We start from the raw sequence: 70,248 nt of genomic DNA, 5'->3' as shown, positions 1-70,248 counted from the left end.
ATCCAAAGACTTCACTCAAACAAACGCACAAATTTACACATAAACACACACTCTCATTGTAAACAAATTGTGGCAAGCTTCTGCTCTGCAATTCGCACCCAACTATATGCCCAGTGAGTACCCTGCTGCAACAGCTACGCACAAGGCAGCTGAAAGGCCCAGAATCATTTTTTTGTGCTTCACTAGTTTCAAACAGCAAAAGCGCACTGTGTTGGGCAACTTCAGGTTTACAACTACTACACAGAATAAATAAATGTGTCCCGATTACAGAATGACATAAAGAGCCTAAGGCAGACTCAGACTCACAGGACAGTTCAAAGACTTTATTCACAAATTCGGAGTTGATCAACAAAGTCAGTACAACTGCAGTCTGGATGTGGAGGAGTGGACAGTCTGGTAAGTTAACTGAGAGCTTACAGTGTCTAGCTTGTTTCAGTCAGTCACGCTGGAAGGGCACGTTACAGAGCTCTAAATCCAACGTGAACTAAGACCACAAGATGAAGTTCCAGCAAAACAGAAAAGTGGAGGGCAGCAAACCAGAGGATTCCTGCGAGAGGAGGTAAGTGTCACACACAAAGAAAGCAAATATTGAAAACATTTAGACTGTCAGAACCCCAGCATTTCCACAAAAACAAGCTGAGCAAAAGCAGGTCGATTAGGCAGTGATACACAGGTGTGATGACCCAGCTGCTGCAGCCCCTGGCCACACCTACTGGAAACCCCAATCACACCAGCCCCTGAGAGCTGGGGAGAAATCAAGAGAGTGGGGGGAGAAAGACACAGTTAAATCTATAATTTGTTGAACATAGACACAATTATTTGTAGTTTTTCCTTAGTACACCACAGTGAATTTCAAATCAAACAATCAAGACACGATAAATGTGAAGACTTTCAACTTGAATCCAAGGTTTTACAATTAATTGGACAGTTAACTAAAGTGCAGTTCGAGGGCCATGTGAGGCCTGTTTGTTTGGTATTTTATGACAAATGAAGCAGACACAGTTCTGAAACTGGATACAAGAAACCAAGATTAACTTGCATCCACCCATTTCCTTCTGTTTATCCAATTCAGGGTCACTGTGGGGCAGAAGCCTAATCCAGATGCCATAGTATGAAAGGCAGGGTACACCCTGTACAGGTTGCCAGTCTGTTGCAGAGCTACCAGTACTAGTTTTTATTGATCAGAATCAGAATCAGAATACTTTATTGATCCCTGGGGGAAATTATTTTTTGTTACAGTGCTCCATTTTAAACCAACATTAAGACAAGACAGACAATACGCTAACTAAGAATAGTACAATATATACATATATATACATACATACATACATAAGTCACTTATAAATAAATATTTGGAAAAGAAACATGTGTAGTTGTAGCAGCAAACAGTGTGTTAAGTGGATGCGTTGTACAGGGAGATGGCCACAGGCAGGAATGATTTCCTGTGTCGTTCAGTGGTGCTTTTCGGTAATCTCAGTCTCTCACTGAACGAGCTCCTGTGACTGACCAGCATGTCATGGAGTGGGTGGGAGGTGTTATCCAACATTGTCTTTATCTTGGACAGCATCCGCCTCTCCGACACCACCTTGAGGGAGTCCAGCTCCATCCCCACAACATTGCTGGCCTTACGGATCAGTTTATTAAGTCTGTTGGCATCTGCGACCCTCAGCCTGCTCCCCCAGCATGCAACAGCATAGAGGATCGCACTGGCCACAACAGACTCATAGAAAATCCTCAGCATTTTCTGGCAGATGTTGAAGGACCTCAGTCGCCTCAAAAAATAGAGACGACTCTGGCCCTTCCTGTAAAGTGCTGTGGTGTTTTTAGCCCAGTCCAGTTTATTGTCAATGTGTACTCCAAGGTATTTATAGTCCTCCACAATGTCAACACTGACCCCCTGGATTGAAACAGGGGTCAAGTGTTTCCTGGTCTTCCTGAAGTCCACGATCAGTTCCTTGGTCTTTGCCACGTTGAGCTGCAGATGATTCTGCTCACACCACGTGACAAAGGAGTCGACCACAGCCCGGTACTCTGTCTCATCATCCCTGCTGATGCATCCAACCACCGCAGAGTCATCAGAAAACTTCTGAAGATGGCAGGTCTCTGTGCAGTGGCTGAAGTCTGTGGTGTAGAGGGTGAAGAGGAAGGGGGAGAGGACAGTCCCCTGTGGTGCCCCTGTGTTGCTAATCACCTTGTCAGACACACACTGTGGGAGACGTACATATTGTGGTCTTCCTGTCAGGTAATCAACAATCCAGGACACCAGAGAAGCATCCACCTGCATCGCTGCTAACTTATCACCCAGGAGGGTCGGCCTGATGGTGTTGAAAGCACTGGAAAAGTCAAAAAACATGACCCTCACAGTGCTCGCCGGCTGGTCCAGATGGGTGTAGACACGATTGAGCAGGTAGATGATGGCGTCCTCTGTTCCGAGACGAGGCTGATAAGCGAACTGAAGGGGATCCAGATGTGGTCTTACTATGGGTCGCAGCTGGTCCAGGATGAGCCTTTCCAGGGTCTTCATGATGTGGGAGGTCAGTGCCACGGGCCTGTAATCCTGGGGGCCACTGGGACGAGGCGTCTTTGGTACAGGGACGAGGCATGCTATAGGATGAATTGTGAAGTGAAGGGTTAAACTCTGCACAAATTCAGCCAAATGCTGCAAAACTGATAAGATTTTGAGCTTCCAAAAATTAGGAGCTGTGTATAAAAATGCCTGCAATTCCTAAACCGTTAATGCTAAATATTTGTTAAACCCCTTGATTTAAAGCATTTAACTCATGTTTTGAAAATGTTTTAAAATCTGTCCAAAAGTACAAAAACTGTGTCTTTGTCCATCAAATTATGGACCTAAGCATACAGGATATGGGCCCACTCACCAGCTGATATTAACGTGTACATTTAACTTCCTGTCAGTTCTTTTTCCTGAATTTATGTGTAAAATGCAAAATCATGCATCTTGTTTAGACGTCATCTCTAAAACCTCTCTGGTGCACCCACATTGTGACTAATAGGGCAAAAGACGAATCGTGCACACATTATAACGAATTCATCTTTTAAAAAAGAAATTATAACCCAAAGTATTTATTAGTGATAAGAGTAATGAAACTGGCCCCAGTGAGGATTCAGGTACCCTCCATTGTATAAAGATAGCCTTTATGCAGTGAATATAGACAGCCAGTTACACAAACTGTCCCCATGCATGATGATGATCCACAGTCTGCGTCTTTAATTTCCCCATCACCCCTTTTCAGTGTCAGTCTCTTGTAGAGCAGTAAAAACACAGTCTTTAAAAAGCATGCATGAAAAAAAGACATCTTGGTGTCTCCCTTTGAAGACATAAAATGACTCTAAGAAATGAATTCTGTTACAGCGTAATAAGGATTCATAAAAACTCTAGCTTAACCTGTTCATGTCCCGAGAGTAATGAATAATTCTTCAGTCAAGTCGTCACATTACTGACACATCAAGAGTCTTCTCTTTGCTGCTTTAACTTATTATGTTTTGAATTTTCCGTCTCACAGAGGTTTATGTACTCTTCCTAAGATCCGCTGGGGAGTTCATCAAATTTCGAGTGTTTAATGGATTCATTGCTTTACTAAATCACAAAAAGCACAAAGATCACCCATGGTTTCAATGCTCTCTTGCAGTATTGTTAACACTCAGAAACATCTGTTACAAATACAGCAGGGTGAAATGTAAATGAAGCCGTTTGGCTTTGGGGCAAAGCAAGAAGTGCCTTTACTGCGTATTCACCCAAAGGATGAGAAGGAGTCAAATGGAGCAGTCAATATGAGAGCTGCTATTATTAATGCTACAGTGGTCACTCTCATACCAAGCATCTCTTGACCCCGGCACTGCCCTTTTTCAGCCTTACTCCCCACAGGCTCTTCGAAACTTTACCCAGAAGCGATACGAGCACACGCATCGCTTCTTAATGAAGCGCATGGCCAAAAATAAAGCCCACACTCAAATCACGCCCTTTCATAACCATCTCTCTGGGAGTTTCCTGTTCACTGAGAATTCTCATAATGAACACATTCTCTTATCATGAATGCACTTTCCATTTTTAGCCTCTTGTAGTTGTCTGTATTGCTTTACTCTATATGGTTGGGACAATACAGCTACATAGATATGCACATTAAGCCAGAGTTTCCCCCGAATGTACAGCCCTGTTCATGATCATGCAATTGATTGGTTCCTGCAGAGCCAACAAGATAATCGATATTTTCAGCTATTTTATCCCCTGTTTAACCAGTGATCCGTTCTGTTCTGCTATATTTTTATTTTAACCTTCGGTACACATTTCAGGAGTCAGTGCAACTGCGAGAATAAAACATCACCTTGTACTGTTTGTACCAGAATAAAATGCAACAAGTAGGTGAACAACAAATGTGATATCATCATGTTATTTTGAGTGTCAGTGGTTTGTGTTGTTTCCTTATTCATTTATTTAATGCTTTATCTGGCATGTTTAGTGACTATGAACATTAAAAAGGTGTTTAGATAGATAGAGTCTACAGTACACACAATAAGTAAGTGGGCATTTTAAACATTTTAAGGACAATTATCTTTGTGTGTCATTATTAAGATGCATAATGATACATGAACAATGATGGTTGTAAGTAATGGTCTGATTGGCAGGAGCCAAACGCGCTCAATCTAGTACTGCCCTAATGTTATGAGCCACGCCTCATTTTTTTGTATTTAGCTAGGGAAATGAGCAAAGGTGTAGCAATTTAGTGAAAAATGTGCAAGCCTATATGTGGAAATACATTGTACGAGGCTGAAACAGAGATTGTAAAGCTCTAACTAGGTTGAAAGTCAATATTTGGTACGACTACCTTTATTTTTCAATGCACCCTGAACTCTCTTGGGCAGCTTTCTTGAAATTTCTTTACACAATCTTCAGAAATAGTTGTCCAGGCTTCTTGAAGGAAATTCAAAGCTCTTCTTTTAGATGCTTCTACCTTTTGGTTCTGTTCTCTGGCAAGATGCTCCCACACTGCTTTGATAATGTTGAGGTGTTGAGGTTAATTTGGTATAATTATGCCTTTTCATTTTCTCTGTTTCCCTTCCTTGAGAATGGCTTCTTGACAGCCAACCTTCCACTGAGACCATTTCTGATGAGGCATGAGGAAAACAGTAGATGGGTCAGCTGAAGGGCCAGATGCATCTCTCGGGTCATGAGTTAGGTCTTCACTGGTTTTTTTCCCTATTTCTTAAGAACATGGCTCTTAGACACAAAATACAGTTTAAAATTGGTTCATTGCTACGTTGTCTGTTACATGTAGACACAAAAGTCAAGTAAGGGTGCCTTTGTCATGCTTGAATGATCTATAGGTCAGCCCGGTGTTAAGTCGTTTAACACATACACACACACACACAAAACCTACATTTAGCTAGATTTTCTTCAGTTTGTGTGTTCTGCTTTTGTCTTGTTAATTTAAGTTGCCAGCAAAAACACACTTTGAAAAAGCTGACTGTTAAGGATATTTAGGCCTTATTATTATTATTATTCTCACATCTCACAAATAATTTGCTCCATTTGGTGCACAATAATCTTCACCTTTGAAATGGAGGATATCTGAGTTTTGCGTACAGTTGTGGTCAGATGTTTTTATACCCTCATCATGGGCATGAATGGGGCTTTTAATGATTTCTTTAAACTTTTGGAATGATTGGTGGAATGACTGTACAGCACACCTTTTTGGTAGTTTAAAAAAAACATGATTTGGGTGCACAGTTTGAATTTATTTTGGATTTCTCTAATCTAATCTCCACAGAATCAAAAATATACATACAGGCTCAAATACAGACATAAACTCAGTTAAATCTTTTAATAAGTGGTGCTGAAGGTTCTGCAGTGTCTTTTAACTTGACAAGGCTGAGGACTATTAGCTTCACATTAATGATCATGATTGACTACGACTGGTAGTTTCTCTTTGCCAGGATTTGTTTGACAGCACTCATCAGGCTGACCTATAGTTAGAACAATGGAAAAGCCCAAGGAACCCAGTGAAGAGCTTAAAAAAAACATAGAGGGACAGAATGATGTATTTGCACATGTTGGGAAGGTCTCTTGGAGCCAAAATCATCCATTTAAACAATTGTATGTAAGTATAAATAATTCAGTAAAGCCTGCTGTGAACTGGAAACTACTGGAACACCAGTGTCCACAGTGAAGCCGGTTTGGAGAGTCATGGACTGAGAGTGTATGGACCAAGAAATAAACCCCTGTTTCAAAATCAACACCTTCAGGGTCAACTGAAATTTGCAGCTGCACACACAGACAACCCAAATGCCTTCTGGAGAAATGTTTTATGGTCAGACAAGACAAAAAAAACTATTTGGCAGCAAAGACAAGAGGTATCCTTGGAAGAGTAAAGGTAACGCTTTCAAACCTAAGAACATTATCATTATCTGGATTACAGACTCTGTTCGTGCTCTCAGGCGCACCTGTAGGTGTGCTGAGAGAAAATGGAAAAAGGACAAGCTGCACATTTCTTTTAATATCCTCAGAGACTCTCTTTTAACCTATCAGAAAGCCGTTAAAGAGGCCAAGTCCTCCTACATATCAAACCTGGTTAGCAGTAGTGTCCATAAACCTCAGACTCTGTTTCGTGTTTTAAATTCCATTGTTAATCCTTGCATATCCACCAGCCTCACACCTTCTGCCACCCTCTGTAATGACTTTCTAAAGTTCTTTGTAAACAAGATTTCCTCCCTGCAGTCTGTCATTCCATCTCCACCTTCCAATCCCTGTGTTTTTTCTTTGTGCCATTCTGCCTTTAATCAGTTCGAACCAATCTCTCTCTCTCAGCTGCATGAAATAGTCTGCAAGGTTAAGACTACCAACTGTTCCACCGATGCTATCCCCTCTCGGCTTCTGAAGCAGGTTCTGGACTCAGTCGGACCTTTCCTTCTGGTCCTGATCAATGCCTGCCTCAGTTCTGGTTGCTTTCCAACACCCTTCAAGCACGCTGTTGTTCAACCTCTCCTTAAAAAGCCTAATCTAGATCCATCCCTACTCTCTAACTATAGGCCCATTTCCAACCTCCCTTTTCTGTCCAAAGTACTGGAACGAGCCGCCCTCACGCAGCTCCAGCTATTTCTTGACAACAACAATCTCTATGAGAAGTTCCAGTCTGGTTTTAGAGCTCGGCATAGCACAGAAACCGCCCTACTGAGAGTTTTTAATGATTTGCTTTTAACTGTTGACTCTGGTTGTGCTGCTGTCTTAGTAACCTTGGACCTGACAGCAGCCTTCGACACTGTAGATCACAACATACTGCTAGCCCGCCTTCAACATTGTGTCGGTTTAAAGGGCACTGTCTTAAAGTTTTTCCAGTCCTATTTGAATAATAGGAGTTTTTCTGTTCACCTTGGTGAACTGTCATTTCCCAAAGCTCCTTTAACCTGTGGCGTACCTCAGGGGTCCATACTAGGCCCCCTGTTGTTTATTCTGTACTTGCTCCCTCTGGGCGATGTGCTCCGTAAACATAATGTGTCCTTCCACATCTTTGCCGATGATATTCAGATCTACCTCCCTCTGAGGTTGAACTGCAATGTTTCTTTGCAGCCGCTACTCCCCTGCTTGTCTGACATTAAGACTTGGATGACTCTTAACTTCTTACACCTTAATGAAAGCAAAACTGAAGTCATTGTGTTTGGGCTTCCTAAAGATCCCAACTTCTCTCTTGACTTTTTGGGACCCCTAACCTCCGATTGCACTTCTTCCATTAAGAGTCTTGGAGTTATTTTTTGACAATGCTTTTAAACTTGATAAACAAATCAGCTCTGTAGTTAAGGGATCTTTTTATCATTTACAGATTTTAGCCAAAGTCAAGTCTTACCTTTGCAGGAACGATCTAGAAAGAGTGGTCCATGCTTTTATTACTTCACGGCTGGACTACTGTAATTCCCTCTATGCTGGCCTAGATCGTTCCTGTCTACATCGCCTTCAACTGGTGCAGAACGCTGCCGCTCGCCTGTTGACCGGTTCAAAAAAAAGAGACCACATCACTCCGGTTCTCTGCTCTCTCCACTGGCTCCCAGTTGCTTTTAGGATTGATTTTAAAATCTTACTGCTGGCTTTTAAGGTTTTAAATGGCACTGCACCTTCTTACCTGTCAGAACTCCTTAGTACTTATCGCCCCAGGAGATCTTTGAGGTCAGCCGATCTGATGCTTTTAGATGTTCCCAGGTATAAATTAAAGACAAAGGGAGAGAGGGCGTTTGCTGTGGCTGCACCCAGACTGTGGAACAGTTTACCTCCTCACGTCAGATTCTCCAAAAGCCTAGAAACCTTTAAAACTGCTCTTAAAACTCACCTCTTTTCATTGGCTTTTAGAAAGGTTTCATTTATTTGTTTATTTATTTTTTATTTGATCAGCGAGGTGTTTTACGAAATTGTGTTCTATTGTATTTTTATCTGTATTTACTGTACAGCACTTTGGTCAGCCTTGGTTGTTTTTAAATGTGCTCTATAAATAAACTTGACTTGACTTGACTTGACTTATCAGTGTCAAGTCTGATGGTGGTACATGGATGGAATAATGAAGAAGGAAGACCACCAAAATCTTCAGCTTTATCTCAAACCAACAACAACGGTTAAGACTCGTACACAGTTTTTTCAACTGGACAATGAACCCAAACACACACGAAAACTGTGTTTGACATGGGTAAACATTAAGGCTAACGTTAAGCTTCTGTTCCCAACGTCCTGACCTCAACTCTATTGAAAACTTGCTTAAAAACTGGATCTGTGCCAGGAAACCAAACATTTTAAATGAGTTTTACCAATGCTGCCAAGAAAAGTGGTTAAATATCCAACCAGAGTTATCGTGGAAGTATTTAAAGATATATGCTGTAACAAAAAGAAGTGTTCAAAGAACTCATTAAACGTCTCAAACTACCCTGACACTCCTACTCCTGGTGAGTGTGGATAAACTTCTGACAACTGTTTGTATTTAAACAGTGCGGATGGCAGACATCACAAGAGTTTAGAAACAACCATCACACTAAATACGATTTTAAAAGTTTGTGTATTAGAAACACTCGATGAGGTGCAGAAGAGAGAGCGATTCGTGTTAAAAGGGGAAGGATTGTCCTGTAAGTTACATGAGGAATTTTTGCAAGTCTTAAACCAAGATACAAGCAAGAGGGGACCTTGGCAGTAACCAAGAAGCTGCGATGTTCAGATGAGGTGAAGTTGCCAAGGGAAACAAGAGGACATTTATAGATGCGAAAAAAGCTGAGGTTACATTTAGAGGACAAATATGAGCGTAAATCTGATTTTGTGTTAGGGTACCTCAGCTGATTACTCCAGGATGTTACTGTACTCTGGCTAATTTGTTATCCTCATAACTCATTCCACTGTTATGTAATAGCACTGTGGGTCTTTTTTAACTTGTAAAGACTGCAGTCTTCATTATTTATACTCTTTCATAGCACAGAGCTATCTGGCATTTAGGCCCGAATGGGTTTGTATATTAAAATGGAGCAAACTTCCTACATTGAGAAGGAAGTGCAGCATGTATGCACCAAGCTGTCATCAAAAGAGCCCCTTTTAGAAAGATAAACCCTATTTCCCAGTCAAAGCATCCATTCCTCCATAGCTCAGCGGCATTAATGGAGCAGCAGGACTGAGAGCGGTGCCTTAGAGTTGTTACCTATTCTACCATCCATTAGCTGAAAATTGCGTTGAATTTAAAATAACTTTCTACATATCGACTGACGGAGGTTTTCACATGTTGTTAGAGTTGAATTTTAATGTCACTGGGAACTGTAACCATTTTGAACAAAGCAGAAGTCAAGGTAAAGCAGCTTACTGCACAAGCTCAAGCATTTATTGTTGACAATGTGTGTTTTTATATTTTGCGGCTGTATTGTTTATTTTGTACCATTATTCTGTAACACTACAAAGTGTCAGAACAGAATCTACTCTGAAAAAAAAATAGTAGTGTCTCTAATGTCTGTTTCTATTTTTAAAAAGGTCAAGACAGTGTTTGTAATGGCTCTTTAACACCAGTCTGATAGATGATCACTGGGTGTGGAGACAAGAGCTCTTAAAGGCAGAGGAAGGTATCCTGGTCAGTTCGCCTTGGAAGCCTGTTGATTTAAAAGGTATGGGCAATGTAGAGTAAACCGACTGCTAACTAGAAAATTGGATGTCAGGATGATTTTGATGAGAGAAATTGATTAAATCCGTCAACTGTTCGTTTTAATAACACAACTCTTTGCTTGCAGGTGTCTCTTTGGCAGTTCTAACAAGCAGGCTGGGAGCCAGCGTGATGCAGCCATCTCTCAACAGGATCTTCTCAAGGGACCTGTTACCATAGTCACTTCCATCACACAGATTAAAAAAAAACTCAATCCTGACCTTGGGGAAATGCACTCCTCCTGTTGATCTTACAGTGTTACTGGTCGCAGGGATAGATGAGAAAATAAGGCAATTGTGTGAGATTTGAGCTGACTTCTAATGTTTGTCTCAGTCAGCAGAAACAAGGTGGCTAACAGGGGAGACTGTGTTTCTGTTTTTCCTCTGCTGCCCTCAGAACATAATGAAATAGGGATGGTGATGGAATTGGATAATCTGATGGCATTGGATAATCTGAGTTCTCGCAGATGTTGAGCTTTAATGATGACAAAATTATTTCTGAGCCATATTTGAGCACATTTCGTGTGTTTTCACCTCTGGAACTGAAAGTGATTATTTCTCTTTCTTTCTCTGTGATTTTTGCATTTGTCTCAGTAGATTATAGATTGTTACAACTCTAAAACCATATAATAATGTTGAGGTGCATGCAAACAAAACACCAGTTATGTTTGCATGATTTTCTTCTGTTACTGTGCGTCCCCAGTCCCAAAGAGGCAGTTTCTCTCAACACCTATTCCCACAGCAGTGCAATGGAAGATCCACCTCTGGGAGTTCCTGGAACTGTTAGCATCCACTGCCGTTCTGATCAAGACCTGAAAACAAGCTTCACTGCATCATTATCGCTTTTCTGAATCACTTGAGGTACTAACAAAGCCTATGAGAAGCACTGTGTGCCTTCTCTTATTTCCTTTTTTTCCACGATTTTGACGTCATAACTAGATGACTTAGGTGTAACTATTTATTTTCATTGTTCTAGATCTAAGATTATTATAAACTTTTTGTTTTGTTAACTCTGTGACGGAGGTTATATTTTTAGTAGTGTTTGTGTGTTGCATGTCTTGGCAACATGTAGAAAGTTTTGCATAGAGATTAAAATATTATGTCATGTTTGACCTCTGACCTCTCTCTCAAGGCCAGTAGATTATTCTGAAGGTCAAAGGGATAACAAGGCTATATAGAGCTATATATTCAAACTGCAGTTGTTTGTGCTGATAATGTTTTCAGCATACAGGGAAGGAAAAGGGGGGATTCTAAATTTAGTTTGGGCCTCTGTCGTCTTTTTCAAGGTCAAAAAAGGTCAAACTTTCAAACTTTAAAATGTCTTCTATCTTTCGAACCATGCGGTGACCTTAAGATGCGATATACATCTATAAAGAAAGTATTGTCAAGAGTAAGACAAACTGTATAAATGACAAATAATACAAAATAATTATATTCAAAATTATGTCAAGTATTTCAAAATGCATTTCAACAGGGAAAACAAAATCCTGCACTTTGTAGTGCAATAAAAACAAATGCAAACTTGTTAAAAAACTAACAAAGATGAAGAGCATGTACAAAAACAAAATATTATTCCACCAACAGAAGAGGATGGATGGATGGATGGATGGATGGATGGATGGATGGATGGATGGATGGATGGATGGATGGATGGATGGATGGATGGATGGATGGATGGATGGATGGATGGATGGATGGTGAGCTGCCTTGGCAGCAGTTTATGTTCTCAAAGTGGCTCTTGCTTTTGTTTTGTTGGGGTTCTTTTGTGGTTGTTTTTTAATAAATGATTAATCAAATGAAACAATGCAATTAATCAAAGTTATTTTTGATCCACCTACTTAAAATTCTGGCAAAAAAACCCCAACTCATAAATACAAATGAATATTCCAGTCAAATCCAAAAGTCCAACCTTAAATCTGACAACTGCAGCCTAAAAATCAAATCTTCTAAAACTGTTTACACATAAAAGCCACTGTTTAAGCTACCAAAAGCTCAACAACATTGTCCTTTTCTCCATGTCCTATTAGGACTCGAAAGCTTTCTTCAAATTGATTAATCATATAGTTCAATATAGTATATTAGTATGCTAATATAATCATACCAAGCCAGTGAATGTAAACACAGTATTAAAATCTGGGAAAGTCTTTGGCAGAAAGTGTACACAACAGTCTGAAAGTAGAAGGCTCTATGTTCTTATAAGCATTTTGATAACATGTCAAATTTTTATTTGGACAAAGTTAAATGGTAAATGGCCTGCATTTGTATAGCGCTTTTCTAGTCCATAGGACCCCAAAGCGCTTTACACTACATTCAGTCATTCACCCATTCACACACACATTCACACACTGGCGATAGCAAGCTACATTGTAGCCACAGCTGCCCTGGGGCACACTGACAGAGGTGAGGCTGCCGGACACAGGCGCCACCGGGCCCTCTGACCACCACCAGTAGGCAAACACAGGGTTAGTATCTTGCCCAAGGATATTTGGCATGCAGCCAATATCCTAAACACTGTGCAGCAGAAACAGCAGAAACTCTATTTGTAAAGTTTCTGCAACAGTCCCTGGAAAGGTCTGAGTTTTATGTCCAAATGTCGCCTGCAGTCTGCATGAGAAATGGAATTTGGGTTTTAGTCAGAACATTTCAATAAATTCATAAATAAACTGCACAAGAATGCCTTCAAAACGTCATCGGTCCTGAAGGGCTTAGTATTCAAATCAATTCAAAATTGGTCACAGACATTTGCCCATGCTATAATCACACATATTCAAAGGCCTAGAAACATTTTACAAATATCTCAGTTTAACTGTTCAACAAAAAACACAAAAGTGTAAAAACAAAACAAAAATAGGATGGAAGAGATCTAGAGGCATGTAACATGATTTTTTTCCATCTTGGTATTCTCCATCTGTCCCATCAACACGTCTCCTCTTATACAACAAAATAACAAAGTGGACTGGAAATGTTTTATTGCATATAATTCATTCATGAGAGTGCTTCCCACGCACTGAGGCAAGACTACGCTGGGAGATGGAAGGAGGGCCAATTAATTCACCTCTGAGGGCATCTGTGGGGAAATGCCAGACATGAGGCCTGTAGCCGTGACAGATCGACATCAGCTGCTAACGTCTACGACAGCTTTGTGATTGTGCAATATTCTCATTAAACCTGTACTTGAAGAACAGTTTGCTTATGAGTATTTACAGGTTTGAAATATGTGTGAAGTGAATGTTACAGTTTATTTTTCTGGCTAATTGTTATCTTAATGACAACATTTATAACAGCTTATAAGGGTGTGAAAAAACGGTGACGTGACCATTTTTTCATCAGTGCTTTTTTGTTGTTGTTGTTGTTCCTTCTAGCGTGAAATTTGAATGCTTAAAAGTAAAAATGCCATGTGTGTCAAAAGTCGTCGTAGCCAGTTCCTGTCAGTAGGGGGAAGTGTTGCATGTATATTCATTCATAGAGTCAAATCACTAGAATAGGTTTCATTCAACAACTCTGATTTCCTCTTTCTGTCTTTTATTTCCCGGATGATACACATAATACTTTATAAACACATTGAAATAATCCAACGTGATACCACAGTATAGAAGTGTAATGCTTTGTATTTCTAATTTAAGTTAAAGGTTTCACAATAATTAACTTTCCTCATTTTTCCTCATGACCAGGCAAAATCTAACAATGTCATTTCTTGTTTTGTGTATAAACTAAGTTTGCACTAGTGTTAGTTTAAGTGGCACTGGTGTAAGTTTTCCACTGTTATTGACCGTATGTACTTAAAATACAAAAGATACTGTATACTGTGTCCTTACAGCTTATAAATTCATTCTACATTTGGTTAAATTAATTCCACTGATGCTCTAAAAGATGAAGAGATCAAAGTGATTAAGTGGACATAATGTCTAGCCAGACACAGTAAGTGTTATTTGTTTTACTTTGTAAAAGTAAACTAAACTAAAAAAATAAATAAATAAAAGCAGTTTATGTTCTAGCTCATTTTCCTCATTTTCAGCTTTGAACTATGTGTAAATGCGTCTTCACACAGCGGCTCATTTTACAGCCACTCGCTCCACAGTCTGCGCGCTAATTAGCCTATCTCTGTGGCTGTATGTGTTTCTCTGTGTGGAACAAACCAAACAGGCGCATCGTTTGAAACCATTCATCTCCGCTCTCTCGCTCTGCTGTCATGGCAACCGTGTATGACTGGCACGAAACACACTGCAGTTTTCTGAGCTTTAGTTCCGCGCGGACGGTTCAGCGTACTCTCGGAAAGATGAGTAAAGAAACCAAGGAAGCAGGGCAACCACAGACTGCAAGGTGAGGCAGGGAGCCCGAGGGTATTTACGCTAATTGATTTATTGGCGTACGCGCCAACTGTTGATGCACCCTGTTAACAAACTGTCCGTCGTTTATTTGGATTAAGAGATGCTGGACAATTTAGGAAAAAAAGTCCCATCTCTACATAGGCCCTACTGCTTTATTTATTCGGCAAAGCTGTCCTCTTTGCATGAGCCTATTTTCCACTGCAGAAACTTTCCAGGGACCGTGAACCTTTGGGGGGATTCACTTCGTTTACATGGCTGGAACTGGATACAAATAAGTTAATCTAAAGCACTCATAAATAAACATACAGTCCATGAAACAGAAACACATACCTGCCACATAGAGCAGGTGTATAAGAGACATGGAGATGGCCAAGTTATAGGTACTAGAAAAAAGAAGCACCCCTGATCTGGACAGGGCATCCCAGAGCTTGTTATTCTTGCATAATTTGCCCATACTTTTATTGTGCTATTCCTTATATTGTGCTATTCATTGTATCTTAATATATTGTATTGCTAATAGTTTAGTCTGTTTTTGTTTTTGCTTTTGTTTTTCTTAATGTTACTGGACTGGAGCAACCATAACCCACATAATTTCCCCAGGGATTAATAAAGTATTCTGATTCTGATTCTATTTTAAATAATCTTGAGCAATTTTAAAACAATCCCCATGTGGATTTTATTTGTTATAGTTTTCTTCATTTTCATTGTATCATTAAAATGTGTGAAACTGTTTTCTGCTGAGTGTAAAGGGCTTGGTTTTTTGCAGCTTTTTTTCTGTTTTCTCTTTACAGGAAGCTGTCGCTGCATCCCTTAGCAGTGCCCCTGTTTCCCACTGCAAGCAAATACCTGCAGGAGAAATTGGACCAGGCTGCATACGACATGCACAGAAAAAGAGTTAAGAGAAAAGTCTTTGATTTTTACATTTTTTTAAAAAACATTTGTCATCATTTTCCCTGTTTGCCCATATTCTAAATGTCTTGACCTTAGGTTGTTTGGGGGGGTTTTTTGTTACAAACTAATCTACCTTTTTGTTTTATACAGTTGTTTTAAAGTCAGGATAATCACGGTTTACCGCCTCAGACAGACATGTATGTGGTTTTTTCCCCCAAGGTGATGACAGCAAATCCAGTGGTAAACACGGGACCACCAAAGACATATAGTCACCTCACTCCCAAGCAGAAGAATCACAAGGTTGTCCTTTGAGTGAGAAAACATAAGAAATTTAAATGAATAATTAGAATCACAAAATTATTTTTACCTCCAGTCAGTGTAGAATAAAGTATTGTGAAGCCTGAAGTGATCCAATGTAATAACAATGTTTTAGAGTGACTAAAACACAGTTTTTACATACATGTAGTTAGAATAACCTCCTGTAAATGTGACTGTTTCTAATCACATTTTGTTGAATTAAGACTGAATCGCTGAGGATGCTGGAGATTCAGAGAGAAAACAATAGGCTTAGAGAGAATATATCACATATTATGAGCACACCTGGAAGAGTCGACAACTGGAATTTCTATGAAAAGAAAAGGTCAGTTAAGTTTCGTAATAACGGTGTCAGAACAATAGGGTTTTCAAAGAAATAAGGCGGCTTAATTGTGCTTTCTTTTTCTTCAATATAGCCCTGGGAACAAAAATCAGCAGCTGGAAATGCTCAGAATTGCCCAAGAGAATCAAAGGATCCAGCTTAAACTGAGCCAGTGCAAACCTTTCTATGTGAGGGCTTGGCACGAGGATTGGCTCAAAACTACCGAAGTGATGGAAAGAATTAGTCACTATCCTCATGACAGAGAAAATCAGCAAAAGGTGTCCTTTTCTTTCTTCCTTAAAGCTGCATTGCATTCCTTAACTTCTATGCTCTATATGCTTTTGTTTCACACTATATGTACAAATCAGATAAAAATGTGAACACCTGATCTCATGTGTCACTGCTAGGGACAAGAAAAAAGCAGCAAGGTAAGCAGGAAATGTGGTGCAAAGCAAAAGAAGAAAAACGAGCAACAAGGAAGAGGATACAGGAACACAGATACCTTTAAAACAAATGCACTACCAAATGAGAAAAGGAATGAAAGAAAGAAATCACAAGATACACCCTAAAATTCAAAATAAATCAATTAAAGCAGTCATTCTATTGACAAGTCACATGTTCTTGATGTATTTAAAAATGCCAAGGACTCCTAATAAACCTAAAAATAAAAACAGGAAAAATGTTAATGCAGTATTTGTTATTCTGTGATTAGGTAAGCAATTTTAAATGCAGTTTTCTTTTTCCTTTTTTCATATTGTTACTTTATTTGTATTTCATTTTACCCTGACTTCATTCTATTATATTTTTACTTTCAGAATACTTCTTACATTATTAAGATATTTGTTTAGTCATTAGTGTTTAAAATGTATTTCTCTTTTATCCCTATACCATTCTGCCGATTTATTCTATTTGTTATGCATGTATTGTGTTTATTTAACTGCTGTAAGATGAAAGGTGTTCCTGTTGTATCTGTCTTCACTGTTGTTAATGTGATGACAAATAAAAACAGGGGAAATACACTGAAATAACATATATTATTATTGTTGTTGTTGTTGTTGTTGTTGTTGTTGTTGTTGTTGTTGTTGTTGTCGTTGTTGTTGTTAGGTTAGGCGGCCCGGGGGCCAGGAGCGTCAACGTGGAACTTTCTATCACGACGTAGTTTCCTTACGGAACGGTTTAGCGGAGCACTCATTGCAGAAAGAAGCCGCGGGTTTGATTTTACGCAGCTAGCGAGATCTCACGTAGTGTTTTAGTGCATTGCTTCCTCTGCTTCTTAGAATGACACACTTGTGATAGTCAGAACTTTTGACAGTCCACTTTTAAAAAGTCAAAATGAACCTCGACAGACTCAGAAAGCGAGTGCGGCAATACATCGATCAGGTAGGAAAAAATATTAGTTTCTGTGTTGCTAGCTTACGCTAGCTTTTTTTTTTTTTTTTTTTTTAGCACGTTTGGTGTCAGTGGTAACGAACTCTTGCTGTTTTCCTCTTTAACAAATAACAGCCAGTGAGCAGCTTGACATATATTTTGGAGACTGATGCGGTGCCTTTGTGTGTTTGTTTACAGCAACAGTACCAGAGTGCTCTATTTTGGGCCGACAAGATAGCATCTCTCTCTCACGGTGAGCAAATGACGGTAGTTCTAATCTGTCTGTTAGAGTAGCATTACTTAACCTGTCAGCAAAACTAATGATGGTGTGTGTGGTGCTTCATGGGAAGTGGTTACGTTTTCCTGTTACGTTGCAGCTGAAAGAAAGTTTTACTAGCGGTCTGGGCGGATAACAGATTAGCATCCTAGCACATCTTCATTGGTGTGAAACCTGCCAGCGATAACTTCCTAACCTCTAAAACTGATAACCCTATCGACTTTGTTTACATACAGAAGATCCCCAGGATATTTACTGGCTTGCTCAGTGCCTTTATCTGACCTCACAGTACCACAGAGCCTCCCATGCCCTCCGTTCACGTAAACTTGACAAGGTGCGTTGCGTGAGTGTTGAAAAGTGGGTGATTGCCTTTATAACCGTGTTTAGTACGGGGGTGGTGTGTGTTAGAGTTAAACTGTTTGTCATAAAAAAGTCAGCAGCATAATGTCAGACCAAAGTTTTAAACATCTCTTGTCTTCTCTTTAACAGCTGTACGGAGCTTGTCAGTATCTTGCTGCAAGGTGTCATGTAAGTAAATGGAAGATGCACAACATGCCAGTTGTTATAGCCTTTTCTGCAATCTTCTAAATTGCAGATAATCGATTAGATCTGTCATTTTTAATGCTTCTTATTTGTTTCTGCTTTTTCTAGTATGCTGCCAAAGAGTTCCAGCAGGCCTTGGATATCTTAGATGCAGAAGAGCCAGCAAGCAAAAAGCTTTTGGACAGGAGTGGAAAGGAAGACAATGAGACATCAGAATCAACCAAGGATTGGGACATGTCCCCTGCTTCTGTAAGTCTGGGTTGCCATGTGGTGTGTATGTTTAATGAGTTATATTTTTAAATGATTTGACCGCTCATTATATCACAGCGGAGTTGTAGATAGAAGTTGTAGATAGAAAGCCCTGTACTGCCCTATATTGCACCTTAATTTGTTTTTATATAATTGCGTGGAATGAGTCTTGAGTTGAATGTTTTTAATAGGCAAAAAATACATAAATAAGTAAATGACGAGTTAAATTTTTTCTTCTTTTTTTTTTCTGCTGGATCTGAAACTTGATCCGATCTGTGACGAAAAAAACATGATCCGGTCCAAACCGTGAGACTTTTGATCCGTTGCACCACTAGTATACAGTGGAATAAACAGTTACTGATGTGTAGTAATGACAGAGAGTAAGAGGAAGAAGCTCCTCATCATTCTCTCTGTTTTGGCCTTAAGGGAGCAGAAGCGCTTCCCAGACCTCAACAGTGAGAAGAGTCCATTGTTGGGATGGGAGAGATCCCTCATAATCTTCTTGGCTTTGGTCTTGCACCGCTTAGTGTAGTTAATTGCTGTATGTGTGACGATGTTCTTGCAAACTTTCATTCAGATTGGCCCACCTGTTAGGGAGGAGATGGAGGTGCATACAAACATACATAACAGTAAGAAGATAGTTGATCTTGTTGAGGACTTTAGGAATTTTTGTAAAGCCCCTTACTTTTTAGCTGCGGACAATATTCTACAATACTGACTTAGTGTTATGTTTGTGGCCTGATCACATGTAGTAACCAGTTATATTGTAACCTGTTTGGGTATGCTTAGAAAAAGACACTTAACGTTGAGATAACTGAGTGTTAGATTATTGTATAAAATAGTGCTGATTGCATCCTTTGGACATGCTCTGCCAGCTGGCGTGGTCTTTTCACATGACCTCACGAGGGAAAATTGAATACAGAGGAGACGGCGTCAACTTCAGCTCAGCTTGTCAGTCTGTTAAACTGCTGGAGCGCCTGACTCAAGCACACTCTCCTTCGCACAGACATCATTTACAAAAGTATTTAACAACTAACCAACAACGAGAAACCATTTGATGCTTAAGAGACACAGAGTGACAGTAGGCAGTATAGCTTTGGTTTTTTAACATGAAACTAATTCTTTCAGCCAGGGGCCATATAAAAATGACACCCTGAGACTGCTTTTTAGTTTTAGCTTTCTTTTTTTCCACTGTGATATTGTTTCTGTCACTATTTAGCTAATATGAACTAATTTTAGTCTGTTAGCAGCAATCAACCTAGTGAAGTCACAGTCTGTACTGGACGAGATGGTGCTAGACATGCTCTAAAAACAGTCACTTTTAACTTAAAACACTTATTTTTTGTAATTCCAGCTTCACAGACAGTGTTAGATTTGTGACAGTCAATTAGAGCAGGGCTCCATGGTGGAAATTACCTTAATACATGTAGAGTTTCATATCCAGTTTAAGTAAAAGTGAAATAACTGCTTAACAATTTAATTTAACAAACATAATCGAGCCTTGTAACTCTCCAGGAACTGAAACTGAGAAATATTTTCTATCTGCGATGGTGTATCTTGGGTTGCTCTTCTTTCCTACCATGTAAACATCTTCCATTTCCATTCATCGTTTGCTCTTCCTGTGTTATTGAGTACAACTAGTGAGTGCAGCGAGCGGTGCTCAGTTGAGTCATTTGCTCACTTTTGGTTTGCACATCACCAGCTGATAGTATCTTCTCTTATGTCTACACAGCTAGGTTATACTTAATAGTATATTTGTACCTTTTGTGAACCACATTTTCTGTTTCCACCTTTAGCGAAAACCATTTTCATGTGCAGTGAAACAAGCGTTCGGGAAGGGTTGAAACATTTTAGCACAAACAATGTCCCCCAGACTCTGTAACTCTCCTCCTTTGGACTTGAGATTAGTGAATTCTATAATCTATTTTAAAAACCAGTTACCTATGCTCAAGTTCCTCAATAAGCACCCACACTTCAAACAAATTAAGAATGATCAAGGTCTTCAAACACGTATTGAGGCATGAAGGATCCTTTGTACCAGTGAGTTATGTCCCTGTGCAATCCACACAAATTCTGTTTGTAGAGAAATAGCATAAATTGTTCTTTCCTTCAGGATGTGAGAATGATCTCAAAATGCTGTCCAGTGTTGTTGTGTATGGAGTATTAACACTCTATGAATTTATGTCCAGTGTCATAGACTCAACCTTTCTTTCTATTCATCTTTGCTCCCAATGAAATATTTCAGATCAGCAGCTCCATCTGCCTCCTGCGGGGTAAGATCTATGATGCCATGGATAACAGACCACTGGCCACCTCCAGCTACAAAGAGGCCTTGAAACTGGATGTGTACTGCTTTGAAGCCTTTGACCTTTTAACGTCCCACCACATGTTGACTGCACAGGAAGGTGAGACTCTGTGGCCAGCGTGTGCACTAAGAATTCCATTTTGTGCACATTAATGCCATAATAATTCCAGTAGTTTATAACAACGCTGTACGTTTTCATCTTTCAACAGAGAAGGAGTTCCTCGACTCCCTTCCTCTGAGTCAACAGTGTACTGAGGAGGAAGAGGAGCTGTTACACTTCCTTTTTGAGAATAAATTAAAGAAGGTAAGGGGTTATGCATTTAGTTTAACAACTGGATTTTAACTGTGAATTTATAAAGTTGGGGGTATTTTTTCCCCCTCTTTTCAAGGATTGCAACCAAAGGCCCAACGCTAACAGTGAATTTATGATTAAGGATATTTTTTGTGATATCAGCTCACTGGTTTGCCATTGCTGATAACAAATTATAGAAAAATGATCTCTATGCAGTTATTATAAGCATGAGTGTGTAGAGTGACTGTTGTCTGTTGTTGCTGTGTGATGGTTTTGTCTGTTTTCACACCATCTCACATTTTAACCTTGCTATGTGCTTTCACAGACATGAATTTGACACATGCTCTCTCTGCTTTCCTCTGCAGTATAACAAGCCCAGTGATTTAGTGGTGCCAGAGATGGTCAATGGTCTTCAGGACAACTTGGATGTCGTCGTGTCTCTTGCTGAAAGGCATTATTATAACTGTGATTTCAAGATGTGCTACAAACTCACATCAATGTAGGTGTCCCAGGGTTTTCATTTAGTAGTAGCAGACTTAGTGCCACTGTAGAATCTAAGAAAATGAAATCTAGCTGTAGATTTTGCTCTTTAACTACGCTAGATTATATTTGTATACATTTAGATTTATGAATGACTAGCAAATACATTTTTTGTGACTTCTGATTTTGGTGATGTACCTGAAGTACACCTGTTTTGATTACAGGGTAATGGTTAAAGACCCCTTCCACGCCAGCTGTTTGCCAGTCCACATAGGAACACTGGTGGAGCTTGGAAAAGCAAATGGTAAAATATATACACGGGTTTATTCATACAGCATGTTTAGTTTGGTTCCCCTGAATATCAGTTTAATGTTTTTGTTTTGTTTTTGTCCGTGCAGAGTTGTTTTACCTCTCACACAAACTTGTAGACTTATATCCCAACAACCCAGTAAGTTTTTTTTTTCATTATTTGATCTGTTATACATTTTTTTCCCCCAATTATTTTGCTGATAACTAAAAACCTTTTAACCAGGTGTCTTGGTTTGCTGTGGGTTGCTACTATCTCATGGTTGGCCATAAAAACGAACATGCTCGACGATACCTCAGGTATTTATGTTGCCTCTTAAAGAGAAATCCATCCTTTTTGTTACAAAAAAAAAAAGTTACTGACAGTTTATGTTCTGGTCTCTCAAACATATTTGCTGTTGTACATCTCCTTAAGCAAAGCCACCACTTTGGAGAGGACTTACGGTCCTGCATGGATTGCCTATGGGCATTCCTTTGCGGTGGAGAGTGAGCATGACCAAGCCATGGCTGCCTACTTCACTGCTGCTCAGCTGATGAAAGGGTAGGTTGATGATTGATGTGTCAGAGAATGATCCATACGCATGTAAAATGTTTGTCTGTATATAGCTGCGGTTGGTAAAGAATTTTGTTAAAACTTTAATTACAAAAGAGTCAAATGTTTCTATCATGTCCTTTAAAAACCTCAGCAGTATCCAAGCATAATGCCATCCAGGTTGTGTTGAACATACATATATTTTTGCTGTATTTTTGCCAGATTACATGCTGAGAGCCACGAGTATAAAAGCATTTCCTGCTATTGACAAGAAAAAAATATTGGCTTAAATGTCTGCAGCCATTTTTGCAACCTTTTATTTGTGTGTTTGTGGTGTTGTTTTGGGGTCATTGTGACATTCCTGCTTTACATTCATGCTTAAGTGCATGCTTTTGACTCCTTGAATCTTTCTAGACTATAATGGTGACTAAGAAACACAACATACTGTCACATGTAAAAGTCAGGTCATGTTATTGTTGAGTATTCTGTGTGCATTGACGTGCTTGTAAAACATGAGATGAGGATAGATTCAGCTTTCCTGTTTCCTGTACTCTGTTACACAGGTGTCACTTGCCCATGCTCTACATTGGGTTGGAGTATGGATTAACCAACAACTCCAAGTTAGCAGAACGTTTTTTCAGCCAGGCTCTTAGCATTGCTCCAGAGGACCCATTTGTCATTCATGAAGTGGCAGTGGTTGCATTTCAAAATGGAGAGTGAGTATGACGGCACAAACACCCTTAAACTTTTTGTTGGACACATTTAGGATAAATGTTGTCATCAGCAAATGGATATTGGTATCATAAACTGTATAGAATGGATGGGTGTAATTACGCTCATGTCTCCTGTTGGTCTGCAGCTCTGCTTCGGTTTACAAATTCAAACAAACACTGTGGTATGAACGAGAGTTAAAAATGGCCCAAATTCTTTCATCTTAAATAAAATGATCAGTGTGGCTGCTCTTCTGGGTGTTACAGTAGAGCTTAACCACCCAAGCATCTATGAAAAAGAGGATTTAAGAAGTTTAACAGTTACAAAATTAGCTCAGCAGTTTCCACCTGAAGATGATTATACCATGTTCTGATTGAGTGATTTCTAAAAAGCTCAAATGTGCTGTTCTGGTATCACTTCAGACTTGAATGAAGACAGAAAACTAAACAACAGCAATGTTTGTACATTGAAGTTGATCTAGGTGGTAGCTAGCTACAAAGCTATGTAGCTAATTAGGATATTAAAAACACATTAGCAAAGTAGTGATGGAGGATGAACATTAACTTTTTCTACTTCAATAAAACTTAATGTGAGGTTTCCCGGTGGGCAAAGAAAATGCAATCATAGGGCAGGTAAAGACGCTTAAAACAAACTCCAGTCAACAGAACATCTGTAATGATCCATCCACAGCACGAGGTTAGACATCAACATTTCTGTGCGTGTTTTGCATTACTTCCTTTGGAAAATTGCTAAACCTCAGCTTAATCTACCCATTCAAACAGCCTAAAAATGTGATGCACATGAATAGCCGACAATGATCAGAGCTTATTTTTAGAGGGTGTTTATATTAAATTAAACAAAGATGTAAAGCATTACAGCACATTTAAAGGACGACAGCCTTAATGAACAGAGTAGGAGCTTGGCCCCGTAAGCAGGTTTTGGTGCGTCACTTAACAAGCAGATAATTAAATGAGGTAAATTTAGCAGCTAGTTACCAAGTTTTGCTGCCTTTGTGAGCACCCAAGTGTACACGTACACACATACACAGATATCATTTAATTATGCATTATTTTAAGCTTTAGTTCATTGAAGTTGTCTAAATCATGTACAGTTGTCATGAAGGGGGAGTTTATGGACAAATTGCTTTTTGTGACCTTTTGTTCTGTAAACATGCGAGTTTCAACTGTAATGTTGGAAATCACTGGACCGTGACAACAATTTTGGAACCAGCCTCAAGTAGCCATCTGAGGAAGTCGTTGCATAACGTGTGTTTGCATTTATGTAATCTTGGTTTTTATACAGTCTTGGTATTTAAGTACAGTGTAGGAATCATGTAAGAGATCTAAGAGATGTTGCAAATTTGAGTAAATCCTAATGTATAGAGTGCACTGTTGTCATGTGTTAGTACACAGATTGCAGACAGTTATTTAGTTGCTTTCTAAGAACATTTTTTCTGTTTCAGCTGGAAGACAGCAGAGAAGTTGTTTCTTGATGCACTGGAGAAGATCAAAGCCATAGGGAATGAGGTAACAGCTGGTTGTTTTAACTGATACCATCAATGTGATCCATGTCTTGAAAACTTAAGTCTTTGCAATATTTTTGTAATTTTGTTTTTTTAATTAAAGGTTACTGTGGACAAGTGGGAGCCTCTGTTAAACAACTTAGGTCATGTATGTCGGAAACTGAAGTAAGTACTACTTAATTACATCAAGACTGTATTTGCAGACTGTGTTATGTCTCATTGCCATGGTACATGATACGCTCAAAGTTGATTTTATAGTTACTGATTAATTTCGCTACATATAAATTGGAAAATTATATAGCTGTTGTTATTCCATCAGCAAACATAGAAATGGAAAGTTTTGTAATCATTTTAAATGCACTATTTATGACATGTAAAGCCTGCTGATGATGTTTGGCTCACTCAGTGAGTAACAGCTTTGCATGTTGCTGTGTTTGTTTCCTTAGAAAGTACGACCAGGCTCTGGAGTACCACCGTCAAGCTCTGGTGTTGATCCCTCAGCACGCCTCCACCTATGCTGCGATAGGATACGTGCACAGCCTCATGGGTGACTTTGAAAGTGCTATTGACTACTTCCACACGGTAAACTTTAAAGGGATGCGTTGGTTTTGTTCCTTGTTTGTCTTTTAGTAAGAGGCACTCACAGGGAGTTGGAGTTCCTGTGGGTTCTTAACAGTCTGAAACAAAGTTACTAAAATGAATCTCTCATAAGATTACTGTGTTACTGGTATTTTAGGTAGCATTTTTAGTAGGAAAGAAGGAATAATGTATAGCCTATGAGATTTTATTTTATTTTTTTTTTTAGTTAACCAAACACGTACACCAAAAAAAAAGTACACAAGAATAATCTGACATAAACTATACACCGTCTAGATATCGTACAGGTTCACTTAAAATATAAAATGACTTGGCTCCAAAAATTTGACTTCTATCACAAGTTAATAAGATAAAGTAGCTATATTATAGTTGCATCTTAAAAAATATAATATTGCCCAATGCAGAGAGGTATTTTTGATTTAGCAGTGACTTTGTTTTGGGGGTTTTTAAGCCACAGATATAATGCATGACTTTGATCAATGTTTGGTTTTAATTCTTATTTTAGCTCTTGAAACGTTCATTTTAATTCTTTATTTGTTGTTGAGGGTGCTGTCCAGAATACTAGCAGCCATTAAAATCACATAATTGTATTATTAGCACATAAAACATAGTCAAAACAATCTGTTTTTATCATTTTTAAAAAAAGGGTTAAAGTAGTTTGTTGGGGGGGTTTTGTCTTTCTTTGGCAGGCACTGGGACTGAAAAGGGATGACACTTTCTCTGTGACGATGCTTGGCCACTGTATCGAGATGTACATCGGTGACACTGATGCATATATAGGTTGGTTTCAATTTTGGAAAATATTTTCACATTTCTTATGTCTCATATAAAGTAAATTGTTAAAGAATTTAGCTGTAAAAAATATTCATAGTCACCTTTTTTTTATTATCTAAAAGGGTATTTCCTTTGTGTGAGATTAGGCACCTTCTTAGGAACCTTGTATTTGTGATGCCACCATAGACAATAAAAGGGTCTGGAGGCTAGCTGTGGTTGCAAAAAGACTTTCTCAGGAAAAGCATAATCTTCTCTAATATTCTCCACTGAAATCCAAAGCTATCTGCAGCAATATATTAATAGCACTATAGACTAAAGGGGTAATTATAAAAAAATAGATTTGGGCTTTAACTGTCCTTTTAAGTCTGCGTAATTGTAATTACATGAGTGATATCTGCCTCAGAAAATGAAGTCTTCCTGTTTGTTTCTGCTTAGGCACAGACATCAACGATAAGGTGCGAGGCAACTTGAACACTCCAGCGCTGATGAAGATGCTGAACACCTCAGAGCCTGATGACCTTCTAGCCACTCCGAGATTGGAAGACACTAGCATCATGTCTTTGGAAACGCCTATCCCAAATCAGGACAAGATGATGCTGGAGACGCCGCTTCGGCTCTCGTTAACCCTGGAGTGTGACATGTACGAGAGCGACGTGATGTTAGACACCCTATCAGACACCAGCACGTGATCTCTGCCACGAGGTGGAACTGTCGTGGCAACAGGGTGGCATAGGTTCACATATCCATGCCCAAGGACAACACAAAACCTTAGCACCTGCTCTTTACCAAAGGCTTCCTGAGGTTTCCCCGTCTTGTGCATAGTATTGTTGTTTCTCTAAGCAGCAAAACACAGAAGAGGCAGTTGTGAACATTATTAACATGAGTAAGTATAGATTAAATCTGATACGGCACCTGCTGTATTGCATATTATGTTTGCATGAATGCACTTTAAAAGGGGAATACCTTGGTTAAGGTGCTTAGTACGTGGCCTAGCAAAGGCACAGCACTGGACCTTGGGTTAAGACACTGGGATCATGTGTTCCTATGACACTTGAATGAATAGGGGAAAGAAGCCACACGCCTCACGTCATAAATTAAAGACTACAGTTCCTGTGGCAGCGCCCCCACCCCCAATGCTTAACCTGTGGATTTTCAACTTGAATAAAGAGCCAGCTAACAACAAGCCGTTTTTGGTGGGGGAAAGCGTTTTGATTATTCTTTCAAGAAACAATGCATTTATCTTGAAATAAAGAAATGTTGAATAACACCTAATCATTTCTTTTTTTAATTATTACTATTGATTTCAAAAATCTACTAAACACAGTTGGTTCGGTGAATAATAATGAGAAGTTTTTAAATATTTTTCTTTTTCTACACATTTGTTTACTAAGTTGTCAAAGCTGAAATGTTGTAGATTATACGTTTGGTGGTTGAAAGAGTTCTTTGCAACTTAACACGAAAATTTGTTTGCTCATAAATGTGTTCAACTGAACCACTAAACAGAGAGATTTGAAGGAACAAAACACATTTTATTGTGTGGTTTTTGACACCTCGTCATTCACAGCTGAGAATGGTGGTGTTTGCAAACAGTAGGGACAAAATGAAACCTGGTATCACAAAATTAGAAGTAGGAAACATTTGGCTTGTTTTTCTAGTAACTTCTCTAAAAAGCAACAGCTTTTGTTTTCTCCATATATATATTTAGCTCTGTGGAATAAAAAAAAAAACAAAACCATTGTGGGTGAGAAGTGTTTAAAACTTTTAAAAAGCTGATTGGAAAGGCAGGAATCTGCTGCAGATCAACAGCATTGAACTAACCTGCAGCATTGAGCAGCCACTCACGTGTCTTATTCCAGTTAAGGAGAGGGGTGGGATCTCTGAGCTCGAGTGAAAACACCGAACTTGTCTCCATCGCTTCTCTGAGAGCCACAGGACAGATAGGGTTGTGCTATTTACCGTGGGGTCCTTCTGTTCAATGGAGAGCGTGGAGAGATGGGCTGCACTCCAACTAAGTCAACCGGCATTTACACCCACGATAAGGTCTGCCGGGACTTAGACACCTGCTCCACTTTTGTCCCCAGCATGAAGAGCTCAGAGTCGACACCAGAGGGACCTCGGCTGTGTGCAGAGACCAGAAGCAGCAAGGAAACCTTCCTAAGTAGTGAGTGTGCTGCCAACCTAAGTTCAGTGCTGAGTTAAAGAAAAAAACTTGTTTGTACTTGGAAAGAATAAAAGTACTTGTTTATAAAAATAGGTTTGAAAAAGTGTGAGGTTTATTCCACTGTGGACAAATTCGCCAGTTTGCCGTGTGCACATCCATGCCGAGTCCGATGTGAAGAGATGGCTTTGTTGACCTTTTTGCAGTTCCCTGTCGAGACATCCACGGGCGGTCAGCGAGCCAGTCTTCCTGCCATGAATCGTGGAGTTTTGCGGGCAGCTCATCGTCTGCGAGTCAGTGCGACATGAAGCCCACCTCGGGATCCTCACAGTGACACCGAAAGAGCCTGTCTTATAGAGTTACATACACACTGCGTGAGTGGGAGTGTGTAATTATTGCAAGAACTGTTTCTTACGTACTTTTCGGTACTGATTAAAGACCGTTGTGGATGCTTAAACTAAATAAATGCGTTTTTCAACCAAGTGGATAGTTTCCCTTGTTTATTTATAAAATTGTTTATTTCTATTATTTTAGTTGTTTTGCTTTTTTTTAATTTTAGTTTTTAAATTTTCTTTTCTTTTCTTTCAGTTGTTGACCAAGCTAGAACAACAGCTCCATACAGGGAAACTACGTAAACTTCATACCATAAAACCGCTTAAAAACAGAGAGAGAGACTCCAAAAAGGCTATAAAAGCGATAACAATGTTTGTTGATTAAATAGTTTGCCGCCTGTTCTTTCGGCCTTCGGGATATCAAAGCTGTCTTTTCCAGCCTCTGTCCGCTCGCGACATCACCGTATTCTCGCGAGCACTCGGTGGCTTAACGCGGGCGAAGAGAAGGGAGATGGAGAGAGATGCGGTCTGAAAAGGACCAGATGACCGTGGGCAAGGAGAAAAGCGTCGTCGAGATACAGTTTAGGGACATCCCAAGAGAGCAGGAAAACACTTCCGGCAACCCTAAGCAGAAAGAAGAGAAGAAAGAGGTGTTTACAAAGGTGGGTAGCTGAGCTTTTGAACCGTGTCGCATTGTTTACGCTGCTTGGGGGGGCCGTCATGGAGGAGACGCGGAGGGATCGTTTCAGCACCGCGGACAGCGACGAGAGTTTGAGGCAGTGGATTCACGACGATCCCGTGGATTCACCCACTTACAGCCTCCTCTCAGCTTACATGTCACGTTTAAGTCTGATTTCATTTCATGTAACGACTCTTCACGTTGGTATTTTATGATGACATTCCCATGTAATGTTCAACGGAATGCAGAATACGACTGCTGGCGATTCTCAAAACTGTCTCCGATACACTTCTTGTTTTCAGCATGCATGCCCAGTAACCCCACTTTTAGGCCTTAATATCATTCCCGTGTTCTTTGAATGTAAGAATGGCTGCAGCAGACACTCAGTAATTGTTTAGTGTGTTGGCTCCCATCACTGCTAATGTTTTATTACATCGCTATATCGTGTTTGAGCCTGTTTAAATTCTTTGTTGAGTTAATATTTTCATAGTTTCAATGACTGCGCATTTGCCTCAAGTAGCTCTTTGGTGTCAAGTTTTGAACAACATGAGTTTATATGGAGGGGGTTTTTGGGGTATGTATATGTTGTGCCTTTGTAAAGTTGATGGATTTATTTATCTTACTGTATTTCTGTGTAAAACAAATGTTAAATAAAAATAACAAACATGCAAACATGCTTATAGGTGGTGATTCGAAGGCTCCCACCCAACCTGTCAAAGGAGCAGCTAGAAGAGCAATTGAGTCCACTTCCATCTTATGACTACTTTGAGTTTTTCCCAGCAGATCAAAGGTATCAATATTTTCTGAACTAGGTGATTAAAAGTTCTGTTTTCTTACAAATGTAATTATGAAATTTTGGGATGCTATTTTCTCTTCACAGTCTGTACCCCCACCTGTTCTCCAGAGCGTATATCAATTTTAAAAACCCTGAGGATATCCTGCTGTTTAGGGACCGATTTGATGGCTATGTCTTCATAGACAACAAAGGTACTTCTTGCCTGCTTTTAACACATTTTAACTTTATTGTCACTGCATCACTGTTGGCACACAGGGCCACATTATCCTGCTATGTTAAATGCAAATAAAAGCATGTTTGCTTTACGGTTACAGGATAATCTTTATGGGCAAAGAGGTCACTTTAAAACTTTTGTTGCCATTGTTACTATCTGATAGCTAGTCTGTCAGTGATGGGCTGCTTTCTGTTTCAATATTTATTCAGGCCAAGAGTATCCTGCAGTCGTAGAGTTTGCTCCCTTTCAAAAGATTTCGAAGAAGAAGCTAAAGAAAAAAGATGCCAAAGCTGGGAGCATTGAAGAAGGTAAAATACATTAGAGTCTGTCCTGCTCTAAAGCTGTCCTAAATACAGTTTGTCATTCTTACATGGGTTTAGGATGTTCAGAGAATCAAAAGTGTTTAAATAGGACACATTTAGGTCAGAACTTGTTAATTTAGTATCTGTTCCATTCTGGGTCAGATCCAGAATATAAGCGGTTCTTGGAGAATTACTCCTGTGACGAGGAGAAGTCTATGGCCAACCCTGAGACACTGCTAGGAGAGATAGAGGCCAAGACCAGAGAGCTCATAGGTACAGTAAAATATCTTCATGTGTCCATCTGCCTACTAATAGCGTACCACAGATTTTTATATATTGATTAACTGATTCTATTGTTTCTTGATTTTAGCCAAACGGACGACACCGCTGCTGGAGTACATCAAAAATAAGAAAATTGAGAAACAGGTAGGAAGGCGAAGCTATCTCCAAAGTGTTTTTGAAATGTGAAACATCTATTTCAAGCTGTCCCATCTTCCTCGACAGAGAATAAGAGAGGAGAAGAGAGAGGAGAGAAGAAGAAGAGAGCTTGAAAAGAAGCGGCAAAGGGAGGAGGAAAAGAGAAAGCGGCGGGAGGAGGAGAGACGCAAGCGAAAAGAGGCAGAAAAGCAGAAGAAATTGTCTGACAAAGACATTAAAATTAAGGTAGCCAGTCAGCATAAAAATCTCATTAAATAACCATTGTTGTTTAGATCATGCAGTGGCGTGTAGACATGGAGTTTTTTCTGTATTATTTGTGCTCCTTCAGCTCCTTAAGAAAAGTGACCGGGATGATGATGTGGATTCAGACCGAATGAAGGACAAGAGTGACACTGGAGAGACAGACAGAGGCAAATGGGAGAAAACTGGAGGACAAATAAAGTCAAAGGACCCCAAAGACAAGTAAGGACTGTGAAATCATTCAGACATGTTGACTGGTTTTGATTTTGGCTGACAGAATTAGATCACTACTAGTTAAAATACGGCACCCCTATGGACAGTTTTCAGACATATATATGTACCAAAACATAAATCAATACCGTAAATATTTTGATTGCATTTAACATAACATATTAGCCGCAATATTTTATGTATTCTAAAGGACAATCATTGATCTTTGTAGCATTAATATACAGTTAATAATTACAAATTGTATTGCAGAAAAACCAAAAAATACTTTTAAAAACCTTCCATGATGTCTTATAATGCAAATCTTTTGCAACTAGCATCCTGGTGTCTAACCTGGTGTTTCTGCAATCTATATTCTGACCACTAGAGGTCAGCCTGAGAGTGACAAGGAGCAGCGAGAACAGCATGGGCGCAGGCAGAGAGATAAGGATCACCGTGGGAAAGATGAAGAGAGGAAACGACAGAGGCATCACTATGAGTTTGACAAGTTCATGCGGCGGAAGGATGAGACCAAATGGGGGAAGGGCTACTGCCAGGACCGAGCAAAGAAAGAAGGACACCATCATGGCTATTCCTACTGTCCTGACAGTGGAGACAAGATAGGAAAGGAGGAGAGAGAGGACCTGGGTAACAGGAAGGAACGCCTCCGAAACAAGGTGAGCGAGAAGGTGAGCATGAGAATGGGGAGAAGGCGATCGCTGATTGTTTCATCACTAATTTGTTCATCTGTGTAGACTTGTTTCAGATATTGATTTATGTGTGACTGTCTCCATCTGATAGTAGGCCAGCTTATGTTTCTTCCAAGCAGGCCTGTGAAAACACTATTAAATGCATCATAAACAAAGATATCATCAGTGGGTTTTTCAACTTTTTTTTTTGCTCCTGCCAGACTCTCAGACCTGTGAAACCCACACTGTTGTTTGAAGGCTGTCAGTTTCACAGCTTCATTTGTGTTTAGAGCTAGGTGTCAGTTAGTGTAGCCTCAGGCTTCAAGCAGAGATGATGCCAGCAGCTGTAAATTCACTACTTATTTTTGTTTGCTTTTGTTCTTTTTCAGCCACACGGTTTTCAACCCCCAAAATAACAATTTTTAATACCCTATTATTTGAAGCAATTTACCAGATTCTGTGCAACTCCCACTGGAATCACAAAATACTTCAGTAAATGGTAAATGGCCTGTATTTATATAGCGCTTTACTAGTCCCTAAGGACCCCAAAGCGCTTTACATATCTAGTCATCCACCCATTCACACACACATTCACACACTTCAGTAGAGCTTTATATGCAGCAGTTTCACCCAAAAGAACTGTGAACTTGCTTTGTTGTGTATGAATAAGCAGATCCCTTTTAGAAATTGAATGAATGGTATTTAACCTTGGAGATAGTTACTGCAATCACCCATAGTGTGCACTATTGTAATCACAAATTGCAAGTAACCACACATAGTAGGTAGGCTCAGTGTAATCAAGTTGCTACTATATAGCGTATCTCCCATGTCCCTGCGCTCTTTTCTCCCTGCAGGACCGTCCAGCCATGCAGCTCTATCAGCCAGGTGCACGCAACCGGAAGCGCATGAGCTCGGCAGGCAAAGGCTACGACTGCATCCCTGTGGGCCACTCGCCTGAATCCAGGACGGAGCACTGTTATGAGGTTGCGACCATGGCAACGGGGCTGGAGAAAGGTTTTGAGAAAAGTAAAGATGAGCAGTGAGCAGTGTGGACGCTTTAAGGGGTAAAAACGAGTTAATTATTCATCCTTCACCTAAGTTGGTGGTGACAGATTCGACTGGTTATCACTGAGCTTTCAAGATGAATATACCCCGCTGAGAAAGAAAAATCACTTCAAAAGCAGCCTAGTAGTAATTTTTCTGTGTGTTAGGTGTGATGAAATTCAGAGATTTGGGTGTTGGTCAGGATTCTGTTTTGGGGTTTTTTTGCCTGCTCGAGCATGAAGACTTGGAGGAAAGAATACCAGAATGATAGCACAACAGTGAAACAAATCTTTTTTTGTTTTATGCCCTGCTCTTCCTGTGTTCTCATTCAGAGATTGGCGCTATAGCTGCTACTGAAACTGCTCTGCTAGCTACTTTCAACTTCATCAGCACTTGAGCCAGTTATGTGTCATTCTGTGTAGTGATAATATTGAAGTGTGATCCCTGTGGGAGGCAGCTAATTGGCAGCATCCATCAGTAGTTTACTTGTGAGACCATTGCCTCATCCTCTGCATCCTCTATAGTTCTCAGATCATGTATATTTTATAATGCTCTTATAGATTTTATGTAAACTAAGAATATTGCAACTAGAACGTATAGAAAATGGATGTAAACAATGCCAGGCAGGAAATTTTGTGTGTGTTGTTGTGTGTAAAAGCGAGCGAATGAGGGGAAATGTTCCATTTTACTTGCGTGTCTTAAATTTGGTCCATCCTATTTTTCAGGCGTCTCTGTCTCTACAACAGAGATCCTGTTTTTGCGTGTGAGCCAAGCTTTGTACTTGATCACCCAGGAGCCAGGAAGAACACATTCTCTACATTTCTATAAAGTATTTCCTAGAAATAAATTATGTAAAATTGCAAAGTATGGCACCAATGGGTGACCACTATTAATTTTTTATGCTCTTTGCATGGTTTTCTAATAAAGCCATCAACTAAATGTAATGGGGAAGCTACAAATATTCATTTAAAAAGCCTTATATTTTTGTTTTTGTTTTTGCACGTGTCCCAACATGGAAACTGACAGTGTTTAAACATGTAATACCTCTTGGATCATTTTGTTGTTGCTTTAATTTTCCATAAGTGTGATAAAATAAAAAGACTAAACCGTTAATTTTTTCTGTTAGTGTGGTTGTCTAACAGTTTGGGTGAAGCCAGATTTACCTGTGCATAATATGCATTAACAGTTGCTAGTTATGAGTCATTACTGTTTGCATATGAATATAGTTGGTATTCGGTCGTTGCAGGAAGAGTAAAGTTGGTGAAGTGAGACTGTTGAAGGCTGGGTCGCAAGTGACATTGAAGAAAAGTTGCTCATGCATTTTGTTTTTGCTCTTTCTTCAGAATATCCTCACAGACACAGTTTGTCATCTTTCCCCCAGATAAAGCAGAAGTATCATAATCAACAGGAAACCAGCAGAATAAGAGCACACATGTACATGTGCGAAAAACATGCATTCTCACTCACAAGACTCTTAACAACTGTAATATCACATTCGTGGGTATATGTTCACACTTTCATATAGGTGTTGAAGGTGGCAGTTGGTATTTCCTCAGACCTAAAAACTCTCTCACGATCCCTCTTTATAGTCTTTAGTCCTTAAACTTTGTTATTTTTGCTCAGTTTTTGTTCAAATTTATCCCCCCTCCTCCTCCTCGCCACACACTGGCATACATGTCACAGGTTTTACTTTATGCCTTCTCTCTTCTTTATAATCTCACTTAATGAGCAAAAGCGAAAGAGACACTATGACACTCTGGGAACTCCCAAAGACTTTAAGAAGTTTACTATAAATCTGTACACAAACATAGTGGGTTTTTACATTTCCAGTCTCATTTCTTAGAAGCTCTCAGTAGAGTTCGGTCACACAATGTTTTACTAAATAACCGATTACACAGGAGCGCCATAGCTGAAGTTATTATGGCGAACATGGGAAGGAATAAGACGAGCATGTGGGGGAACGTGGCAAGTAAACGTGTGCTCATAAGCTTGAGGTGAGTCACACATGTCTGCCTTGTTGCAAGTAATTTCCAAGACTGAATCTAATGGGTGGCCGTTAGTGCAGTTGGTAGGATAAAGATTGTCACATGATCCATTTCCTGCGATTCTGGCACCGTAAGTTGAAACCCCCATTTCCTCAGCAGCCTTCCTTAGTCACAATATCTGTAACCCATCTATAACTGACACTCAGATGCCAACTTGTGGCTTCAGCGTGTGTTCGCAAAGGTGAGTTCTCAGCTCTTGTATACAATACGCATTATTTCCCAGTGTGTTACTGAATAAAGACGAGCCCAGTTGTTATTGTTATTATTTTAGATGGTTTGTATTCATTTTTACCTTTTCACTAATAGTAGATTCAACATGATGTTTTTTTTTTTTTTTTTTTAAAATACATGTGCTTTAGTTAAAAGTTAAAAAAGGAAACGATTACGACAGCGTTGAGGCGACAACAGTTTGAACAAATTTCATGAGAGGCAATGTGAGTGAGTTTATGTAATGTTAAAATATAATTCTGAAGAACACATTAGTAAAAATGTGCCTTTATAGTGGTATGAGAAATAGTTTTCAGGAAATGAAAAAGGGTAAGTTACCAAAATGGTGTTGTCGTCACTAACAGTAACAGCGATGAAGTAATAACGTAATTCCCATGGCTTAAAACTGAAAGAAACTTTCAATGACTCAAAGTTGGTGGTCTGTAGATTTCACCTTTCTTTGTAATGTGGTAACTTTGTTCACCACGATTGCCATGCGGGCCATGGCGCGTGAGGAAAAAGTGCTTGTATTCACTGCTTTTGCTGTAGCGTTCATCGTCTCGCAGTTTCAGTTTACGGTTTTAAGCCTTTTAAGGATATTGTTTGCTACAGGTTACAAATCAGCTCCCCAGAGCATTTCACAAGATTGAAAAAAATAAGCCATAGCAACAGTTGGCACTCTGCACCACAAATCATGCATACCTTTTTCCTGTGTGAAAACTCCACCCGACACATGTGCTGCTCGCACGCGAACATCAACACAGAAATAGATTCCTGGAATAAGGGCAAAGGTATTTGTTTCACACCTTGAGATCAATCATTCGTGTTTCTGCAGCAAAATACTGTTTGTAACAGCACTTCAGACAGGATGAGAGGGTTTTTTTCTTCCCTCAGTCATTTATATTGATGTATGAGAAATGCAGGACATCAAGATGTGCTGCAAGCTGTCAGTGCAAACAATCCCTCCAACTGTACTTTAAATTGTGTATGCAATGTTACACTAGTGCTAACTTTAGTTGATTTTGACACTTTTGTCACCAGGACAGTTCTGCACTGATTTACTTCTTTTCTCTTTTTTTAGTTGTGCTGTGATTTTCATTTGAGTTAAGATTGTGTTTACACTTTCATTGTTGGGAACAAGTGATGTGGTTTCCAATGCTTGTGTGGGCGAGAGCAGTGTCGGTGTTTATCCATTCGGTGTGCTCATCCATGGCTGCTGTTCAGATGTTAACAAAAAGCTGTTATCATGTAACCAAACAGGGTACAGCACAAAGGAATGGTGAAATGGAGTCATTAATTAAGCTTGGTTACTTTGGCCGGGTACATTAAATTTACATGACTTACTCAAATGTAAATATTTCACACTCAAAATTAAAAAAAGATTTCTGACTTGCCATTGTAATATTAGAGGCTACTTTCAGCTGCTTGATTTTTTATTTCTTTTTTTATTAAGCGATTGGTGTGCATGCTTGTTTAGGTAAATCCAACATATATATTTTTAGAGTGTAAATAACATTTCTTTACTTCCACCAGTATATTGTGAAAAAACTGACTTGTCTTCTGTGAACCTCACAAGGCTTTTCTGAACCCTTGCACACAGGTGACGAGAGACCGCTCGCTTTCAAACATGAAGGTGAATTCCAGCAAACTAGACAACGCCACGATAAACTTTCTGCAGAATTCTGGCGCCGCCATCTCTATCTCTATTTTGTACATATTCATCACCGGCATTAACTTGGTGGGAAATGGCTTGTCCATGTGGCTTCTCCTCTTCCGTACCTCTCCCAAGTCTCCTTCCATCATCTTCATGATAAATCTTACCCTTACCGACATGGCTCTCGGTGCTGCTCTGCCCTTTCAGATCTCCTACCAGCTCCAAGGATATCAATGGAATCTGGGACCAAACATGTGCAGGTACTTTTTATTAAACTCGGACATTAATGGGACAGGGGGATTATTGATTAATCTGCAGAAAAAACTTGCGTTGAAGACAACAAAGTTATATAGATATATCAAGGTATATATATACATGTGCCACAGCTTTTCTTCTATTACACTGATTTTATACAGATATTTCAAGGGAGACAGAGCGTGACAGTCTTGATGCTATGACAGTGAAAGTAGTCACATCTTTAAATAGAAAATATACGAAAGTGTAGTCGAGATTCACTTCATTTTCCTGAACCTGTTACTGATTATTTTTTTTACTTCAGCCAGCAATTAAACAGAAAACGTTTTTTCTTTCTTCCCATTTACAGTTTTGTGACCCTCGTTTTCTACTCCAATATGTACTGCTCCATCCTTACAATGATGGCCATCGGTATCGACCGCTATCTGGGCATTGTCAGGCCCATGCTGTTCAGGCGGATCAGGAAGAAGAGACTGATCGCTTTTATCAGCTGCTTCGTCATGTGGGGTTTGGTCCTGAGCACTCTGTATCCACTGATGACGACAGACCTGACCTATCGCGTTCCTCAGCTTAACATTACAACCTGTTTTGATATACTGAAGACAGAAATGCTTCCATCCATGGCGGCCTGGGCAGCCTTCCTCTTCAGCATGGTCTTCGTTCTCTTTCTCTTTCCGTTCTGTGTGACATCATTCTGCTACATCAGTGTCATACGCAAGCTGGCCAGTGATTCAAAGACATCCCAGAAAAAGAGAGCAATCCGTCTGGCAGTCATTGTTCTCTTAGTCTTCACATTCTGCTTTGGTCCAAACAACATCCTCCTGCTGATACATAGCGTGCTGAGACTCTACTATAAGAAGTCTATCTACACAGCCTACAAGCTGTCTCTGTGCTTCAGCTGTCTAAATAGCTGCCTCGACCCATTCATTTACTACTTTGCATGTAAGGACTTCAGACAAAAGCTGAGAGAGATAATACATCTGCAGAGTTTGAGCAGTGGAGATTCAATGAAGATGGAAAATAAAGAGACTTTGTACTCTGCGCAGTGAGGTCAAGAATGAGCACAGAGAAAGGTGTTTTTGAAACCACAATCACCACAGCATAGAGCGAGAATGGGTCAAAGGGGAAGAAAGACTTCAGAAAGGAAGTCAGAGCGGGTTACTCTGAGTCAGAGAAGCTCTTTGTCTTGAGTCAAATCTCAAAATCATTTGTGCCAGTTGGGGTTTTTTTGTTTGTTTTTTCTTTGTGTGTGTGTATAACAGAATAAATGAACATGAAGAGCAGCTGTGTGTCTTGGGTAACTAGTTATCATCCCTGCATTAGCTTTCTATTTATTTTAAAGAATCCATCACCTCATTACAAAGCACATTTGTCATAGGTGGAAAACCCTGTTTCCCCTTATTATTTCTGATCTGACTTTAACAAATGCAGGATTTGTTAAGTGGATTTTCCAAGCCAGACAGAAATCTGATCATGAGCTGGAATAATCCCAATCCACAAAAGACAGACCCCCACAATCACTCGGGCACAAAGAGTTTCTGGCAAAAGCCTGGTGCCACAACCCACAGGACACCCCAGGGGTCCCTTGTCCTTGTGCCACTGCATCAGAAGTGGTTTGGCTGACTGATAGGGATCTACACAATCTTATGCAGGTAGTTTTAATGATGTAGCTTATATGTATATATCTATATTTTAACAAACATTCATATAACAGTTGTTTTTAGAATATATGTAGCATGTGCAATTATGTAGCATAAATCAAATATGTTGTATGAGCCGCACTGTTTTTGACTTTGTAACAATGTATCTCATTATTTTTTTTAAATACCTTCTCTCTGTACTGTGTGTGTATATATATACACACACGTGTGTCTATATATATATATATAGACACACGTGTGTGTGTGTGTGTGTGTGTGTGTGTGTGTGTGTATATATATATATATGTATATATATATATATATATATATATATATATATACATATATATATACATACACATGTGTGTCTCAGTTTCTTCCATAATATAAATAAAATTGTTATTATTATTACTATTACTTCTTTTATTATTAGTAGTAGCAAGGCTGGACTGGCCGCTCCTGATTTTTCGTTTTAATGGGCCGATGGGGTTTTATTTCTTTTCTTTTTTTTTAATGGTATAAATGAATGGTGGTGGATTGACCAGTTGGTCATGATCGACTCTGGGCTGGACCAATTACAGCCGAGGAGGTCGAACTTTAAAGTTGAGGTGAGAAGGAACGCGATTTGTCCCGTACTACTTCAGCTAGAAAGTTACTAATTCAATCATGAAACTGATCAGTGATCAGCTGATCGGCTTTTCTCTCTGCGCCAGAAAGAGGAAACCAGCGGAGGTCGCATTAAACAACAGCAGCACGTTGAAGCTTGATCAGCTGTTGTTAGCATTTATTTAATATTAATTTCTAGTATCAGCTGATGTTTGCTGGAGCCACAGCTGTAAAAGCTGCTGGTCATGATGTCTGTTTGGATATGTGGTGAGAGGGAAACATGAAGATGAAACCAGGAGATGTCCTTACTGAATCATCACAGATGAACAGGTGATGGAGAAACAGGTTTACATTTTAGGTTGAAGGGAAGTTATGAACTGTTGCTGAGAGACAAATAACACCAGGATCCTTTGTAGCTGACAGCTGGTAACTGTGCAGGGACGGGTCTAGCAAAGTTTTGCCAGGGGGGCAGGTAGGGCATTAACAGGGAAAAGGGGGCACAAAGAAATACTTTTCTTTCTTATTCTTATGTCTAGCTTTTATTAAATATTTATCTGAATCTTACAACCAAAGTTTTCATCTGATTTAAAATGTATAAAAATCCATTATTGTATTCAGTAAGTATTAAGGTTAGCATATACCCTAGTAAGTTATAGGGCTTTGGAGCGTGATGTCACGGGAGGGGGCGTGGCCACGATTTTTGGTCGAGCCGCCATCTTAGTAGGCCAAACAAAGGGCTACAGGGGCGAAAGCACATGGGAACATCAGCTATGGCTCGTACTTGCTATGTTGTCGGTTGCAATGTTAGATCGCACGATCGAGAAGGGAATAAGCTGGAAAATGGGCTCTCTTTTTATCGTTTCCCCTCCTGAAAGCAACATGAGGGATCTCATGTATCTGATGTTACCAAACGTAAACATCAGGCTTGGTTGGCAGCGGTGAGATGAGCTGATATCGAGTTCTCTGCCATCATTTTTTGTTGGTGTGCTCCCGACATTTTCATTCAAATTCTAAAGAAATTCATATTGCTCTTTATAGGCTTTTAGTTTTAATTTCAATGCGCTGAGGTCATAGAAAATTAGAACAAACATCTTAATGTGTGATGCAGCAGAACTGTGTTCTGTTTATGGAGTAGCTTATCGGTGACAACTTCTCCAGAGTAGTGAGTGGAATTTGCCTTTTTTTTCGGACGGTGTGTTTATCTTTTCTTCTAGAGGAATTTTTGGGGCAGCTGCTGAGGAGAAGTCAATGTTATGTGCAACCTCTGGCTGTATCTTGGTCATATGGTCAACGTACTCACAACGTGGAGGCTCAAAAGCGGCCAACTCTTGTACCCAACCGTTTGTGAATTAGATGTGCGCCTCCAGGGATTTATAATTCCGAAAATGATTCGCGGTGTATGCACTGACTCCACAGACAAGGTACGAGAAGGTATCAGGGTAGGACAATGGCGGTAGGTCTTCAGGGTTTCTACTCCACTGCCGTATTTCATACGGGTCCACATTACCAGTGCACGCTATTTTTTCCAAGTACCGTCTCTTGGCGTCCGGGCGCAATCTGTCTCGATACAGTCCTTTGACTTTTGAGCTGATTTTGAGCATGGTTCTGGAAGTCGTCCTTCCAACACAGTGTGTTTGTTTTGATTCGTGGCCTTCTCAAATGGCGCCGCGCTCCCACAATGCATTGCGGCGTTACGTCAACTCCAAAGCCCTATCTGGTCGTTAAGTCTGACGTCACTAGCCGTGTCTGGGCCTAAACTCCGCTGCAGGTCCATATATCAAACGATCACTATGGCATTACTGAGAGTTGAAAAACTGTCTAAAGTCTGTCATCTTTAATAAAATGATCAGCGTTCTGCTCTACCAGGTGTAACAATTGAGTTTAACATCCAGGCATCCAAGAAAACGGAATTTATGACATTTAACGGAGTTAGAAGTTAGCAGGAAGTTAGCTCGCTAGCTTCTATCTAAATACAATATAGCATGTCCTGACTGCGGGGTTTTGGAAACAAATTAAAACGTACAGCTCTGCTATCACTTCCAACATTAGTGAAGACAGAAAACTAAACAGCAGTGAGGTTTGTAGGGTTACTGAAGTTTGGCTAGCTGGTATATAATGATGTGCTACGTGACCGCTAGCGACACAGCATAATATAAACAAGCTAACTTTTTTTCCACTCGATAAAAGTTAAGTTAACGTGAGTGTTCTCGGTGGTCAGGAACAAATGTAATCGCATGGCAGGATGCTGTAAAAGGACCAAACTTCAGCCAGGAGAACAACTGAGATAATCCATCCATAATACGAGGTTAGTCATTCATATACTACTGCATGGGCTGGGCTGTAGTTACATCCTAAGGTTTTAAAAACTGAGCTTAAATAAATGATTAGCGGTAATAAAAGCCGAGGGAGGTCAACAGTGATCACTGACTGTTTTAGGAGCTTTTTGAGATTAAATAGAAGAAAATACATAACATTAAACATGTTAACAACACAAAAGCCATATTAAACGCAGACTACTTTAGGCCCGGAAGTAGGATTCGTCATGTCATCACTTAAGGACCGGATTGTATTCTTTCCTTTGGAAAGGTACCATCTGTGCAATCTGCAATTCTGTTGAAGAAAGATGTTGAATCTATTTGATTACTGGAGAAAAATAATAGATTTCTGTGCATTTGTTTTATATGTGCATTCAATTAAAATTGGTTTTGTCAATTAAGCATCTTGAGGCAGAGGGTGGGGGAGTGGTTCCCTATTTTTTTTTCTTTTCTTTTTTTCCTGGGAGTTGGCAACCCTATTAGTTAGGTATATGCAGTGTTGGTCAAGTTACTTGAAAAAAGTAATCAGTAACTAATTACTGATTACTTCCCCAAAAAGTAATCCAGTTACTTTACTGATTACTTATTTTCAAAAGTAATTAATTACTTAGTTACTTAGCTACTTTTTAAAAACACGATTTACAACCTGAATAGGTGATAAAGCGATAGATCTGTCAGCCCAATTCTACTTTTTCTGCATAATCCATCATACAAAATGTAATCAAATGGAAAAGTCTCTTTTTTTAAACTTGTTTTATCAGTTTTAATCTTTTAACTTTATGCATCAAGCAAAAATTAAATTATATGCAACATTCTCTGGCTTGAAGAAAGTAGTTTAACATTTAAACCTATTTTCTGCACGTTCCAGCACATAAAATAAAATATTTTTTGTGTTTACACTCAGTCTTTCAAATAGATGCAAGTAAAACACAGCAGAATATAAATAAAATCAAAGACTAGCGGTCCTGTTGCTCTATTTTCACCTGTAAAGCAGGAGTGAGTACTGCCCATCTCTGGGTATATGTAATTATAAATTAGGTTGTTTTATATTTTTGCTAAGTACTGTTTAGAATACCAGAATTGGGAAGATGGTGTAGGTTTAAGTTTATTACAAAGGCTTTATGACTTTTCCTATAATGCCATGGTGGGCCGGTCACTAGTCAAAATGCCTAGGCTGTTTTTTTTTTTTTTTTTGTCCCAGTCCAGCCCTGAGTAGCAGTAGTCGTAAGTAGTAGCAGTAGTTTACTGGTGGAACTGGTGTGCGTTTCTTCGAGACGCCTACTTTATTACGTCATCACGCATGCGTCGTGACGCAGCAGGCGGGTCCTGCTGTCAGTTTCCCCGAGTTGTACAGGTAAGAAGGACAGCTGCTATATACATGTACTATAGTATAATAGTGAACACATGAGAGATTTTAACCATGTCACTTTGGGGTGAACTTGGTCGCCAAACGTTGCAGTAACATTTTGTTCACTCGTGGTTAATTTTTTTCCTCTTTCTTCTCGCTCCGCAGCTTTAAACGCCGCAAACTAGCACAAGTTAGCTCAAATGAATTAGTGTTGCTAACAGCAGAGTAATTAAAGCAGATCTTTAGTGTTGTGAACTGTGTTCGTCGAGTTTCATAACGCTGTCAATGTCTTACTTGTGTAAAATATACCTGTTGTGTAATGCTATGCTACTTACGCCCGATGCTTCCTGAAATATGAAGTTGTCTTTATTTGCTGACTTTATGCAATAAATTATTTGCTAAGATTTTATGCAACTGAGTGGGGATTTCTCTAAAGTGCTCACTGTATTCTTTAAGGTCATTGTTAATTGTGCGTGAACACAATACATCCTCGTGTTATATATGCTCAGAGGCGAGAATTGTTCTTTCTTTAAATCTTAAAATACAGTTTACAAACACAAGTTGGATCCTGTAAAATACATAAATAATATATTTTTTTAAAATATCAGAGCTAATTTCATGTTATGATAAAATTAGCTCTGATATAAGGGAGCCGCAGAGGACACATCTGTAATGTTTAACTCTGTTCACCTTGTTGGCAGTTCGACCTAAAGGCCACCATGGTGCTGAACCCAGTCATTTCCAAGCTTGCTGGTAAACTGGTTGTGCTGGCCAGCGCTTCTCCTAGAAGACTTGAGATTCTCCGCAGTGCAGTATGCGTTTTCCTGATTATTCCCTTGTTATTCCTTATTATTCCGTATATTCACAGAATGTAGTTTGAGTTTGCACAATAGGACTGAGTGTAAATGTGTAAAACCCTAGTAGGTAAAAAATCATCTCATCATCATCCCTAGCATGTAGTCTGGTTCATTATAATGGGTGAAATAGAAGGAAAAAGGGAGAAGACATTTGATTTTTAAGTTCTTTAAAACATGGCAGTTTTATGGTGTTGGTTAAAAATTAGCAGTTGTATTAAAGTATAAAAAGCAGACAAATCCACATTAAGAGAGCAGATTTACAGAGCAAAATTTAGAAAAAATAACAGAGTTCAAATCAATCATTGGGTACAAATTTATTTATTTGACACCGCTAGAAAAGCCATGTCAAATAAAAACATGTATAGCTAGTTCACTGAAGGAACTACTTTAAACTTAATTTAAAGGATTATTGATTTAAGAAACCCATACTGACTGGATTTTTCATAGGTTGGTAAATCTGATAAGAGTGGCGTAAGTCCTATTAAATATAACAAGTGTTTTGTTTGCTTTGCCCTCTTATCTGTCAGGGTTTACGTTTCGAGGTTGTGCCGTCCTGGTTTAAGGAAACCCTCGATAAAGGGCTTTTCAAAGCACCTCATGAGTATGCTGTTGAGACAGCCAAGCAAAAGGCCCTGGAGGTAGCCAGGAGGATGCCCTTTGTAAGATAAGCTACTTTTTTATGACAAATAATAGAATTTATTCAGTCAGATGTCATCACTGAGAACACTTTGTCTTGATTTACTTTAGAAACACCTGAAGACTCCAGATATAGTTATTGGGGCTGACACAATTGTGGTAAGACAGAAAAAAGCACAAAAGCAAATGCATTTTCTTAATGGCTACTGTAAAGTTTTTCTTTATTCACTCTAGCCAACTGTTTATTTCACAGACTGTAGATGGCATGATTCTGGAGAAACCAGTGGACAAACATGATGCTTATAGGATGCTGTCAAGGTCTGTGTCAATGGGAAACATTCAGAGTTAACATTAAAAAACCATAAAATGGAAAAAGATATCATGGTGATTTTGTCTTTCTCTTCCAGTTTGAGTGGTAAAGAGCACAGTGTGTTCACTGGTGTAGCTATTGTCCTCTGCCATGAAAAAGAAAGTAAGTACAGACTCAGAAACTGTCACACTTGTACTTTATTTTTCTGTAAAATGAAAGAAATTCAGAAAGAAGCAGTTCCCTATTACAGATCACTAGCACAGATGTTTTAAGCAAAAATAGTAAGAGAAACATTTCTGCCATAAATATGTAGAAGACATTTATTGGTCTTGCGACTCTTTTTTTCATTTCTTCAATGCTGCCTTCAAGATGAAGAAGTCGATTACCAGCTGGTAGATTTCTACGAAGAAACTAAAGTGAAGTTTGCTGATCTCTCAGAAGATATGCTATGGGAGTACATCAATAGTGGTGAGCCCATGTAAGTGTGATCTTTTTAACTTTTCACATTTGTAACAGTTATTGTTGACTCTTTCTAAGTATTCGATCAATGGAGGTCATTTAACTGCTTGTGAGTTTCATGAACTTGTTGCTTTTTGGACTTTGATGCCTGATTTTGTTCCAGCTGTGTTTGCCTTGTCCCATTTGACACGAGTCAGCAAACTATGACAATTCTGCTCAGTTCAGAAATAGTGTGAAACTGTTGCAGAATGCATCCAGTAAACAGCTGATCATTTACAGTATGTGTTTGTACAAGTGAAACCTTTCTGTGTGTGTCTCAGGGACAAGGCTGGTGGCTATGGTATTCAGGCTCTGGGTGGCATGCTGGTCGAGTATGTCCATGGAGACTTTCTCAATGTTGTGGGTTTTCCCCTCAACCACTTCTGCAAACAGCTAGACCTTATTTACAATTTTTGTACTTCCTCTTTGAAAAGCACGTCTACCCTTCCAAGCTGCAGCGACAATCTTCCCATCTCAGTACCCACCCAGCCCCCCTCCAGCTCACAAGCTCTGCCCAGCCACAACTCATCCGTTCGCAGACCAAGCAGCCCCTGTGACATTCAAAGACTCCACACCCAGATCACCCCCACAGCCAGTCCTGCCCTTAAGGTTTGTTTTTATAACTCTATAACAAAAATCTGTCGCCTTTTGACACTATTTATAGAAAATCTTCCCATAGGTAAAAAGAGAAGACAGTGAAAGTGAAAGTTCACAGACATTGGTCAATAGCACGTCTAAACATACAGACAACAGGAAGGTCAAGCTTCATGACAATGCAACATTACCATCGATAACAAGGAGAGGGCAGGTGACTGAACCTACAAGAGGAGACTTGGAGCGAATCTGTGAACTGATGGATGGATTCAAAGCATCAAAGGTAATCAGTGCCTTTGTATAAAAAAAAAAGTCCTTTCTGTAAAAGACCTGTTACAGAAAAAATGTCAACTTTATGCGTTTGTTCTTTGTGTAGTTGGCTTCCACAAGATGTAATGAGTAACGTAGCTCAGCTTAAAACCTTGAGTTGTCTTGAGTTAACTGCATCCAAAGCTCACTATTTTTGCAAAATAAAGCTTCCACTCTATACAAGCAAATCAGTGAAACCAATCTGCGGTGGTTTTGCACAGAGACATGTGCTGACATATTTCTTGATACGTTTATGTGACTTCCTGTGTACCCTGCAAGTTGCCTGTGAAGCTTAAGGTGACCACAAATCTTGAGGACACAGATTTAAGCAAATAATAAATACAGGTTTGTGCAAAATATTGAGCTAAAACACATTTCTGGGTTTTCGACGTTAAAAGAAGGGAATTAAAAACCTTTTGGTAAACAAAACTGGAACAATTGCATTTAAAGTTTGATATGTAGTGCAATACATTCACATGTGCAGAGTGTTTCCTGTGGTACCAGTTCCCACACATCACTAAATCTCAGTCTTTCCACCCACATATTTGTATTTAACAGCGGGCAAGTTGCTCTTCTTCCATTAAATGCTGCTTATTTTAGTTTCTTCCAGATAAACATTTGGTGGTTGCTGTCAAAAATCTCAGTTTGAATAGTCCAGCTTTTCAAATGACTGTCTTACCCAGATGTTGCTTTAGTTGCTTACGAGACTGTCAGGCTAAAGTTCACAAGTTTCCACTTTGAGAAGGTGGCACTGCACAGTAGAAGATTACTGCTGTGTTTGCTAAATCTGTTTGTGAAAGTCATTGTCAGTAGAAAGGAGAAGTTCCTCTCAGGTCCTGAACTGCTTTGGCTTACGCCTATCAAATCAAGCGAGGCTTTCTAAGTCCTGAATATTCTGAATGATTGTGGTAAAATGTGAAAAAATAGAAAAAGTGATCACAATAACACCTTAAGTTATGGTTATCAAACCTTTACAGGCAATCATAATGTGTTATTTAATGCGTGGTATAAATCCAGTTCATTCATCCATAACTATGAGCTGGATGTGGGAAACATCAGCAAACTCTGTTTACTTTTTTTACATTTAGCACACAGATTGTTGCTGATCTTGTTGTCTGTCTCTAAAGAAAATAAAGTAAATAATGAACTAGAGAACAATAGTTTTTAGTTGAGATGGTAGCTCACTGGTATGCAGCTGTAGTGGAATACAGTAAATCATGCACTTTGCTATGAATAGAAATGTTTGTGTTACTATTTGAAGAACCAGGAAGCATATGCTTTTCGTTAACAACAATCTCACATCAACATAAAAGGGGAAAAAAAGCTAACTTTGTTTCTGCATTCCCTTCTACTTTTCCAAAAACATTGCAGGCACTTTTTACAGCATCCAAGTTGTGTTTGTTTGACCTGCTACATAGCCGGCCTGGGCTGGATGCAGCACAGGTGGCCCAGGAGATCAAAGCATCTGCAAAGGGGACCGAATGTCTGCTGGAAGCCTGTGTATCTCTGGGATTGTTGAAGAGTATAGAGAAAGGTTAGCCAGCTCTCTTATTAATTGCATCATGATATTTTTCCCTTGCCTTCAGCAGCAGGCATTTAATACTTAATTTGGAAATATCTTGCTGTCACTCTGTTGTTAGCATGCCAAAAGCCAGTGTATGAGAACGCAGATCTGGCCACAGATTTTCTGAGGTCAGATGCCCCGTGTTCACTGCATGGCTACCTCCAGCACTGTAACGAAACCATGTGGCCACTTTTCTCCCACCTTGAGAGTGCTGTGCAGGAGGGCACCAGCCAGCGTGAGAAGGCCTTTAGCAAGCAAATGCTTCAGGTGGCTATCTCTGATTTCTGTGTCATATATCTGCGGTGCTGGTGAGAGCATATTCAAACTCACCTTCTCTCTTTAAAGGAAACTTCCTCCAGCAGTCGGGAAGGCAAACTGAGATTCATGAAGGCCATGCACAACATTGCAAAAATTACAGGGAAAACCATAGCAACGGCATTTGACCTCTCCACCTATAAGTCAGCCTGTGATCTCGGAGGTAAGAAAAGAATGCAAAACGTTACAGCTTGTCACTGAATATGAAACCACTGCTCTACATCTTTTGTCTTAATTCACTGTCTCAGGGTGCACCGGTGCCTTGGCTTATGAATTCGCCGAAGCTCATCCTGGATTGTCTGTAACAGTGTTTGACTTACCTGCTGTTGTCGAGTTGAATGAATTTTTCCATCCACAGCACCCAGACAACAGGGTATCATTTGTAGCAGGTCAGTTGTTTTGTGACACTGAAAATTGTGACTGAAAGATTGTTTGGATCATATTAGACAGAGTGACAAATATGCCAACAAATTCCGCTCAATCTGTGATTAATTTGAGGGCTTTTTTTCACTTTCTTTATGATCAGGAGACTTTTTAAAAGACGAATTACCCAAAGCAGACTTGTATATCCTGGCGAGGATTCTTCATGACCTGCCTGATGAGAAAGTGCATATACTGCTGAGTAAAATCGCAGATGCATGCACAGCAGGTTTGTAAAGCTATATTCACTCATATGAGTACTTATCTTTACTGAACAGTGAATGTCAGCCAAACATCGCTTCAAACAGAAAGCATATTGTTAATGCTGAGTATAATATTCTCATTCTTCAAAAGCTCTTTTTCTGCAGATGCTTGAAACTGATTTGACCGATTGATTCTCATGCTGTGCTAAAACGATAGGTGCTGGTTAGTTTGGGTTTAACAATGTCTTTGTTCTGAACCGCTGTTGCAAAGAGCTCAGTGTTGAAAAAGACGAAGGCTTAAAGCCAAGTCAGAGTGCTGCCTTGCTTATGCAATACTTTTTTGTGGAAACATAATGTAAAGAGCGAAAAGGGAGTACAAATCTGTTCTCTGATGTTCTGTGTCTGCTTATGTTTCATGTTGCTAGGCTGTGGACTCCTGCTAAGCGAGATCTTCCTGGATGAAGACAGAAGGGGCCCCAGTCGTGGGCTGCTGCAGGCCCTTAGCATGAGCGAGGGGAAACAGAGGAGCGCAACTGAATATAGCCTGCTTTTGAAGAGCCACGGTTTCATCACAGCGCATATCAGACATACAGACAACCTCCTGGATGCCATGCTGTGCATCAAAGCTTAACACTACATGCACAGTATACATTTTGGTGTATGCTGTAGGTAACCGTTGCCAAAATCAGGACTGTTTTTTTGTGGTTCTTTAAAACAAGCTAGCTGATAACCAATAAAAGACGTCTTTGTTTTAAAGTGTTTCATGTGTGCTCTTTACACACTTATAATCCTGAATGTGTTTTAAATTCTCACCTGTAAGATCGCTGAATTGTTGAGAAACACGGAGGTCTGTGTTACCCTAAAGCTTTCATAACCATTAACATGCATTTAAACTTTGCAAACAAATCATTGTGGCTTTCAATCATTTTACCACAATACACGGGGGCTTTGTTCGTGTTTGTTTGCTTGAAGAAGCACTGGCATGTAGAAATGGTGATACCACATTAAAAAAAAAAAATATCCGGTTCATGAAAATGTCAAGCTTTAAACATGGGTTAAAAAAAGTATTTAATTTTTTAAACCTGGTTAGGGTGGAGCTAATTCAGAGTATGTTGAATACAACAGGATTTGTTGTGTTATAAAATATATTTTATGCTATTGTGTGGAGTAGAGAAACCGTGGCTGCCAGTTTGAGCCTGCTACTTCTTTGGTATAATGCATTAGAGCCCTTATAAATTACTACTAAAATAAAGGTATCCTTTGCAAACCCTTGAAAAATAAGTCTCTTTTTGGTGGCAGTTATTCTGTAAAATGCACCACACCCCGATCACAAGGTCCAGCAAGCCAGCAGACATCAGATCTGACAGGCAGTACAAGTTAATCCTAATACAAGCCATATTTTGTGTTTGCCAGTTTCATCCATGCTTCAAGGCTTGGGCAGTCTTTTTTAACTGGCCTTCTGGTGGCGCACCCACTGGTTTGAAATGTTGGCAGGGAGTAGCCACTCAGGTCAAATGTCATTAGAAGCCTGCGCCAGTCTGCAGCTTTATAATGAGGAAAATAGTCTGTAGCACTGCCTACGTATGTGTTTTTTTTTTTTGTTGCAGTGAAAGGAAAAGCAGTACCTCATATCATCTTGCTTGGACTGAAATCCGTGTGAATGGTCTTCATTGTCTTGGAGTGTTCGGTGTGGAGCTGCCATACCAAAAAAAATTTGGGGTGTTGTCAGCTGGATGATGGCTGCGGGTGGAGCGTGTGCATCTGACCTCTGAAGTGTCACATCCTGATGATGTCTGGATAAAATGGTGGGAGATGATTAAAGAAGAAACGATAATGTCTAAGTGGGATGTCATTTTCGTAAACAGATGGATTTCCCCCAGCGGCCATGACTTAATGTTCGCATTCACTCAAAGACTCTGAAAAGCATCAGTTATGTTTTCTTTATTTATTTATTAACGGTCCTGCTCGATGGATCCATTACACGACCCTCAATCTCTTACCCCGAAAAACTGCTACACCCCCCTGACTAAGTGGAATTCAAACTTCAATCTGTTCCTCTCTTTCCTAAAGCGCTTTTGCTTGGAATTTAAATCACGCTGATGAACAGACAAATACATCAAAGCTCTCACAAGTTAAACACAACATTTGGTGGTTTCGACTATAATTGCCCTCTAAAAAAATAATGACTACACTTTCATCCTCTGACATTAATCTCTAAATAGACTATCTTAAACGTTAAGTGACACTGGATATCGTGGAAACGTAACCCAAATATTTATCTTGCAGTTGAAATGAGCGCTGTGGTTTAGTTTCCTGCTGTAGCCGTAAATCTCCTCAAGATGGCATCAAAAACCTGAAGAACCCTTCTAGAAATGTGGCCACACACTCTCACACACACACTACAGATTTCCCTGTTTGGTTGTTCTTTCCAGCAGCACATGCAGATGCAGGTTTATAGGCATCATTAAATGACAGCTAACTATGAGAATCACACCTGATTATGCTAAGTTTGGGAACTTGATTCGACTTTTATGCATCGGGTTGGCTAGTATAGTGTCTTAATCAAAAGAAGCTATAACACCAACCCTTAACTCCTTGCAGATTTACCTCTTGAATTTCAGTTTTTTGGCAGCGGTTGAGGCAACCAGACAGCTGAGGGGGAATATGTGGGAATATCTATGGCCATGATAAATAGCTCTTATTCTTTGTGACACAGAAAGTGTCTCCGCATTACTCTTCATTTTGGAACCCACTCTAAGTATTTTCCTAGGAGGGTAATAAGGGTGGTCATGTTATTCATGGCTATTTTCTTGTCAGTCTGGGCTCAGGCTCTTTGTGACATCTAACTGATTTCCATTACTCAGATTTAGTTCTTTGGATGAGGAGAGACAGAGGGAGGGTGGACTCAAGTTCAAATATGACACGGAGTGTAAATCACATGAGGTTTTATTGTGAATGCCCACCAAATGCAATATATACTTACAATACTTTTCTTCCATATTGATTATGAAAGCCTGTGTTGATTTAATAACTCCAGAACTTATATTGCTTTCCCGAGGAGATCCTTTGAAAGACAACTAAGTGAGACCAAATGGCTGCGTAGTAGGAGAATGTCAGGCTTGTGAAACACAGATGAGTTTCACAAATCAAAGCGCATAGTCTGCTAGCCTGTGTTGCCTTAAAACATGATGAAGCATTTCCACGAAAGGATTTGCATACCCGTTCGCTTCCAGTGTCCCAGCTGCACCCGCTCACCCTCAAATGCCTCAACTTTTGTGTACCGGTATCAACAGCTAAGACTCTGCTAGGCTTTCTAATGAAAACCATTCAAGTCAATCAAGTTTACCAGAGACCAAAGGCCAGTGTAATTTGGGAAAATTGCTGAAACTCCAAAGTAATCTTCTGTAATTCGATCTTGCCTATTGAACACTGGCTGTACTGTACGTGTCGGATAAGAGCTCAGTCATTTTCTTCAAATGCAGTCCTGACAAGCAGCATGGCTTTCCACCTGCAAGTAATCATCATTCTAGTGTTAAGTGCTTTGATATTAAAATGACTGATTTAAGACCATTTGCTGCTAGTAGATAGCAATTTCAAAACACTTCCATATGTTGATAGTGAGGATAAGCTGAGTTTGTGAACCGGCCGGGCTGCGTGTTGTGTTTACTGTAGTAGAACAGCCAGGAAAAACACACCGCAGCTAAGCCATAACTTTAGTTTTTCAGTCTTTCAGTTGAGAAGGCAGACTTTACATTTTACATGAATGATGCAATCAAAGCATAACACCAGGAAACTTTCATAAGATTTAGGATGTTCATTTCTAATGTAAACTTGTACGTTGTGCAGTTTGTAACCACATGGGGGCAACGTTGGCTAAAGGAAACCTCCATGAAAGAGTACGATTTTTTTATCAAGTTCTACTGTTTGTTGATGCTTTTATCAAAGTGATGGGAGAAGACAGTCATTCTGACTGCTTGGGTATTTGAAAATTGGCAAATATCTATGTCAAACCTTTGTGTTATCTTAGCTGAAAAATAAATAGCATCACTGTTTATACCGAAAGCCTTTCTGCGACTTCGAGAAGGATACGCAGAATCCGAATGGCTGCATGTAGAATAACAAACATCCTCTAATCAGTCAGTTTTCTGAATTGCCTCTCAAAACTGAACTCATGCTTGGGCACCTGTTTCAAAGAACAGGCTTGTTTATCAAAGTCCTCCTCTGTCAACAAACAGAATAAGTGCGATGATGGTTGGCTCCTCAACCCACATCTGATTTCAGCAAATGTGCAGTTGTTCAAAGTGAGTTGTGCTTCATTGATTTGTTTCAAGGCAGAGGAAAAATAACCTCAGGGCTTCTACCAGTTAGAAATAACAATGGAGTCCTTCATTGCTGTTTGTAGTTTTGTTGGCCTGACATCAGTGGTAGAACATGGAGGGATTTTCACTGTGAATTTAACGACTAGCAGGGACTCTGAAAAACACTACTTTGGGGTTTTTTATTGTATTAGATCAGTAGATTTTTTTACTCCAGTGTTTCAGTGATTCTGCAGAGATTTTGAATCGATTCATGTCTAATTTTCTCTTTAATGCTTATATGATTTTTTTTTTTTTGCTTTTCTTAATTTGGTAACTTTAATAATAATTTAACTTTGGTATGTTTGCTAATTTAATTTTTTTTTCTTCCTGAGAGTTATAATGGAAAATCAATACCACTCTCATGCCTGCACACTAACTTGAAGGCAAGAAAGACTAGCTTAGCTTAGCACAAAGCCTGGAAGCAAGGGGAAACCTGTAGACTGTATAAAGAAGACAGAATCATTCATTTGTGAAGTGTTATTTTTAAGCTAGCAAAGCAAATACATATTAAAGATGCATGTAGCCACCATCCCCCAGTAGTTAATGAAGTCTTGTTGTAAAGCCTTGAAAACAGTGTGTTGGCTATCACCATCTTGGTATTCTAAATCTATGTATAAGAAGTGGCATGCTCAAAGTGATTTGTCATATGCATACATAGGCACAACCTAAAGCACACTTTTATAGCGATCATAATTTAAAAAAAAACACAATTTGAATATATACAAAAAAACAAAAACAACTAGTAACTGAGATAATACATTATTTAAGACATCTGCTCCTGCTGACTATTAAGTTATTGTCATGCTAGGAGTGGTTGGAGGATGTGGCATGACCGTGTGCAATGACCTTGCGATCTCATTACCTTTTAAAATAGTTGCTTCGACGGCAGGGACCAGTCTGCTTGTGATGATATAGTGATCAAACACCATTAAACAATTTTTCATTTAATTAAACCTGATGAATCTGAGAAAAATTCAAATCTGTTCCATTCTGTTGCAAATATCTACACACATAGAAATTCTGTTTAACATTATATTCGAGCCAGAACCTCAAATTTGAAACAAAAATTCAGGAATTTGACGACACATAGTGACATAGTTACAGACATTTCCAACTCGGCAACTTTGCTTTCAAATTAAAATTTTGTCAGAATACAACTGTTTGGCAACACAGTAAGTCGAGTTCCCTACTACAAAAAGATGTGTCATAGAAGTGTTGCACTCATAAGCTTATGGTGATTCAGACTGATTGCTGGTCTCTTTTGATGGTTTGTTTATAAGTTAGACAGCAAATATTTACAAAGCTTTGCCAATTTGACTGAGAAATGCTTGTAGTGATGTAAATTTGTAATTTGTGCAACTTGTAACTCAGAGTGCAGTTGTTTAGAGACAGGTTGCCTCCCACCAGGTGACCTGTGCAACTGCCTTGTGATCAAAAGTGATAACTCAGACATTGAGGTTGTTTTTGGGCAAAACTTTGGGCAACCAGGTGGTTGCTGCAACTACTTTTAATCATTTGCAAAATGAAAATGAAATCACCTGGCAACCACCATTTTTTGTTGCCATTCTATTATTACCCTAGATTGACGGAGCAATTTTAAGAGTTGCAGGCTTAAGGTACTTCTCTATTACCTTCACGTTTACAGAGCAGGAAGCCATCTTTGCTATACAGTCTATGGGGAGGGACTCACTTTTCAGATAAGCCTTAAGTGTCCATATGAGACCTCGAGTTACCTGCTTGGGGAAACCAAGTCCTGCTTAAATGAAATCTAGTAGTAGTAATGCCAAAGCTAGATGAGTTACTGCAGGTAGATCCCTCTTACCTTATTTTTATGTTCCCTAAACAAACAACCTAATCTAGTCTTATAAGATGTGTTTTTAACATGTAGCTGTGAACTCTGGAAAAAGCCAAGCTAGTCTTTAGGTAAGTCAATGACCTTGTGGTTTTATCCTAATATTTAGGTAACATGAGTGTCACTTCTCATCTAACTTAAAATTACATTTTTGCAAAAAACCTCAGTGTTAAATGATTCCTCAAAGCCAGTTTTTAACCACACATGATAAATGTCAACATCAGCAATTACACAGTAACATGCAACCTTTCACTTCCGAATCAGAACCCATTTGGCCCCCACTAAATCCAACAGCAATCTTATTAACATATGGAAATATTTGTTGCGGTCAAATGAGAGCGTCCGCCTCCCTCTCGTGTCTCCATGTGATGTGTGAGATGTCACTCAGTGATACAGTAGGGGAGGAGACTCTATGTGCTGAAATGGTTGGTGACAGAGCTTTCATCCCACCCACCGAGGGCTCTTTGTTGTTATTTTTGGATCTCTCATGGGCGCAATCTGAGAGAGCAGACAAGAGACTGGGTCTCATCATTGCTTGGGCATGCACACACACACACACACACACACACACACACACACACACACACACACACACACACACACACACACAAATGCACACTAACAGGCACCTGCATATACAAAATCATGTCTCACTGTCATGTCAGTCATATTATCGGATTTTCTTTTGGGAAAATCCATTAATTGTGTGTAATTAAGGCATAAGCGGAATTTTTATGTCACTAACTGGTTTGTGTGGAAAAGCTCATTTTGAATAATATAGGAATTAAAATAAGTACATGAATAAGCTACTTGTTATGAAATTCATATTATTTATACTTAAAAACAACTTGACTCCAATAATACAGCAACATTTTGATTTATTAGGTGATTTTTCTTAACATTACTATGTCTAACCTTTCTCTATCCATTTTCACCCTTCATTGTTTATCCCTTGCAATAGTGAAACTCTTTGATTTGTTTTTCTTTTATAAGTTTTGTTTTGTGCTCTCGGGTTCTCAGGTAGACCCGAGTTATTTTACGTTGCCTTTGTCTTCGAGGCTTTAGACCCAACCAAATAACAAGAACAAACAGAATTTCCCTCTCTTATCTCTAGAGGTATACAGCCCGTTTAGTTTCTCTTTTAAAAAATCTGCCATGGTTTTGACATATTTTGATTTTGATGATCAACTAAATAGGCCGTAAATAATTTCAGTTCAATAAATTATACATTTTTTGTACTACCGGATCATATTGTAGTTTCTGGATTTTTTTTCCTTATGTCTTTATTACAGATTGTCAAGATTCAATGAAGGTTTCTAGACTGAAACCAGAGCCCTTTGGTTTATAGTTAGTGTCAAAACTCATATAGGAAGCACCGCATCGACTGTAAAGTTTAAATCATTTAAGTTTAGGATACAAAACTGAATCACTCATCAATGTGTTGGTGTTGCTAGAGAATCTTGTTTTTGTAATTAAGGTAAATTATCCCCTAAAAACTCGCAAATCTGGGTTGGGGGGGGGGGGGGGGGGGGGGCTCCATATTCCTTTACAAAGTTTTAAAGGATTAGCATTCTTTGTTTGAAAAGGACAGTAATGCATGCATAAAAATGAAAGTCTCCAGTTAACAGCTTAAGTCTATTTGATTTCCAATTCAAACACTAACAGTGATTATAACCTCTGACAGAGTAAGATGCAAAACAAATGTTTAGCCTATCAATGGTTTGTGGCGATAAGATATTTATGGGGTTGACAAAGTTGTCTTTGTGTCTGTCTCATCACAAGTTGAAGGTGCTTCTGCGCTGGCCTCTGACACTGATCACAGGCGGCTGCTGTTTAAAAGTGAGAAGATATATTCCTCTCGCTGTGTGATGATGACCCTTGCTCTTAACCCCCTCCAGCAGCAGTTCATCCTCCAAACAATAACAATCAATTCCCTCCACATCTGACAGAGCCGAAGAACAACTTATAAATGATATGCATCTCCTGCTGGTCCCATGGCAACCGCCTTGACTTTATTGTTGCGTTTCTTTGATCCCGCCAAGCTTTGATTCATTTCTCTTTCACCCTTTTAGCTAAACATATCATGTGAATTTGGAGCTTTGTTCCTGACAGGCCCCGTCTTACCTCGCTCTCTCCACAGGCTCCTGACGCCTCCCAGAGGAGCCACGGAGGAGGAGAGGAATTCCACTGGATTCAAAGACTTCACCGGCTTTCTTTTGACTCTTCCGTCTGCCTTGCCTCGCCTTCCCTCGCTCTTTATGTTGACCTGTTCTTCGTGATCCCCTGCCAAACCATCTCCCGGGCCCTCGGGGACTGTGGCTGTATGTGCACAGGCATAAAACATTGCATGGGTGTAGATGGTTTTAACCCCCTTTTTCCCCCCTGATATATTTTCAACTGTAAGTTCTTTGGCAAGTCAGTGAATGAGGATAGTGAGCTTTAGCCGGATTCAATGAGCATTCTTTTTCATCAGAGTCTATTAGTTTGTTGACAGAGCTTTAGATAACTTGCAGAAACCTCAGTCCTGAAACTGTTCTTACAGAATCCACTGAGGAACTCATCGCAGCCAGTGTGACATGGTTTTATGACTCATCTTCAAAAGAGACGACATAATATCTTCAGGACTTTCACCCAAACGAGTGCGTAATGAAAAATGAAAAGTGTGTGTTTTCTCAGTACCATCTGGTTTCAATCATGGCAATATCCTAAACATGACCAGTTTCTTAAATCAGCTACCTTCGGCCTGCCTCCCAGACGTTAGGTACTCATTATTCTAGTCAGGCCTCTGACAGCTACACAAAGTCAAACTTTTTCACCAGTAAACCTCATGCTGAAGTTAACAATTCACTCGTTCATTTCATCGTCGCTTCATGAGAGCTGTGTTCAGGGTTATAATGTGGTTTGTAGCAGTCTACTGTTTATTACGATTTAGCAGTTTTTGCTGATCGCCTTAAATCATGTGTATACTGTATGCGATGTGAATATGATGCAGAATAATCTGGTAATAAACCTCGTGATGATCTGACTTTTTATTACAACCACCATGAGAGTCATTCTTCATATTTCTCCTTGTAATTCAAAAGAAAATTCAGTGATCTACACGGACAAATAGTTACAATAGCAAAGTATTAAGAGTGCCTTTTAAGCAACAGCTGGCTACTAAACACGTGGGTCATAAACAGCATATCATGATCACACATTATGTGAGTCAGTAGTCGCATTATAAGGTCACCTATAAATATGCCAGAGCAAGAAAGTGAGGCATCATCAGTGTGTGTCGAGCCAAATTTTAATCTATTGTTCACTTGTAATGTACTTCACGTGCATGTGGCGAGTTAAAGACGTTAAACAGCTCCAGCACCTTTTAAACGTGAGGTTATCATTTAAAAGTTAAGTGTTTGCCATATGAGCTATTAACAAATTAAACTACTGTATGGTATATAATGCTGCCTTCCTCTACCTCGTGCCAGATGTGCTATTAAATCAGCACCACATTTCCTGTAAACGCCTCTACTAAATGCTATGAGCCTGTTTTCACATGTGAGGAGCTTTAAGAAAACTTGAGCCATTTTTAAACTTGAACAGAATTAGTTAAGCACGAATGAAATCATTTTTCTTTGCAGCTTTGTAAAGTAAATTTGGTTTCACGCCTTCTGTTACTTGTCACACAGACTTTAAACGCTGTTTTCACTTCTGCTCAGGCTGAAGGTGTACAGTGCTGGGCTGGGAAAGCTGGTAAGTCATCAGTCTATGACCACATGCACCAAGTGGAATCATAAAGATGCTAAACAGGGGCAACAAAGCAACGGCGGGTCCAGTCAGATAGTGTGTTAGAGCACCATGGGTGTGTAGGACCTTTTAAGACACTGAGCTTCTTGTTCTCTAGTTTATGAAACTGCTCAGTCACATCTGTAGCACGCTAAATCGAACCCAAATATATCCCCCCTAAAAGCCAACAAGAATCGTCCATTCAGCAGAATCGCTGAATCACTTTGTAAATTCACTCATCTTGCTGTGCAGTGTTATGGGAAGCACTCGCATGACACTGCGGTAGCTCCTCGGCTGCAAGTGCAACATAAGTCTAAGAATTTGTGATACTAATGGGGAGCAATGGGGAAAATACATCTCTCCAAATACTCTGTGGGCGTAGGGCATTTAAAATTATTTCAAAATTTGCTTTGGTAAGTAAATTTGCTTTGTCTTTTAAGGTTTTTTTAAGTAACAAATTTAAAAATATCCAATGTATGCGCAACCACTTTTTCTCTGGTCTCCTTTTCCCCTCAATGTGCAAAATACATAGAAAAGAACAGCAAAAGTGCTTGAACACATTCAGAAGTAACGCTTTTAGTGAAAACTGCATTCAGCTATGCATCATCTATGAAGCCAAATCTTCAGTGTCTCATCCTAACTAACTTATACTGCAGCATTACTGAACCGTGATTGTATAAAATGATAAATAAGATGACGATATCTCGGATGGAGCGCGCCTCCAGTAGTACCTCCATCATGTACTTTGACTCTAAAATCATAGCTGATCTTGAGAAACTGCTGCTGAACTCTTTCAAGATTGTGATCAATTTTAAATGATAAAATAACAATCCTGAACTGTTCTGAAGTTGAAATTTCCCCACCGACTTTACCCTCTGCATGGTTTTTGTAATATGAGCTTTAACCAATGGAGGGCAGTATGACTATGATAACAAGCATAATCACAAAAGCTGGATACCACATAGGTTCTGTTCCACACAGTGAGGCCCTGGTTTGTGGGGGTATATAGTGCGTGATACATGAACTGCACTGTGTGTCTTCATCCATTCACATGTGGCACTCTAACACGTTTACACTGTAAACATTTTGTATGTTCTCGCTCAAAAGAAAACATGCCTTCCTTTTCTATGATACTCCTGGCATTAGTTAAGTCTATTACTTCAAACGCTGTTTCCCTTCAGTTTTATGAAGAGCCATCTGTTCTCTGATCTGTCACACACCAGAGTTACAAATTTTCACTACCAATCTAATTTTCTATTTATAATGTTGATTGACCAGTAAGACTCAAATACAAATTATGACAGTCATTTGTTCTCTAATATGTTGTTTGTTTTTAAAAAATAAAAGCATCCCATTTCAATCAATCAATTTCAAGCACTTTCTCTCTTGTTTTCCCCCCCCCCCCCCCCTTTTTTTTTAACCTTTCACACTTGTTCAGCCTCTGAAAATAAATTTCTACTGATGTTTGCTAGCTAATCAATGTTTAATTTTTTTTCATTCGAGTGGAGTTTTTTTCCCCCAAGAAGTGTTTGAAGAACCCACAAGAGCCTGGGAATGGCTGGGGGTGAGCTCGGCCTAGATGGCAGACAGCACCTGTGAGGGAACCTCAAACCTGAGGGTAAGACCTGCAACATGACCTCTGCAGTCAGAGCAGAAAAACACAAAAACCAAAGACACAAAGGGGAACTTTGTTTGCACCATTGTGTTACTGTCATTTCTTACTTTTGTTTCATGTAGCGAGTGATTTAAAAAGTGGTTTGACTGCGCTAATTCTTGCTGTCTGCATCTTTTTAGATTCTCTTAAATGTTTTGTTTAAATGCCGACCATATCGGCTCAGTTTCCTTTATAGGTTTTTAACTTAGCATAAAACGACAATACATTTTCTCTTCATAGGCACTTGCAGTAATTACTGTATCTCTTCTGCATTTCTCTGAAGAGCTACTGCAAACAGCTGCCTGATTAATAAGTTAGGTCCTCTAAATATGGCTCAGAGTCATGTATCTTTAAAAACTACTTAATAATGGTAATCAAGATTATCAACAATGTACCAATTACATCTTTACACTTTCCTCTCTTAATTATGTATAGTTCTCCTTCACCGTGGTTTAAAGGGCTGCTTTCTTAGTCTCAGGTGGATTGTTCATCTTAAGTGTTCATGATGGTGTATTTGTATCACAGCTAAGCTACACTCCCTTAAAGTGGCAGTAAGCTAAAAAGAGGCCTGTGCCTCCTTCCGTGTGTGAATCAGCCACAATGGAGGAGTTCCTATGTTTTATTTATTGATATGTTTTAGTGGGGGAAGACCTAACATTCATTATCATAAAGGCCTCTAGACATCAAGTCACACACAAAAGACCCAGCCATCTCCCAGCCTCTCACACACGCCCGCTGATCAACACAAGGCGAGGAGCTGCTGCTTTGCTGCAGCAGCTCCTCGCCAGCAACCATTGGTAGCTTCAGTGACAGAAGCTGACAGTGTCAAAGTGTCTTTGTCTCTTGCACATAAACTGTCCCTGAAGCTGTCGTTGTGAGAGAGATGTAAAACACAAGCTTTTTTTGTTTTTGCCTTCTTCTTCTTCTTCTTCTTCATGGGGGAAGTTGTTTTCTTTCCCCTCTTCTAGTTTTTTTCAAATGTGTCATATCTTTTCTGTCAGGGCCCTGGGGCGCCTGGTGGTGTGCTCATGCTAAAGGAGGAGCGTAAGCATCTGCAAACCCAGCGGAGTCTGACCATATTGTACCTGCACTCAGCTTTATCCTGCTTATTTTTGTCAAAAGCTCAAAGCAGTGAGTTTCAGACAGCCGTGTAAGGCATCTGATCTGTATGTGTGCGAAGCTTTGGTTGTCTGTGTGCATGCGTTAAAGGAAGAGAGCTAGTAGGAACAGATGTGGGGAAAGTCAGTAAAAAAAAAAAAACTCAATATGAACCCTGCAGAGGCCTTCCTTTCTCTCTGTTCAATTATTTAGAGTCAAAGAAAAGAGGCAGGAGTAACATATTTCCTCAGAAGCCACTGTGTTCGGCGGGAATGAATAACATATTTATCTAGTCTCATCTTTGCCAAATAGCCGGAAATGGAAACAAATACCTTCAATTGGATTCTTGGCTCTGGTGTTTTCCTTGAGCTGCTGCTATGTGTACTCATGCAGTCATATTGAAAAATTCCTCAGGACCAAAAAATTATGGAAGTGCTGACAAGTAGAATTTTTCATAGTATCTAGATGTACACTTGGCAGTTACAGGCAAAGCTTATCTGCTCCCATCTCATGTGATGGGAGGAGGAGGGAGAGAGAGAGTGGGAGATAGAGAGAGGGAGGAGGAAAAAGTGTTCACCTATTTAATTTGATTAGAGATTAGAAGAGGAAAAGAGTCACATTTCCTCCCTGGCACGTCTCTACTTGGCGCACTCTGACACCTGATTTTATAAAGAGATGTCACAGCCAAGCACGGCGGTAATGCCGGTAATTACTCTGAACTCAAATAAATAAATAAATTTGCTTTTCTTTGTGAGAGTCTGACAGGTTTTCCAACATCCTTGACTGGAAAAAAAAATGCAGTGCGTGTGCGCAAGTAGGCGTGCACTTTTTTGCGGTTGTTTATTTGGATGTGTGTCTTTGTGTGGGTGTGTGCTTGTGTTTACATATAGTGAGGCACTTGTAAAGGAGAAACTCAGACAGGATGAACATTTTGACAGCTACAGTATAGCTTGTTTTCTCTTCTCTTCTTCAGTTTTTTTTTTTTTTTTGACTGTGATAATCTGCTGAGCCGTGCGCGCTGAAGGCAAACCTCCGTTTGAGACTGATAAGGTTCGAGATACAGCTTTGTAAATAATAAGGTTAGAGTTTCTGCACAGTTGCTAGTGCCTCGGCTGATCTCGCTCCTATTAGTGACAATTGGCTTTGACCTCACCTGCTCACCCATGCTGTCGTCACTGAGGGTGTATCTGCAGCAGCAGGCTATTAGATCATCCACTCTGGTCATAGAAGGAGACATCCAGACAAACGTTGCACTGCTGAACCAAAGAAAGTCTGATGCGTGTTGTCATGAAAGCTGGCTCTTCGACTTTAGATGCTCCTCATCTGCAAAAGCAGTTCCATATTTCATCTTCTAGGGGAAAAAAAACCCCAAGTTTCTCTAAAAAGCTCACAAAAGCAGGCAGACTTTTAGCACAAAACAGGTGGGTAATGTTGTCACAGTATAGACGGACAAATGCAATTAACCTGCCATGTTCCAAATGCGTTAACTGAATTGATTTAACAGGATTAGTCATACATGTGTTTTTCATATAACTGAATCACTGTTTGTGTTGCTCTAATGTAAGCTGCATGCAAAGTCCCTGAAGCTTTCAGTTTCAGGAGTTTATCCATTAATATTCACACATATTTCAACCATGTATTAAGTTTACATTTGCCAAATCTTTTAAGAATTTGTCAATTTTTTTGTTTGTTTGTTTGTTTGTTTGTTTGTTTAATTAAGCAAGTTATCCATCCATCTATTTAGTCTGTTACTCCTTTCACAGATTATTTCAGCTGTTTGCCCATTACTGTTTACACTTTCATGAATATAGCTATTTAAGTTAGCTTTTGGCTAACTTTCTAAAGTGTTTACTCATCTTATTTTTCCGTAATACTGTGCATATGTTGATGTATAAATTTTTTAATCCCTAATTTCAATTTGAAAAAAGGGAAATATTTGAGCTACTCTGCAGTCTTCACATAGAGCCCCTGGAAACTGCAGTAATACCCCTGGGGTACATGTACTGTAGGGCTAGGCCCCTGGTTGGGAATTGAATTAGACTGTAATCAACTGGACACTCAGAGAGCTCCTTAGATGATGAAGACAGCTGAATAATATCTCCTGCGGCTGTGAAGGAGCTTTGTAATGTGTGGAGAAGGGAAAAAAAACAAAAACATGATGATGTCATCAGAGAGCGCAGTACTAAATCGCTCAAATATGTTGGTTATATAAATGCTGTGATATTAACTGTCAGTGTTAAAAATCTATCCCCTCAAAATGATATCAAATTCATTTACCAGACATAAAGATAGATTATTACAGCAAGGGTTCAACTGAATCACGGTCCTTCCTATCAGCCCTTCTTCTTCTCTGTTACAGTTTAAGGACTTAATAACCACAATTCTTCCAATCCCTGTTTCCTTTGTCCAGCGTGTGTCAATCAGCTGCTTCTCACACAACTTAGCAGCAAATTTGGATTGTTGGTGATGCAGCGGTGAAGCAATTTCCTGTTTTATATATTGTTTCCCCATAACTTAAATGTCTTTTCTGCTGTGGTTGTATCTATCTGACAGTCACAAAGAGAATCTGCAAAAAAAATGCTAAACAAAACCCAACATAACTGAATAATATCGCCCATGCTCACAGCACCTCCACATCACGAGTCCACAGCCGTGTCGAGCAGTCACACCTCTCCGGCAGAGCACATGTTCAGAATGCGCTTTACCGTCATTATCCGGGATTCACACGTACAAACTGTAACTAGCCCCTTTTCCTTGATAAATCCCATCGATATACATTATAGATGATGGAAAAAAATCTTTAAACATGTTCACTAAAGACAACACTGTGTTTAAAAAAAAAATCAGCTCATAAATATTTCTTTCAAGCAAATCTCAATACATCTCTCCCACCCCGCCCCTTTCTGCTTTAATAGGGTATTCTATTTTCCCAGTCAACTGGTATGTGTGAGGGGAAAGAGGGAGACAGCGCCTCAGTAACCTTGACTGGAGACAAGCAGGAGACACATGCGTGTCTGGATCGACTTCGCCTGTGATGGCTGTTAGCTAGCTTTCCTCCAGAAGCTGAGCTGAGCTGCCTGCTTGCCTGGCTGGCTGCTGATGTGCTATTACTCGCTTTGGAAGAGTTGCTTGTGTGGAGGATGACACATTATTATCCTTTAATCTCAGTCTCAGCTTGTTGAGCATCAAATTGAAATATCCTGAACAGATGTAAAAACACATGTGAGCCTCAGCGCGCAAGCTGTGCTGCGCTTTGTTTCATCTATCCGTGATGTGAGCCTTAAGGAGAAGCTTTTTAAAATTTCATCACTATTCAAAAGGATAATTAATACGTACCCCCAGGCTTTGATTATGCGATACCCAGTGTGTAGCTGGGTGTTGCCATAATGAGCCACTCATCAGTACTCTGCCTGTGCCTCCCCAACAAACATACAGCTTGCATAAGGTACTTAAGATTCTACTAAGGTGCCATCATGCTTAGGTGCACGTGTGTGTGTGTGTGTGTATGCATGCTTATATGTGTATGCACCTGTGTAGGGGCTTGTATGTGTGCTTGCATGCGTGGTGTGAGTCCTCTTCTAATTTGCAGCACAATGCTATAGGTTAGATCGCGCCGGTTTCTGCAGTTTGTTTACAACAGGACCCCTGTCAGATTGTCAGCAGAAAGCTGGGCCCTTTCTAGAAATCCTGCCACTGCCTACACACACACACTCTTACACACCCCCCCCCCACCGGACACACACACACTACCGCTCCCCTGCTTGTTCCCAGTCTAAAACCTTGGGAGGAGATCGTGGTTGTCAGTGAGTGGGTGCTTAGGTGATGCAGCGGCGAGATGGACAGGCAGGTGGAGACTGACAGGCCGTGGAATACGAAGGGGAATATTGGGAGTTCAGACATAATGAGACCTGTCAATTTGAATGCCTCAAGGCTAAGCAGTGAGCCGGCTATGGCTGACAACTGAGGCAGCCATTTCTACTCGGGAAAAATATTTCAGAGTAATCTCTCACCCTTGACCCTGAACAGTCTCTAAACAGCACCGTTACAGCACCAATTACATGTCCGATGAACAGAACCCCGACTTCCACTAAACACACCATAGTGATAAAATATCACTATAAAACTGTGTTTATCACTATGACCTTCTTATTTGAAGGGTTTGTATTTAAAAAATAAAAAAGCATTAATGTCAGCTCTTTGTTGTTGTTGTTTATCATTGAGGGCGTATATGTCCTATTCAGACTGCCCTTTCTGCCTGACAGATAATAGGACATCAGTGTGACAGGGTCGGGATTTCCACTGACTTCCTGTTCCTGATACAACATGCTGCTTCTGCTTAGATATATTCAGGCCTCTTTGCCCAAAGTTGTGGGGTATATGGGGAATAGAAAGTGTCATTAGAGATTTGCCCGTGGCTACATATAGCCTGTGATGGTGCTTTAGCCTCTTTAGGATTTAGCATGTTCACCGAGCGCTGAAGTGACACGCAAGAGGGGCTCTGGGACCTGCTGACAGCAGGCGGACCTACGTAACTTTCCTGTCCTTAAATCCAATTTTGTGCTTGACACGGGGCGGTATTAGCTTTGGACAGTGAGTGATAAGTTCTGTGGGTGCATTCGCCACATAGATATAAGCTGTCTCGCACAGGAACCGTTTTCCCACATCAAATTGAGCTATAGAGGGTATGGTAATTACAGCCAGTGCTAAGGAAGTCTTTGATGAAGCAGACAAGCAGTTGTGTGTACGCTAAGAGATGATTTTATCAATTACTAATCAATAATCCTCTCGCAGCTTAAAGCAGATGAAATATACATTTGCCCCTGTAGATTATAGCGCTGAAAAAAATCGTTACATTCGGCACTGAGGCCTGTTTTCAGGGTTACTGCTTTATTGACTTGTGTAAATGATCGTGCACCTGGGAGAAGGCTGGATTATGAAAGGATAAATAATGAAAAAGGAAACAATCAGAAAATGATGATACAGTAATGAATGCCCTCTCTCGCCCCTGCCCCACTCTTCAACCCTCTACTTTCGCCTTCACCTCTCCGTCACCTACTCTCTTCTTTGTATCTTTGAGTGACAATCGTGGCGATACTCAAGGCCTTCCAAACCCTCTTCCTCTCTCCCTACATCCCCCGGTCTCTCTGGTCAGTGGGTGTCAATCAGAGCTTGGCCCTCACGCAGACTGGCAACAAGTATGCTCACGCTTGCAAAACAATTAGGACAGGGCTGTGGTGAAATGGATTCCCGCGTTGACTCCCCACACTGTGCTCTTCTTCTCCCGGCCGACGGGGTCCTGCCATGGGAAGCAATTATCGCTAGATGCCAGCTGACAGCCCGATTCTATTGCCAGTGCGATCAGCCCTCATCCTCGGGCTTTCTCTAGGCAAATAGCATCCTCAACACTCAAATCAAACCTCTTACCGACTATTGGCTTCTATCAGAGAAATAGATGGTTCCCTTTGTACCTCTGGATAATGCAGTGGGAATAAGGTGGATACAGAGGCACAGAATAAAGAGGGGCTTTTGATTTAGCAAGCACTCAACTCAAACTGCTCCATCTCCCCAATGTCCGACCAATCCTAAGAGAGGCCTTTAGAAGGTGTTGAAGAAGAGGAGGGATATGGCACTGGCCAGTGTCCCCTTGACAAGACAACAAGAAGTTGAAGAAAACAAATGAAACCAGGACAGACTTTAATGAGTGCCCATAAACCTTTTAGCACATTTAGTGATGTCTTACAGAGGCCCCCACTGCCCCTCTAATATGGATGATGTTGCATTTATTTATTAACTTGTAAGTTGAAACATGCCGTTGGACTTTTATAAATAATGTCAGAAATGTCTTTTTTTTTCTTTTTCTTTTCTTTACTTTGATGACTTCATGAAGGCAGTTGATACGAGGAAATTACAAATAGAAATACTTCATTATATTAACATTAATTATTAGGTAATAAAGCCCCTCTATAGTTTCATGAGATGCCTGTTAAGTCATTGTTAAACCTTCACTGATCTTTATTGTTTCTTTATTAAGATTAGCACATGCTTTATGCATTTACTATAAAATGAGTAAAAACCATTAAAAAAACCCTTTATGTATAATCTTCTACATCTTTATTACCCAGGAACTAATGCTTCTAATGAGAACTTTAATATAAAGTGTTAGCATTGCATTTTTAACACGTTTTAGAAGACAAGATCTGCATCAATCAAAGAAAATCTTTCAAACTAATTAGCTTTTTTAAGACTAAAGTGTTAGACTCATGCATAGATTTTTAGCAACACTGTTTTGGAAGTGAAGACAGGAAATTTTCTTCTGAGAAATGGGTTAAGATTGATCTCTAATGGCTAAAGAGGACGAGTGTAAGATGAATGAGCCTAAATTAACAAAAACGATACAGTTAATTGTTATAAAAGTCAAACAGTCATCTGCCACTTTGCTTATTAATTGAATAAACACATCAAGGCAAAGTTCAGTCAATCCTTTAATCGCTTTAATTAATGCACATTGTTCTATTTTCCTCTCTCGCGCCTTCTCTAGCTCACTCTTGCCGGCTCCCTGTGTACCTATATTTGTGAAATAATAAATAAATTAGAGCACTCACTGCCACCAACTAATTATCATGCAAATAAAGCAGCAACAAAGCATAGTGGGACTGTTAATCTGTGCCAGATCGTGGGTGAAATTCCCCAATGTGTTCAGAGATGTCCACTGTGCAATTAGTGAGCAGAGTGACTTGGGATGCTATAGGAGAAGAGAAGAAAGTGCAGCACTAAAGGATGAGAATGACTGTCACTTATTCACTGTCAAATTAATTCTGTTTTCTCTCCCATCTGCCTTTGTATATGGCAAATTGGCTGCAGTGGCTCCATGTTATTTTGTCTTTGTCTCTCTCTGTTTCTTCTTCCATGTCTCTGAATGTTTTGTGCAAAGACTAGAAGTCTAAAGCCCCCTCTAGACCACAAAATATGTTCATAATAATAATAATAATAACTTTCTATTAATGAAAGAACAAAGTAGTGTTTTGTTATTTTAGACTGTTTGCTGTTTTAAGCAAAGAACATAAAAATGAAAAATCCGGACTGTGACCTAAAGTTAATGCTAGATTAAAAGCCATCGGGCTATTATAGTAAATGTTAATCTTCCTGGGATGTGATTAAGGGATATTTTGATTGAATTAGGGTTGAGTAGTGTGTAATATTTTTTACCTTCAAAATTTCATAATAGTATTCTATATATACTGAAAGATGCATCGGGAGTTACTTAGGAAAATGTTGTGATTTAATGCCGTTATAAAACGAATTTTACCCTGAGCTGTTTACCATTACCAGTCATTGTACTGTATGTGAACAAAGATGAACTGTAATTCATTGATCCCCAGCTGGTACAGCCTACATTACGACAAGAAGTGAAAAATCAGAAGTAGCTCTGATGTTTAATAATGGGCTGACTGAGTTACGTTAACCAAGAAACTGAATGTCTTTGGTCAAACAGCATAACAGCTTTTCTGGCAGAAGAAAAGCCAGCTCTGATATGAATTAGTATAATGTGTAGAAACACCCTTCGTCCATAGATTCTTGCTGGAGGATTCAATGGCACCTGTATATACTCATAGATCAGTGTGCTGAACAGAGATGATGATTTTACCTAATGTGACAAATAAACTGCCTTTATTATTTTAAGACGTCATCTTAAGATAAACCAGTAAGTGGTAATATATCAGTTGGCTGACCTTTATTATCTGTACTACAGCCAAAATCCTTTTATGGTCCAGTTGCTTAACTACTTTACATTACAATTAACAATGAAACTGTTATTTCATGACTTACATTACAGTTGTGCAGTTATCTGCGCAATAATTTTTTTTTCTTTTAGTTCATGTGGGGAGAAAAGAAAAATAGTTGAACTATCCACGAGCATTAATTTCAGGTTCACTGAACGAAAAGAAAAGACCGTAGTGATAAAGTGCAAACTGCACCCAGGCCAGAAACTCTTTGCAAACATCTGGAAGAACGGCATCCTCACTCAAAGTCTTTTTCTTTGAATGAAACCATCATCTTTAGGGTCTTAAAAGAATTAAAATTGTGCATATTGTAATTGCTGCTTCATATACAATACTCTACTTGCTGCAACATGTACTTTGCAAATCCACTGCAGCGAGCTGTGCTACTGAAGTTGTCAGTATTCTGCCCACTCTTTGTCTTTCTTCTGCTTCTAGTTTTTGGCTGATTTGCAGATTCTGCAACAAACACTTTCTGCATCTGATGCTTTGCTGATATTGCTATTCATATACTGTAGCTTTTAATAAACTCCAACTCTACCCCAGCATTCACTTGTAGTCTCTCCAGAGTACACTGTGCTGAGCCTGGTGTATGCTTGAAGGGATTGACAAGGTCTTAGCCTACCTAGATGCCACATAGCAACCTGCCACATTCTTGACTTGCATAATTAAATCTGCTCCACATGAGTCAGCCGACTGAACCTAAGTTTGAACATATCCACAATAATCCCATTACCGAACATTTTGCGGAAGACAAAGGGAATCAAAGAGGGATTTGTAGTCGATAGCTTCCATAGTACCAGCACTGCAGCAGCGTAGTGTCAGCTTTCCTTTATTGGACTAAATACACAAAGATGTCAAACGCATCACCTGCTATTCCAAACCAATTTT

At 39.6% G+C, this 70,248-nt stretch overlaps 5 protein-coding genes across 8 annotated transcripts; all 5 read left to right on the top strand.

The window, feature by feature from the left end:
- Window positions 1-14,353: 14,353 nt before the first annotated feature.
- On the top strand, window positions 14,354-16,691 carry cfap97d2 (CFAP97 domain containing 2). Its single transcript, XM_026145707.1, has 6 exons — window positions 14,354-14,482; window positions 15,282-15,384; window positions 15,601-15,681; window positions 15,903-16,021; window positions 16,113-16,296; window positions 16,426-16,691. Exons 1-6 carry the CDS (start codon window positions 14,439-14,441, stop codon window positions 16,585-16,587), a joined length of 693 nt encoding a protein of 230 aa, XP_026001492.1. The 5' UTR covers window positions 14,354-14,438; the 3' UTR covers window positions 16,588-16,691.
- Window positions 16,692-17,151: 460 nt separating this feature from the next.
- cdc16 (cell division cycle 16 homolog (S. cerevisiae)) lies at window positions 17,152-27,246 on the top strand. Of its 2 annotated transcripts, none has more exons than XM_026145472.1 (18): window positions 17,152-17,398; window positions 17,585-17,639; window positions 17,903-17,997; window positions 18,153-18,191; window positions 18,315-18,455; window positions 20,701-20,860; window positions 20,970-21,064; window positions 21,418-21,551; window positions 21,757-21,836; window positions 21,931-21,980; window positions 22,065-22,138; window positions 22,254-22,379; window positions 22,934-23,086; window positions 24,544-24,607; window positions 24,707-24,768; window positions 25,050-25,185; window positions 25,890-25,980; window positions 26,410-27,246. In XM_026145472.1, the coding sequence occupies exons 1-18, from the start codon at window positions 17,351-17,353 to the stop codon at window positions 26,661-26,663; spliced, it is 1,857 nt and encodes a 618-aa protein (XP_026001257.1). In that variant the 5' UTR covers window positions 17,152-17,350; the 3' UTR covers window positions 26,664-27,246. The 2 variants fall into 2 exon arrangements, with proteins under 2 accessions (XP_026001257.1, XP_026001256.1); XM_026145471.1 differs by having other exon boundaries at window positions 17,153-17,398; window positions 17,900-17,997.
- A 1,679-nt stretch (window positions 27,247-28,925) lies between these two features.
- upf3a (UPF3A regulator of nonsense mediated mRNA decay) lies at window positions 28,926-34,167 on the top strand. Of its 2 annotated transcripts, none has more exons than XM_026145537.1 (10): window positions 28,926-29,126; window positions 29,827-29,933; window positions 30,024-30,130; window positions 30,363-30,461; window positions 30,618-30,728; window positions 30,826-30,881; window positions 30,960-31,118; window positions 31,222-31,355; window positions 31,729-32,017; window positions 32,884-34,167. In XM_026145537.1, exons 1-10 carry the CDS (start codon window positions 28,986-28,988, stop codon window positions 33,070-33,072), a joined length of 1,392 nt encoding a protein of 463 aa, XP_026001322.1. In that variant the 5' UTR covers window positions 28,926-28,985; the 3' UTR covers window positions 33,073-34,167. The 2 variants fall into 2 exon arrangements, with proteins under 2 accessions (XP_026001322.1, XP_026001321.1); XM_026145536.1 differs by having other exon boundaries at window positions 31,729-32,029.
- Window positions 34,168-34,257: 90 nt separating this feature from the next.
- On the top strand, window positions 34,258-38,517 carry p2ry8 (P2Y receptor family member 8). The gene is made up of 3 exons (XM_026145539.1): window positions 34,258-35,299; window positions 36,926-37,239; window positions 37,584-38,517. Exons 2-3 carry the CDS (start codon window positions 36,953-36,955, stop codon window positions 38,281-38,283), a joined length of 987 nt encoding a protein of 328 aa, XP_026001324.1. The 5' UTR covers window positions 34,258-35,299; window positions 36,926-36,952; the 3' UTR covers window positions 38,284-38,517.
- A 4,532-nt stretch (window positions 38,518-43,049) lies between these two features.
- asmtl (acetylserotonin O-methyltransferase-like) lies at window positions 43,050-49,605 on the top strand. Of its 2 annotated transcripts, none has more exons than XM_026145618.1 (15): window positions 43,050-43,149; window positions 43,845-43,955; window positions 44,528-44,659; window positions 44,748-44,795; window positions 44,890-44,954; window positions 45,044-45,108; window positions 45,316-45,424; window positions 45,879-46,053; window positions 46,124-46,321; window positions 47,719-47,881; window positions 47,988-48,178; window positions 48,257-48,389; window positions 48,475-48,615; window positions 48,753-48,875; window positions 49,275-49,605. In XM_026145618.1, exons 1-15 carry the CDS (start codon window positions 43,096-43,098, stop codon window positions 49,478-49,480), a joined length of 1,914 nt encoding a protein of 637 aa, XP_026001403.1. In that variant the 5' UTR covers window positions 43,050-43,095; the 3' UTR covers window positions 49,481-49,605. The 2 variants fall into 2 exon arrangements, with proteins under 2 accessions (XP_026001403.1, XP_026001402.1); XM_026145617.1 differs by having other exon boundaries at window positions 45,726-46,053.
- Window positions 49,606-70,248: the final 20,643 nt, after the last annotated feature.

This window comes from Astatotilapia calliptera, chromosome 16, assembly GCF_900246225.1.
Source record: "Astatotilapia calliptera chromosome 16, fAstCal1.2, whole genome shotgun sequence".
NCBI lineage: Eukaryota > Metazoa > Chordata > Actinopteri > Cichliformes > Cichlidae > Astatotilapia > Astatotilapia calliptera.
This window is presented reverse-complemented; position numbering and strand designations above follow the sequence as displayed.

Coding starts and splice junctions, on each gene's coding strand:
- cfap97d2 (XM_026145707.1), top strand. CDS start 14,439: ATGAGTAAAGAAACCAAGGAAGCAGGGCAACCACAGACTGCAAG. Junction 15,682..15,902: donor CCAAGCAGAAGAATCACAAG/GTTGTCCTTTGA, acceptor TGTTGAATTAAG/ACTGAATCGCTGAGGATGCT. Junction 16,022..16,112: donor AATTTCTATGAAAAGAAAAG/GTCAGTTAAGTT, acceptor TCTTCAATATAG/CCCTGGGAACAAAAATCAGC.
- cdc16 (XM_026145471.1), top strand. CDS start 17,351: ATGAACCTCGACAGACTCAGAAAGCGAGTGCGGCAATACATCGATCAG. Junction 17,399..17,584: donor TGCGGCAATACATCGATCAG/GTAGGAAAAAAT, acceptor GTTTGTTTACAG/CAACAGTACCAGAGTGCTCT. Junction 24,608..24,706: donor TCAAAGCCATAGGGAATGAG/GTAACAGCTGGT, acceptor TTTTAATTAAAG/GTTACTGTGGACAAGTGGGA.
- upf3a (XM_026145536.1), top strand. CDS start 28,986: ATGCGGTCTGAAAAGGACCAGATGACCGTGGGCAAGGAGAAAAGCGTC. Junction 29,127..29,826: donor AGAAAGAGGTGTTTACAAAG/GTGGGTAGCTGA, acceptor ACATGCTTATAG/GTGGTGATTCGAAGGCTCCC. Junction 31,119..31,221: donor ACAAAGACATTAAAATTAAG/GTAGCCAGTCAG, acceptor GTGCTCCTTCAG/CTCCTTAAGAAAAGTGACCG.
- p2ry8 (XM_026145539.1), top strand. CDS start 36,953: ATGAAGGTGAATTCCAGCAAACTAGACAACGCCACGATAAACTTTCTG. Junction 37,240..37,583: donor CTGGGACCAAACATGTGCAG/GTACTTTTTATT, acceptor TCCCATTTACAG/TTTTGTGACCCTCGTTTTCT.
- asmtl (XM_026145617.1), top strand. CDS start 43,096: ATGCGTCGTGACGCAGCAGGCGGGTCCTGCTGTCAGTTTCCCCGAGTT. Junction 44,955..45,043: donor GCTTATAGGATGCTGTCAAG/GTCTGTGTCAAT, acceptor TTTCTCTTCCAG/TTTGAGTGGTAAAGAGCACA. Junction 47,882..47,987: donor GTTGAAGAGTATAGAGAAAG/GTTAGCCAGCTC, acceptor CTCTGTTGTTAG/CATGCCAAAAGCCAGTGTAT.